The 71612-nt window shown below is 42.0% G+C and overlaps 3 protein-coding genes and 1 long non-coding RNA gene across 6 annotated transcripts in view; 3 read left to right on the top strand and 1 right to left on the bottom strand.

Moving 5' to 3' along the window:
* The first annotated feature begins 17496 nt into the window (after positions 1-17496).
* Positions 17497-19758, top strand: LOC149318304 (uncharacterized). Its single transcript, XM_089508320.1, has 3 exons — positions 17497-18506; positions 18678-19190; positions 19744-19758. The coding sequence occupies exons 1-3, from the start codon at positions 17865-17867 to the stop codon at positions 19756-19758; spliced, it is 1170 nt and encodes a 389-aa protein (XP_089364446.1). The 5' UTR covers positions 17497-17864.
* On the top strand, positions 19493-21039 carry LOC149318303 (uncharacterized). Of its 2 annotated transcripts, XM_089509388.1 has the most exons (4): positions 19493-20201; positions 20310-20465; positions 20578-20712; positions 20831-21039. In XM_089509388.1, the coding sequence occupies exons 1-4, from the start codon at positions 19844-19846 to the stop codon at positions 20965-20967; spliced, it is 786 nt and encodes a 261-aa protein (XP_089365514.1). In that variant the 5' UTR covers positions 19493-19843; the 3' UTR covers positions 20968-21039. The 2 variants fall into 2 exon arrangements, with proteins under 2 accessions (XP_089365514.1, XP_089365513.1); XM_089509387.1 differs by having other exon boundaries at positions 19493-20465.
* Positions 21040-21114: 75 nt separating this feature from the next.
* Positions 21115-23981, bottom strand: LOC149318302 (uncharacterized). 2 transcript variants are annotated; one of them, XM_089507783.1, is made up of 3 exons: positions 22973-23981; positions 22616-22861; positions 21115-22276 (listed from the first exon to the last, which is right to left on the bottom strand). In XM_089507783.1, exons 1-3 carry the CDS (start codon positions 23448-23450, stop codon positions 21480-21482), a joined length of 1521 nt encoding a protein of 506 aa, XP_089363909.1. In that variant the 5' UTR covers positions 23451-23981; the 3' UTR covers positions 21115-21479. The 2 variants fall into 2 exon arrangements, with proteins under 2 accessions (XP_089363909.1, XP_089363908.1); XM_089507782.1 differs by having other exon boundaries at positions 22616-23981.
* Positions 23982-68696: 44715 nt separating this feature from the next.
* Positions 68697-71612, top strand: part of LOC149318301 (uncharacterized) — a 35407-nt gene continuing 32491 nt past the window's right edge. The window contains exon 1 of the long non-coding RNA XR_016279808.1: positions 68697-68807. This is a non-coding gene — a long non-coding RNA (uncharacterized LOC149318301). The remainder of the gene's footprint in view (positions 68808-71612) is intronic.

The following is a 71612-nucleotide window of genomic DNA, read 5'->3' as shown; positions in this document are numbered from 1 at the left end:
GGTGAGGGTATTGTCCCACATCAGAATGTTGGCCACCCAAATGAAGTTTTCTTTATTTCTCAAATTTATAGCATTGCTGAAAGTGAGGCACTGAAAATCATTCATACATAGAACTCTTACATTTGTTGTGCCTACATTCCCTTGTTAACAATGCCTGCCCCCTTTTTGTTGGACGCCTAAACTGTATTTCTAAATGCTTAGCTGATGTATAAACTTATTGCAATATAAATTTGAGGACCAAAAGAAAAGTTCATAGGGCAGTTGCTATGGTCCTGGATGCACAAGAAACTTCAATCCTTTAAGGTATTTTGCTGGTCCATGATCAAGTTATTCAGGGGTGTAACTATTGGGGTGTAACTCATAATTCACATGGCTAGCTTCTCACTAGTAGTGGTGATTTGCAGATCAAATCAGAATTTGCCTTTTTGGACTGCAGCTCCCAGTGTAGCCTGGGGAATTCTGGAAGCTGAAGTTAAAAAGATAACTTTCCCAAGATCTGAATCAATTCATGGGTGCAGGAAGGGCTACTTGTCTCCCCTATACCATTTTTCTTTTTCAGTATATTGCCTCTCTGGACTCTCATTTTTATAACCTTAACACAATGTAGAAACATTATCTTGCTTAGGGGTAGCACTACTGTAAAGTACATATGTAAAATTATCATGATGGTTAACTATAAATCTTTTCTTGCTATTCAGAAGTATCCAAATAGTTACATCCAGGCCTCGCCAAGATATTTTGTCCATAAAGATGGGCATAAACTATTAGTGCAACAAATTCCACATACCTTAAGCTCCTTGCATTACAATCAGGTGGATACAGCCAAGCACTCTCAAAAAGCTGCAAAGGTGAATGCATAATAAAAGCTATTGCTGTTGATTTAGTTCAAGCTTGGAAACATTACTTTTTAGGACAATTATTGTGGTTAGGAGGAGGTGATTTGTTATATAAACAAGGAATTAAAAATACAAGACCTGTTTGGCAATTTGGTCTCTGTTTCCTCTGCATTTTTAAGATGAATCTGTCACCAGTATGGATAACAATCATGTCCAATTGGGAATCATCCACCCCAACATTGTGAGATTACATTCTTCATGATACACACAAAGGGTAATTGTCCTGCTCTCTAACTGCAACAGAACGGAGAGTCGAATAGCTAAATGAACAAGTGGTGTCCAATAACCAACAGTCTGGGGTCAGAAGCCATACATCAGAGCAGGGACTGAGTAAGAGTAGTAAGATATCAAAGTCAAGAAACAGTCTGCTGTCATAGATCACAGGGATGTATCTCACAGTAGACACAGGCTGGGAAAGAAACCAAGTTTATTCCCAGCAAACCAAATGGTGAAAGACCCTTGACTTATAAAGCCAGTGAACTCAGCTCCACTCAGCTTGTAGACCATATTCCAAGAGTGTGTTTCTCATTTGCCTGTGCACAGCCTCTCACTTCCCCTCTTGGGAAGGACTGGGTTTGTCTCAAATACTGAAGCCTTTCCTGAAGGAGCTTTCTCTCCTCCCTCCTCCTCCCCTGGAGAACTTAGGTGGCTGTCAGAGGAGTTTATCACACGTCCAGACTGATCTGGGCACAGTTTGTGGTAGGTTTGTTTCATTTTCTGAAGCTGAACTCTCGAGTGCGGGGGAGATGACAATAATCACTGGTGACAGATTCATCTTAAACATGCAGAGGAAACACTCAGAGGAGATGAAAAGCAGCCATGAGAGGAGAATCAGGTGTGTCCTTCAGTACTTGAACACATGTTCCACTTGGTATCATGTAGACCATTATGGATTAAGCTCAGCTTTTGCATTGGCTGCTTTGGATGTGACAATAAACTGTGATTCAGTGTTATGTGAGTGCACCATGGACATGTGAATTTTCCCCTTTCCCTTTCTTCCTCTTCAGTTGAAGCAAGGAGGTGATCAAAAGCTAGAAGGAATCAGAGTCTTTTGATGTTTGGAGCTTTTCATATTATTTTTCACCAAATAGGAACAGCAGACAGATAAAGTTACCTCCTCATCTTGTGAACTAGATCTTTCAAGCTAGTGTAAGTGGTGGTGGGGATTACTGCATTTTGAATTTATATCCTTCTATCATGAGGGGACTGCAGCTCTGTGCACCTCCTAACATGAAGAAGCTGAGGTTCTATGACAACTGTGATAATGCTGGTACTTAACTGAGTACTCATTAATAGATGAGTTGGTGCTCAGCCCCAGCATTTTCTGATCAATCTCACTCACATTCAGAAAATGTGGAAGCTGCTGTTGATATCTGACGGATGCTGGGGATGGATGATGTTGAGTCTTTCCATGTGATGGTGGTGATCAAGTATGATAAATAATTTTAGACAGTTACAGTTGCCATGTACAGACTGGTTGCTTTTTGCTGCAGTTCTTTCAAAGAGAATGAACCCAATGTCACAGTTTGGATGTCATGACAAGCTGGAATACAAGAGAATTCCAACTTCTTGAGGGTGAACCAACAGGCTAGTGCAGGGTAACAGCTTCCACTCATAGTGGGAGAGGCTAAACCTTACAAGCCAGTTCTCTGGCTTATCTTTCCCCTGCTGGTTTCATGCATCACAATAAACCATAGATAATATCTTTAGCTGTTCCTATTGCAAGATGGAGTGATTAGACTGTGTGTATCAGTGTGTTGTTTGCCTTTGGGAAGCCAGAGTTCCTGCTGATCCAATTTTTGACTTCCAGTGACATATGAACTGAGCCAAAGACTGGCCCTTAGTCAGTCTGCTTAAGAATGTCACAAACATGTGGACTAAAATGGTGGAAGTGGGATTTTGCTCCCTAATAAAAGAACCTCTTGAATAAAATCTGAGGGAACATAAATGTTCTTTTGCTGTCCAGCTTTTATTAAACTTGAACTTTACTTCTTGCTGTAAACTGAGGTCGATGAAAATAAATAGAGAAGACAGTGCAAAAAAAACTACAGTATCCATGATTTTGCTATATTCTCATCAAAATCTAGACTCTGAAATAATAAATAAAAAGTGGACTTTAATCCTATAGGAGGTCAGACTGTTCTAGTTTCTAAGCAGTAAATGCCAGGAAACACAATCAGCCCCCTTTCAACTGTCTTCAGGGTTTACGGAGAACAGGGTTACTGTGGATTAACTGTTTGCTTTTATAAAATAAAAACAAAACATCAGCTTTAAAAAGAGTTAGAAACACTAATAAGAAAATGCTGGGCTGCATAAATAGCAATTAACTAATGGCTACAAACTGTAACCCCCCCCCCACCAGGTGGGTTTGCTTAATACAGATTTAAACTAATGAGATAGCATTTCCATTTTTGTTGACAACCTGTCTCAATGTGAATACTTCTTTTTGATCCTTAAAATAATGTTACTATTATGAATAAATAATTCATTAATATGTCTCACAGTATAAAAAGGAAGATTCTTTAGTGAACAAGCAATATTTGCATAACACTGTTCTGAATCTTCCTTCAATATTAAGCTGTTACTCTATGCATACATACATGGGAGCAAGTCCCATTGAATTCAGTGGGAGTTAATGTGAACATGCACAGAATTTATTTTAAAAAGGGAAAATCTAATTTAATGTCACATGATTCTGATCTGTGATTGTTCTGAAGTAAAAGTATGTTTGCATTTCAAAAGCAAATAACTATCTTTGCACTTCTACTTTCTGCATTTTTACTTGGATACAGACACACATACACATTTTTAATATTTCATATATTTTATAAGCTTTTATGCCTCTAAAAGAGAAGTGAATTTGTGGAGAGCTCTGCTCTCCAGAACTGTACTTCAGAGCTGGGAAGTAATTCAGGGTGAAGCCTGTATTAATCTCAGGTGAGAGAGATATTTAAATTCAGGCAACTGGTGTGAATATAAAATGGGGGTCTTTTTTTCCTTTTTCTTTAAAAAAAATCCAGATTGTAATATGCAAAGCTTAAAGAAAAAGTGCCCTTAGGGAACAGCTTTCTTGAAGAACATTTTGTTCCAAACATCATCTCTTAGCTATATATATATATATATATATATATATATAATTAAAAGCACACTTCTTCTATTTTATATTTGGAAATTAAATCTTTCAGTTCTTAAAATGAAATACTTTATTGTCAAGAAATGGATAGTGTGGGGGGAAATTCTCACATCCAGCACAAGCACAGGAGGTATGATTTTATTCAATCTAAAATAATAAGGAATTTGTAGTGTCTCATCAGGATGGCTCAAGAACCAATTTTCCCATGGTACAAGCTGGCTACCACCAAAGCTCCAAAACTGGCCATAGATACCCTAGAAGAAAAATGACAGAACTCCCAGTAGTCTCTGGAAACGTTGCTTTTTTGGAGTAAAACTCTCAGAATCTCCCAAGAAGCATGGGCATATTGCCAGGGTTTTTTTTTTTTTTTGGGGAGCTGTAGTTCAAAATGTTTCCCAAGCTGTGCCCATATCACTTTCTACAGGTGGGGACAATATTTTGTGTCTCTGTATTCTCCTATATTTCACCCAGGTTGCATTTTACTGTTAATTCTAAGTCATATCAGTTCCATTGTCTACACCTTTGTCTCTACAACAGCATAGTAAATGCCCCCCCCCCCCCTTAAAGGTCTGATACATCCCCAGAGAGCATATGAGTTGTGGACTGCAGGCACCCTTGGGGCTACTTTTTGGAAGCTCTACTATGTAGCACTGCAGATTCTAGTGTGTCTGAAGTCTGATTCATACAACTGTTTATCTTATTGTAAGTGCAATTAATTCGATGTTTTGAAATGGCTGTTAGAGATGGAGCCTTTTAAAATCACAACTGATACCCTTAATGGAGGCAAGAGATAAACTTACCGCCACATCAACTACTTGGATAATGTGCCTTAGCCAGGCATAAATAGGGACAAGGACAATGCTTCAGCCTCCAATCTATGTCAGAGCTGCCATTAATTTTGGAAGGTGCCTGTGTTGTTGGCATACTATTTTCAGTGCCACTGGCAGGGGACAGGGTGGGAGAATGTGAATTACATTGTGCTTTTACTGAAAGCAATAATTTCTTGAAGTTATTTGCATTTATATTCTCAATAATCCCCATCACAACTGTGATGCGAGGAAAGCCAGTGTTATTAGACCAATATTACAGACTGGGGGAACATGAAGCTGTTAAATACTAACTTGATTGAGGCCACCCATTACATTCAAGAAGGCAAAACATTTTGTGGTCCACCTGGCTCATACCCCATACTTTAGTCACTCTATTATACTGTTTTTTCAGTTAATATCTAGTGTGCCCCCCAGCTCTCCTCCTCCTCTTCTTCTTCTTCTTCTTCAAAAAACAACAGAATAAAACAAAACACCTGGATTAAATGTTGATTCCCTGCCCCCTCCCTCTGAATAGCCAGAGTAGGTGCTAGCTACCTGGTCTGGAACCAGCATAGTCCAAGACAAAGTACTTCACATCAAGCCATGCTTTTATGCAAGTGTCTGCATAGGAAGTGCTAAGGACAACTAGGATCACCCTTGCTGGTGCTATGAAGGCTCTCTTGACAAATTCTGCAATTTGTGTTTTTAATGAAACACAAATCACTCTGATTTTCTCCTTGTATATATTTCAAGATACCAAATGAAGTGGCAGTATCCAAAACTGTGGAAAAGAAATGTGTTCTTATTAAGACATGTCAAATCGACCTTCAGGGTCACATGTAGCCCACAGGCCATGCTTTGTCAATCCTTGTTCTAGACAGATTGGTTAGTTGTACCTGAAGAACCTCCTGAATAACATACTGGACCCACCCAATGATCCAGTCTGATTCTGGAAGCTACACAGCATCAAACCTGGTTAGCATTTGAATGAAAAATCATCAGAAAGACTGGGACTTTCCATTAGGACTAAAATGAAATTATTTTTTGAAACTCTGGGAGCCCTTTTTGCTAGTCAGAGGTGACAGTACTGGAGTAGATGGACCAGTGATCTGACTTACCATAAGGCAGCTTTCTATATTCATACAGTTTCAGTAAGTTATCTTTGGCATTGTAAAGAGAAATGAGAGGCTTGATTTGGGCCAGGGTCAAAGTGGTTAACTCATTGGGCTCCTTTCAATATCAAAAATATTAAATATTCAGGGAGGAGTGGTATAGAAAACTATAGAAATGTTATCTGTGCCACGGTGGAATAAGAACAAAAACATTCTTCTTACAAGCTGTGACAACTTCATTGGTGAGAGATAATGCTGCTTTGCAGAATGAGACAGAGAATATACAGGGCATATATAGTACTGGGAGATATTCAGTAATCTCAGAGTAATTAAATTCCCAAAGAAAACAAAGGCAAACACTTAGCTTCATTTAAATGTTGCTCAGTAACTTCAGAATAAAGGCAAAGAATGCCTACTTTGCCAACAAACACAAACAAACCAACTTCCTGAAAACAGAAATGTGTGGGGTGAATAAATAGATCTCGCTGGGTGTAAACATCTGTCCCAGCCCCTTGTCTCCAGATTCTAAACCTTCCCTTACAAAGAATGGGTTAGTTCTTTCCTTCTGTCCCAAGTGAGTCAAAAGTAGCACAATTGAAAATAAGTTTCCTTTTGTCTATTAGAATCAGTGGTTTTCAGCTCCTCAGCCCTGTAGTCAGTAGTAAGTCATTAAAACATTGCAACATTAAAATAATCAGAAGGCCAAGAGCACAAAGAAAAGTCATCAAGTATCTCTGTACAGATCAAAGGGAGGGGATTCAGTGAAGTCTGAATTTTTCTGTCTCTTCACAGATTTAGGAATAACAGTAGGAATAACTCATGGAGGTAGCCACATGGAATCCATGAAAATCCAGGCTGCAGCTGCCAGCCAGTATACTGCTGACATGTTGAACAAACTTGGAGCCTTTCAATCACATACCAGGAAGGGAACCAGAGGATGTAGGGCATGTCTATATGGGCCAAATGAACCATTTTTTCTCCACCCTCGCATCACCCTGTTCACATGATGCAGGGTCAAAGGCCTGATCTGACTGCAGACTGTCTTCACACGGGAAGGCCAGTTCTGCAGTAAATCTGGTCCTTCACTCCCAGAAAATCTTCCCAGAAAATCTAGAGCACTCCAGAGCAATACTGTGTGGCTGTTTACAATGCATACCACTGTGCTTCCTGATGGTGTCAGTGTGAGTTACTCCCTCTGAGGTCACAACAGGGCACCCAGCCATGTGATTGACACGGGGCACCTTGTTTTTGACTTCAGAGGGAGTGACACATGCTGCTACCACCACCAGTGGGCAGCACAGCAGGATGTGCATCTGAACAGCTGCCCTGTGTCTCTCTGTAGTGCCCAGATAACGGAGGGAATCTGGAAACTTTGGTGCCAGAATACTTTGGGTTGTTCCAGACCCACTTGTAATGGACTGAGTACATTGTGGATAAGTGGATTCAAATTCCTTCTCAGCCATTAAACATACTTTTTGGGGGGTGGGGGATGGCGAGAGTTACTTTTTGAAGAACAGTTCCTAGAGTCCATACAGGTTGATGGATTTAGGGAATCATTTAAAAAGTAACATTTTCAAATTTTCTCTCAGCCTAGTCTACTTCACAGCACTGTTGTAATGATGCAGTAGAGAAAAATCTATGTTTGTTCCCATAATGAGGCTGGAAGAAGAGTGGGATATAAATGGAAAATGTGGTGTTTCTCTTCAAGCTCTTGGATTTTCTTATTTGGAAATTATAATATCTCACATTTATGCAGTGCTCTCAAGCACTTCTGTATGATCTTGCCACAAGCTTTATAACAATACTGCAAGCCTCCAGTATTATTATCCCCATGTAGCTGATGTAGGGGATGAAGTGGGCAGAGCTTGCCTCAAACCACCTATTGAGTTCATGACCAAAACAAAATACAGTGCAGGGACTTCCTGATTTGTGGTCCAGTCTTCTAACCTTTAAAATTCACCGTTTCTCATATACTAACAAGCTCAGTTATACCGTGCAAATGATTGACACGTAGGAGCTCCATGTTCAACCTATGACATTTCCAGGTAAAAAGAGATCAGGTAGCAGGTGATGTGAATGATTCCTACCTGAGGTCTTCTGGAGAGCTGCTGGCATTGTGGGTATTGGGCTAGAAGGGCAAATAATCTGTTCTGGTATAAGGCAGCTTGCTAGATGTACCATTATATAACCGTTTGTTCTTTTGTTTACCTCATTTCACATGAGGCAAAGCTATATGTGCAAATTATTATGGGACAGGCTAACATGAATTGTAAAAAAGGAAGCTAGACCAAGACAATGTTAGATTTCATTGATGATGTTTATGTTGTGACCAAAACATGACTCTCACTTGATAATTAGTGAGATTGGGTTAGACAGCACCATTGACTTCCATGTGCTGTTATGGGGAGACATTGCTAAGAAATTGGGTATAGAAGATCTGTGCTATATTTATGTCTGGGTGTGCAATGCTTATTGAAATTAATGTGATTGAGAAAATGGCATACTACTAGACTCTGTTATGGCATATAATCAACCACCCATTTTATTCATACATTTATTTCTTGATATGAGAAAAAAAATGATGACATTCTTGTACACCTGCACTACTCAAAGACATGTTCCTTTCATGCTACACAGTTATACCACTATGATTCCACTTTAAAGGCTCCATCCCCTGGATGAGTGGGATTTTCACTTTAAGGAGAGGCATTTAGAATTTCCAGGAAGAATTCCTGGAGTGATCCTGTAGAGTCCCACCAGACTACATACCCCAGGCTTCTATAGGATGCAGGCATGACAGCCAAAGTGGAATTATAGTGATATAACTGTGTAGCATGAAAGGGCCCCTAAGACTAGTTCTGGTCTACAATCCATCTACTGCTGGTCCCTGTGAGGAATTTCCAGGAATGAAATATACAATTAGGCCCAAATATGGTATACCTCCCTGGCAAACTGGGAGAAATAACTGTTGGCCTCCCATGTGAAACAGCCTTGGAAGCACTGTTGCACACTGTTTTAGTCAGCAGGTTTTGAGGTCTTTGAAGGAGTGATCGAAATATTTTTTAAATTTTTTTCTCATCACTGATGAGAGAATTTTTTTGTTTTTCTGCTCCAACCAAAATGGTCAACTGCTGTAAGATTTTGCAACCATTCACAAATGCCAAAAAAGGACATTTTTAACCACAACAATATTTTGTGCAAAACATTGTATTTTGTGCAAACCCATATATTTTGCAACCCTCTCATCTTGCTGAAAAATTTCCATAAAATGCAAAAAACCCACAAAAATGTGCCACCCCCCCCCCCAAACAAATTATTTTGCTCATGAGGGAGAAAAGTTGTATTTATTTATTTATTCTGGTTTCACACAGAAGAAAGAATAAAGCTTTGAATTTACTCTGAATTTAAAGGACATGTACAAAGTAATCACTCTTACTGGCAAAATAGAATCAGAACCTTGGATACCTCCTTTAAAGTTTGATCCAAAAATTGGAAGTTTTTTTGCCCAACTGACATTGAATCCACCAGACACCGGTTGGTGGCAATTCTTTTTTCTCAAGGTGTAAATTCCAATTTGTGAAGGGTTTCAGGGGGCACATTACAGTAGAATAATAGATTCATAGAATTGGAAGAGACCACGAGGACTATCCTGTCCAACTCCCTGACATGCTGGAATATATAACCAAATCACTCCCATCAGGTAACCATTCAGCCTCTGTTGAAAAACCATCAAAGAAAGAGACTCTACCACTTTTCAAAGCAGTATATTCTACTGTTGAAGAGCCCTTGCCACCAGAAGTGCTTCTAAATGTTTAGGTGGAACCTCTTTTCCTGTAGCTTGAATCCTTTATTCTGTGTCTTAATCTCTGGAGAAGCAGAAACTTGCTTCATCCTCAATATGACATCTCCCACAGATGGAGTGGAGAAAGCCACTACTCTCCACCTTTGTTTCTGCTTTGTTTTCTCATATGATAAAGCTTTCAGTTCCCTACTCCATAGGTTCTTGGTCTTTAAGTATAATCGTACCTTCTGTCTCTGATTAAAGATAGAAACATAAAGAAAAGCTTCTTTAGAAACCCATGCAGGCCATGTCTGGTCCATGGCATGGAGAATCCTCTGTGGCATAAGGCCTGATTGAAATGAGAGACTTGTCATAGGCAAAAGTAAAGACACATGTGTCTAAATGGTTCCTGAAGGAATAATGATGTAGCTGTAGTGCAAAATGAAGGGGAGAGTAATTGAGAAGATAACTTGAGTGGTGCAGTGGTTTGACCATTAAACTACGACTCTGGGGACCAGGGTTTGATTTCCCACTTGGCCATGGAAACCCACTAGGTGACCTTGGATGAGTAACACACTCAGCCATAGAAAATTCCATGATAGAATGGGTTTTGGGTCACTGTAAGTGGGAAATGACTTTAAGTCACACAGTAACAACAACAACAGTACCACATTGATAAGACTCTTGTCCCTAAACTACTGTTAGATTGGAGGGGAAATATACAGATGATGCAAGTGTCTTTATATTTTCCTTTCCATAGCTAACACCAGCTCCAGGAGAGGGGTGGAATTTGCATAAAAGAGTTATCATGTGAGGACACATTCAAAGTCTGACTCCCCTGCAACTGCTTTGTGCAGATGAAGAAAGATATCAGAATTCCTGATCATGGATTTCCTGCATCAAGGTTACTTTGTTCCCTAAACTACATAAATTCAAGTCTAAGGGCATTTTCATATAGTATGCTTAAGCTGACTTCTCTTTAAACTGGTCTGTAATGAGAATATAACATTTACACTGACAAGGACACACATTCTACTACTGCATTCAATCCTGCATTAACAACATTCACATAAAACACAGTCTAAGAGAAATTCAAAGGTGTTTTTGCTGCCTCATGTGAAATTCAGTGTGTGTATAAGGCTTATGACGGTTTTCTTCTGTTGAAATCAACTTGGCTGTTTAAAACTATGTCCTTCACCTTAACTTGATTGTAGATCAACTTATTATTGAGTTCTATTGGAATAAAGAGGATCTTATTCACAGTAAATGGATTGTCAAAAAACCTTGCCTGTATTTATAGTAATTCCAGACTGAGAATTGGCTCCCAGGTCAGTGAATATAGTGACAGATGACATGCCATTATCAGCTGTTTCAATTAATTAAATTATACATTATGCTTATAAGGATGATATACAGAGACACTCCAGATTAAGCATCTCAATTAAGTATTTAATTTACATTTAATAACTGAATTATTATATGTTAATAAAAGATCAATTAGTTGTTAAAAAGTGCATTGATCCAGGTACAATAAGTATGTCAGGGAGACATCGTTGACATTGAAATTACTGGAGATTGTATGCACAACACTTGTACAATTAAATTCTTAGCATAATGAAATAGCAATAAACTCTTAACGGTTGGTTTTCACTCATGCATTTTGGCAGGATGGAAGTTTCTTCTTATATAGTCCATTTTGTTTCTACAGTCAGTTCAAGAGTGGTCAATCTGAAAAAAAAATATTTTGAATATATTTAATTAAAACTATTGTGTGTGTGTGTGTGTGAGAGAGAGAGAGAGAGAGAGAAAGGGCAATTAATGGAATACCTAGATCTCACTTTATTTGTGATTCTAAACCAGCTTTACCTTGTGAGCCAGCAATTTTTTAAAATCTTATTTATTAATTTTAAAAAATTCTATGCCATTTCCTTAGGGGTCATAGTGATGTACTTCATAATATAAATATAACTAAGAACAAAGTAAAATCATGATATGGACATAGCTATGTTATTACATCTTTGCTGCTGCACTCTGGCTATGGAATGTCCTCCTCCTTGGAGCCACAACTGGATTCTTTCTGGGGACAGGTTAAAACGTGGCTTTTTAATCAAATGTGTTTCTATTTTTTCATTGTTAAGCCATTTAATATTTCAATTGTAATATTATTTAATGTGTTTTAGACTATAATTCCTTCTTTTTTCTGTTTAAACTGTTCTAAATAATTTTAAATTGATTTTATCTAAGTGCAACCCTGAATCCTGTGATATCGGGTAAGATATAAACATTTAAATAAATAAATAAATAAATAAGCAACCATTACTAATATTAGCCACAGAAAGCTAACGTGTACCTCAGGGTTGGACAAAGTGTTGCCCTCCAGTTGTTGTTAGACTACAGCTCACAGCAACAATAGCCAGTGTAGCCAATTGGAAGAGAAGATGTTCATCTCCCATCCAACAACATCTGTAGGCCTTTACTTTGTCCACCTTGTTCTACTCAAAGGCTTGGTAGAATAACATGCAGCTGTGTTGGCCACTTAACAAATCCAAACAAAAATCCATCAGTGCCATATTGGATTGCAAAAGAGGGGTTCATATTGAGATGCAAATGGACTGTAAATTTCCTGGACTTTGAAAATCTCCCCATTGCTGCATGGCCAGAAGGAGGAGAAGCCTGCCTGCAAAAGATATCCTCCCCAGCATACCTCCTTTACTAAAGACTGAAGCAACATGCAGGCATCTGACTAACATCTCCAGTTGTTTTTGCTCCTGTTTGGTGGAGGAGGTGGTGGGAAGAGGAGGAAGAAAAGGCAGCTCCCTGCTGCCTGCCAAGGTGAGAACAGCAAGGCTAGCTTTGAGGGGGCACGGCGTCAACATCCCATTGTCCCTAATGGTGGCGTGACCACGTGGCCACACCACTATAGAGGACAATGGGACTTGAGCATCAGCAGATTTTGGCATCCTCAGGGGGATCCAGAACGGATCTCTCATGGATACCAAGGGCCAACTGTGTATGAAGAGAGAGTCTGCTTTCTAGACCTCAGGTGCTGAAAGTGCTGGTGTGGGAAGAGATGGTCCTTAGGTTATTAGAGCCCCACTAGTATGAAGAAGGCTTCATATAAGGTTAAAAGCAACATGTGAATTGCCCCCAGAAACAAATGGTAACCAGTGCAGATGACACATTATTATTATTATTATTATTATTATTATTATTATTAACCTTTATTTATGAAGCGCTGTAAATTTACACAGCGCTGTACATGCAATATTTTTAGTTAGACGGTTCCCTGCCCTCGGGCTTACAATCTAAAAAGACATGACACAGAAGGAGAAGGGAGTGGTGGCGGGAAAGGGTAAGAGGTCCAGCAGTTCCTCTCTACCTCTGAGGCCTGGACCAAGGCAGATGGACTGGAGGGAGGGCTTGGCTTCATAATGGATGGTTAATCTTCTTCCAGGGAAAATACATACTCTCAAGTAGGATAATACATATACAATACATAGCAATACAGGAAATGGATTGATAAACAGGCAACAAAAGAACATCAGATAGTAAGCGACAATTATGCAATGCCTGGGAAGACTTCTGTGAACAGGATGGTTTTCAACTGCGTTTTGAAGCTGGTTAAAGAAGTGATGGCTCTTGCTTGTGGGGAAAGAAGGATCCAGGAGTGAGGGGCAGCAAGTGAAAAGGGGCGAATCCGGGATGGGGCAGAGGAAATCCTGGGCTGAGACAGGAACCCTTGACTACCAGAACGGAGGGCCCTGGTGGGAAGGTGAGGAGAAAGAAGGTCTGATACGTAATGAGGGGCCAGTCCATGGAGGGCTTTGAATGTCGACAGCAGGAGCTTATACTGAATGCGGAAAGGGAGAGGGAGCCAGTGAAGGGATGCCAACACAGGTGAGATGTGGTCAGAGCGGTGGGTGGAAGTGATAATGCGTGCAGCTGAATGCTGGACAGAGATTAAAGGACAGAGGTGAGAAAGAGGAAGCCCATCCAGGAGGACGTTACAGTAATCCAGTCATGAGATCACTAGGGCATGGACCAGGATCTTGGCAGTAGAGGCGGAGAGATATGGTCGGATTTTGGCAATATTGTACAAAAAGAATCTACAAGCCTTGGCTGTGGTCTGGATCTGAGGGATACACGACAGAGAAGAGTCAAAGATAAAACCAAGACTGCGGGCTTGTTGGACTGGTTAAATAGAAATGTTGTCCACAGAGACAGAAAAGGAGTGTTGAAGGGTGGGCTTAGGAGGAAAGACAAGAAGCTCAGTCTTGGACATGTTGAGCTTCCAACGCCGATGGCGCATCCACTGCGAGACAGCTGTAAGGCAAGATGAGACTTGCTGTTCAAGCCTTGGAGAAAGGTCAGGGGCAGAAAGATACAGCTGGGTGTCATCGGCATACAGATGGTAGGAAAAGCCAAAAGAGCTGATGAGTTTTCCTAAGGACAGTGTGTAGAGAGAAAACAGAAGGGGACCCAGAACAGAGCCCCGGGGAACGCCAACAGATAAGGGAACAGGAGAAGAAGTCTGACCCCCTGCAACTACTGCAAAAGATCTGCCAGACAAGTAAGATCTAAACCAGTCGAGAACAGAGTCTGAGAACCCAAGGTCAGAGAGTATGTCAATTAGGAGACAGTGATCAACAGTGTTGAAGGCTGCAGACAAATCGAGAAGAATGAGAACAGCCTTGGCCTGTAAAAGGTCATTCGAGATCTTAGTGAGAGCTGTCTCTGTGGAATGCCTTGGGCGGAAACCAGACTGAAAGGGATCAAGGATGGAGTTAGTTTCAAGAAACTTAAGACAGCGCGAATAAAAACCTGTTCCAAAACCTTAGAAAGAAAGGGAAGAAGAGAAATCGGACGATAGCTAGACAAAGAGGAGGGATCAAGAGAAGGTTTTTTCAGAATTGGGGAAATGAGAGCATGTTTGAAGTCCGATGGGAAGGAGCCTGTAGAGAGAGAGAGATTGAAGATATGGAGAAGCGAGGGCAGAAAGGAGGGAGCTATAGAGATTAGAAGACGAGTAGGAATTGGATCAAGAGAACAGGTTGCAGGTTTGGAAGAGTTCAGAAGTGTAGAGAGTTCATCCAAAGAGGCAGGAGGAAAGACAGAAAATTTGTTAGGCGAAGGCGATAGAAGATTAAGAGCAGAAGAAGAATCAGGAGGGACTATCTCAGAGCAAATAGTGGTAATCTTAGAGATGAAATAGTTAGCAAAGTCATTAGGAGAGAATGATGAAGAGACAGGAGGAGAGGGAGGTTTAAGCAACGAGTTGAAGATGGAGAACAAACGCTGCGGGCGCCTCTCATTGGCGGAGATCAATGATTTGTAATAATTCTGTTTTGCTATAGACAGGGCGCTTGAGAAGGAAGAAAGAACAAATTTGAAATGGATAAAATCGGCCCACTCTTTGGACTTTCTCCAAAGATGTTCAGCCACTCTAGAGCAGGACCGGAGAAACTTAATGTTGGGGGTAAGCCAGACAGATGGAATGTGCACTTGCCTCCCAGCAACAGTTAGAGGCATATTTTCAGTTCCAGTTGAAGCCTCTGAATCATCTTCAAGGACCATCTCAAATTAAGCATGTTGCAGTAATTGGCTGTGGAAATTATGGAATTGTGGATGAGTGTTGCAAAATCGGAACTCTCTAGAAGGTGAAAAAAGTCTTATTAACTAAAAATGGAAGAAGGTACTTGTAGCAAAAATCTGCTTTTCAAGATCAGTGCCAGGTTCAGGTGTACCCCTAGGTGCTTCTCTGGGCCACTGAGACCCTTCTGAGACCCTTCAGTCCACAGTCATTCCTTACCAACATCACCTCCAGCTTGTCTAGAAGCAATGTCTACTACAGTCCCAAAACAAGTTTAGTTTTCTCTTGTGTGTGAAAATTCTTGGAATCTACAGTGTCATAATGAACCCTTTACCTTGAATTTTATTGTGACTCCCAAGTGGAACAGTTCATTAAATCAGTGGGGTGTACACAAGTCTTCACTTAACATTCAGAAATTGATCCAGTCGGTCTCCTCTAGTTGAGACCAGCAAGTGGATTTAAGACCTGATCTACAATTCAGTAAGTAAGTAATGTTATAGCAATATAATAATAATAATAATAATAATAATAATAATAATAATAATAATAATAGATTTATTTCTAGCCTGCCCTATCACAGAGAATCTAGGTGGGTTACAACAGTAAAATATGTCAAAGTTACAATAAAATCCAAGAAGAAATTAATCCCTATACCCACCTCCTAGCAAACATATACTGGAAGCTGTTTTTAGTCTCAAAGCAACAGATGCATCAAAACAGACACTAGAAAGCAGTTGCAATGCTTCTACCGGCTCCAACCATTTAAAACTGCTTTCTCTTACAAAATCCGGATTTTGTCTGACATCTGGACACCAATATACCACTTTCGCAGCCTCCTTTCATCCACAGCACTTACCAAAACATGTAAGTAATCTGTTGAATGGGTTGCCCATGAACTAATTAGTATTCTTTATGGCCTAAAACAAGAAGTGGACAACAGCACTGGAGGGAGGGAGAGAAAGCCAGTTCATTCACCAAGAGGCCCATGCTGTGTGTACCAGCCAAACCAGGAGTGACATCATGTTACTTCCAGTTTCAATTTTATGGCCAATTTTGGGTTGCATATGAAGCTTTGGAGGTTGTGGCATGGGGAAGGAAAAGGCAAACTGCCATATTTTGGGATGTATTTGCAGGTGTTTGTAGGCAAATATTGGCTGAAAAAATATTAGGGGCCTGGGAGCCAGGAGGGGCACTCCTAGGGGGTACACAATGGGTTTGAATGGCTATATGTAGCCCACACTTCACCATCCCTGACTTAAAGGGACTCTTTGAATAACAAAACAGAAGTTCTATTTGAAGTTTACCAAATGGAGAAACATATAGGTCTTGTCAGTCCCATGCTGTTAACTGATTTATTAAGCAGTATATAGAGCTAGAAGAAGCGATTTAATTATACTTTCTGCCTGGATACAGAGTAGGGCTGTACTGAAACAGAGTACTGTTTCCTCTTCCTTCCATTTCTGTGATCCATGACAAGGATTTGGGGGATAGCCATTAATCCATTGCTATCAAAAGGATAACAGGGGGCTTTAAAGAGAGAGTGAAGTACTTATGGAACTGCAGTGACACAGTTATTATAGCTGGAGTAATTTTGCAATGTAAGTATCTTGGAAAATAAAAGAAAAAGAAAGGAGGCGGATAGCTACATATATAGATAGATCAACCATCAGAAGTATGATATACCTTTATCATTTACTTTTTCAGCAACCCAAGAGATACAATTCGCATACAGCTTTATGTGTAAATGTAGGCACTGGATGGAAAAAGCAGTCTGAATGTGGGTGACGTCACTGTACAGAGCATTTCTTTCAACAATGGAAAAATAGGTTTAAAATGGTAACCTACAGCATTCAAATGATGGATTTAAAGGAAACAGGGAGAAAAAACGATTATTAGAATAGGATGCATTTAAAGACTACAAGATTTCTTTCTTTCTTTCTTTTTTGTCTTCCAGCTCTCAGTTTCTAATAGCTTTCTGCTGGGGTTGACACATGTGCTGTATTCTGTAAGAAATTAAAACACTCCTCCTAAGTACACACCAGGCAGTAACAATGGCAGAGTTAAGAAGGTTAACAGACTCTGGCGGGCTACAGACGGGCAGGGAAAGACGTCTTGGATGTGTATTCAGCTCAATACGGAGCCTCCAGACGGCCCGCCCCGGGGGCGTGCTTCAGGTGTTGGAGCTTCCACACGGGGGGCAGTGAAGACGCCCCACCTGGGTCCATTTCGGACCCGGAGCTTTCATACGGCCGCCTCGGAGGACGCTGCAAAAAGAGAAGCAGCTTCCGCACGGGCGGCGCAAACCGCGGCTTTTTTTTTTCTTTTGCCGCATGAGAAGTGCGCAGCTGCGGCAGTCAGCCAGCAGCCGGCAAGTTCCCTTTTCCCAACTGCAAAGTGCGCATGTGCACCGTTAAAGGGCCCAGGTCCCTTTAAACTTTTTTCCCCGCCCTGCCCAAGAACAAAGGTGGCCTCCTGCCAGCTGGTGATCAGCTGGTGTTGGCATCCTTGCCCGCTTGCGCATTGCGAGTGCCACCACTGGCATCATGGATGCCTCCTCTCCTTTGTTCCCTGTGGTCTTAATGAAGCTGCAATGCACAGCCACAGCTGTCGCCGCTGCCACCGCCGTCTTCCCTGCCTCCTCTGCCCCCTCCGCCTCCATTGCCACTGCAATGGAGGTCCCATCATCCACCACCATGACAGCTGTAGACTTGGATGACAGCAGCAGTGATGATGATGATGGCACAGAACAGCGAACGGCAGCGGCTGCCATAGCGCTTCATATGGCTACTGTTGGCGGTGCCATGGCCCTGGCCAGAGTGGCACGTCTCCGCCGATGCTGGCAGGTCCCTGCATCGCACGACTTGTGGGACAACTTTGTCTCAACCATATGGTCTGACGAGCAATGGAGGCATTTCTTCCGAATGCCCCGTGCCCTCTTCCACAGGCTTGTGGGCATCCTGCGCCCAGAACTGGAGAAGGCAGACACAGTGATGAGGAAAGCCATCCCGGTGGAGAAGAGAGTGGCCATTGGTGTCTTTTCACTGGCACACAAATCCACCTATATTGTGACGGCAGCGCTGTTTGGGACTGGCGTTGCCACCGTGGGGGAGATCGTGGTGGAGTTTGCCCTGGCCATGGAGAAGCTGCTGCTGTCAAGGACCGTGTACCTGGGGAACGCACGTGAGGTAGGGACAGCCACACCACCTTCCCTTTAATCTTTGGCAGCCCTGTGGTATTCTGTGTCAAGTGTCACCCCCTCACTGTACATTTGCTGTTCTTGCTATGGTGCAGTTGCGCATGTGTAAAAGAGTTGTCATCTCAATTCCTCTGTTTCTCTCCCTTCCTTTCCCCCACAGATTATGGATGCCTTTGGTCGCCGCGGCTTTCCACAAGTGGTTGGCCTCATGGACGGGTGCCACTGCCTGATCATACCACCCTTGGGGCTGAGGAATGCCTATGTCAACAGAAAGGGCTCCTATTCTGTCATCCTGCAAGGGACATGTGACCACACAGGAAGATTCGTGGACGTGGAGCTCGGGTGGCATGGGTCAGCACACGATGCCAGGGTGGCACGGAATTCTCTCATCTACGAGGCCATGGAGGCTGGCATCTATGTGCAAGGGAACCCCAGCATCAACATCAGAGGCCAGCAGATCGGGCCCCTGATACTGGCTGACTCTGCCTACCCCATTCGGAAATGGCTCATGACACCCTTTAAGACCCCACGCACTCCCAGACAGAAGATCTTCAACAAGAAGTTGAATCGCGTCAGGGGGGCCGTGGAAAGATCGTTTGGCAGATTGAAGGCGAGATGGCGCTGTCTCACTGCCCCACTCCTGGTGGTAGAGGAGAACGTGGTGCCCATCCTGGTATCATGTGTCATTCTGCACAACATCTGTGAGACCAAGGGCAGGGTCCTGGATGAGGGCATGCGATATAGGCGCCGTTTTGTGCTGCCCGCCCCGGCACCAATCACAAGGGATGAAGAGAATGCCAAGAAGGCAGCAGGGGAGGCTGTGAGGGATGCCCTGGCAGATTTTTTCCTGACAAGGAGAATCTGAAGGATGGCTCCTGTGCCATCATCTGTGATGTCAGAGTGCATTGTTCTGTAATAGCATAAGCACATGAATAAATGTATCCCATTATCCACAGTTTGAGTCTGCCTATCATTCCTGATCTGTGCTGTGGGCATGTTTTGCCACGTGCCTGAGGGGGACACACACAAACACACACACACAAAAGGTCTCCTGGCGCCTGTTTTCCTGGGTGAAAAAGATACATCAGCTCCAACTGCCAATTGCCCCTTTGACAATGTATCAATCTCCCTCAAATTCAAGCTTTCCTAATGGCCCATTTGAATGTATCAATGGGGTACTCAGAGGGCATCTATTGGGGGAAAGATTCAAACTGCTCCTCTGAAAGCTTTCATTGGCCTAGGACCACCGTGGCCTAACGGCCCAGAGCCACAGGTGCCCATATATACCCGTGCGCAACTGTGAAAGACCCCAGGACGGCGATCAACATGGCAGAGCCACGCAGGAGGGTCCCGGTCCGAATCGCCTACTGGACCGATGAAGAGGTCGGGATCCTCCTGGACTCCCTGATGCCACAGGCAGCCGCGAGGAGGGTGATGGCCAGCACCAACAAGCCCAACCGGGGGCATTTCCTCGAGGCATCTCGTGCCCTCCGAAACCGAGGGTTTCAAAGAACGCTGCACCAATGTAGAGTTAAATTTAAAACTCTGAAGGCAGCGTTCTTCGAAACCCTTGAGGATTTCGGAGAGGCGCCCCCGGTTGACAGGCAGCCACCATTCTTCTCGCGGCTGAAGGACCTGTGGATCAGGGGAGATCGGCCCAGACCGGAAGATCGCCGTCCTCCAGGTAAGTCAGAGCTCTTGCCATGCCCTGTCCTCCCCTCCTTGACCCTTCCCTTGCCCTCCTCTCCTTCCTGCATGGTGCCAATGCCATCCCTCCTCTTCCCTTCTGCAGGCGTGCGGCCGAGGCGGAGGCGGAGGGAGGGAGGGCACCCTGCCAGGTCGCCCTCTCCACCATCCTCGGGGGACGAGGATGTCCCCGAGGGTGGGCCACAGCCAGGACCAGCTGCTGTGGCCCCTCCGCAGCCAGAGCAGGCTCCTCTGGCGGAAGGTAGGTCCCCAGGGTGAGGGGTGGGGGTTGCCTGCCTGCAGCCCCCACGACACTTGTGCCCTTATCTGCCATGCCAGCATGGTAACTTGGGCCTTTCCTTCCCCTTTTGCAGGGCTTCATGTCCTTGCTGCTGCCGCCGTCGCGCAGGAAGAGGAGCCTGGGCCGAGCCGCCGCCTGCCAGGACAGCCAGGGCACTTGGCCCTCGATGCCAGTGCCCTGGATCGTGTCCTCCAAGCCCGGCAGCAAGGTAAGTGTAGTGGTGAACCCAGGGAAGGGAGCGGGGGCACCCAGAAACCCTGCCTGTGGGAGTGGGTGATGGGCTCCACAGGCTGACCCTAACCATCTTCTTTCTTTTCCCCCCACAGAGAACCGGACGGAGAGGAGGTTCGCTGCTCTCGAAGCAAAGGTGGACAAGCTGGCAGAGAAAGTCTCCTCCATGGAGGAGACTCTCCAGGAACTCCTCCGCCGGCTGCCCGCCCCACCGCCTCCTCCCCCTCCCTGAAGCAGCTTCCCTTCCCTGCCCCCTCTGCCATCCCCCCTTCACCACCCCCCTTCACCCTCCCCCTTCCTTTTGTATATATGTACATAGTGAAAATTTATTGTTATTGTTAATAAAAAAGTTTATTTTTAAAAAAAAAATTGTGTGGTTAATTATGCGCAACTGCGGCGGTGTGGCTGTGAGTGTGAATGAGATAGCTTAGGCGCAACTGTGCAGTCTAAAGCTAAGCAGGAGTGGTGTGAGGTAGCAATCTCCAAACTCTGTCCTCCCAGGCATTTGGACTTCATGTCCCAGAATCCCAGACCACAGGGCAAGGTGGCTGGGGATTCTGGGAGATGAAGTCCAAACGCCTGGGAGGACAGAGTTTGGAGATTGCTGGTTTGGGGACCAGTGAGCCAGGCATGGTGGGAGGAGAGAACAGGAAGGGTAGAATAGGGTAGATGGGCTGGGAGGGAACACATGCCCTGGGAGGCGAAATGATGTCTTTATGGGACATCATGGGACCTAGTGCCTTTTCAGTGCTCCCTGCCCCTTGATCCCAGGCCCAGGCCCCCTCTAGTTGCCCTTTGCCTTTGGGGGCGGGGTGTGGGCGGTGGGACTGCCACTGACTGACTGAAGAGGCTGGAGGATGGGCCAGCCAGAGGCTGCTGAGCCGGTTCCACCTCCATGGCAACTGCCTGCTCCTCAGCTGGAGGGACTGCTCTTGCTGGGGGCTCCTGTGGCCCTACTTCTTCCTCCACGACCCTGGGGACAGCAGCCCTGCCTCTTCCACCTCTTGCTGGGGGCTCCTGCTGCTCAACCCCTTCCTCCACGACCCTGGGGACAGCAGCCCTGCCTCTTCCACCCTGCTCCCTACGTACCCTTCTGCGTCTCGGGCCACCCTGCCCTCCCCTCATGACCTCCAGCATTTGCCCCATCAGAACAGTCTGCGCTTCCATGCTGGTGTTGAGTCGCCTCTGCTCCTGGACTGTGGTCTCATGATGTTGGTCTGACCTCTCTAGTGCTGTCTCCTGGTTCTGAACGCCCCTCAGTTGAACTTCCAGTGCCCTTTCCATGAGCTCCCTGCGGGACTGTCTGCTCCTCTCCCTTTCATCACAGGCCCGCTGCCCCTGCTGCATCAGTGCTGTCATTTTCTCTTCTGAGCAAACCTTGAGCACATCCACAGCTGCCACAGTTCTAGTAGCTGCTGACGGACGGACCCTTTTCTTCTTGGTGGCAAGGCGCTCCTCTGCTGACATGGCAGCTATGGGATTAGCTGCAGGAGGTTCTCCTTCTCCTTCTTCTTCTTGTTCTGCTTCAGTTCGTCCTCCTACTATGGGACATACAAGCAGAGAGTCATAGAAGCCTACAGTTAGCAGAGACCCTGAGGTTCATCTAGACCAACCCCATTCTGCCATGCAGGAACTCTCACTCAAAGCTGTGGCAAAGGGTGGAGCTTCAAACTAAGGGCGTTGGGAAAGGACAGATTTACATGCAAGGGAGGGGTGCCTTAGGAATGTGGGACACATGCAGGACATGACCATGCCAGGGACACTCACAATCCTACTTGCACAGCAACCTTGCAAACATACCAGCACAGTAAGCAGTGAATGAGACATGCCACAATTGCGCAGTTGAGCCATGCATTTATAAACAAAAATATAAGGTTTACCTTGCATACTCTCTTCGGTCTCACTGCCATCGCTGGCGGGTGCACTGGCCCGAGAGAGAGGTGAACGGTCACGGTAGCTGCTGGTCGTGGAAGAGGATCCAGCACGAGATGGTGGTCTCCTTCTGGAGCTCCCAGCCTCAGCAGACATTCGTCTGAGCACGGCACGGGGGTCCAGAAATCTCTGGCTGCTGGAGGAATCACCTGAGTCGGGGTGTTCCTCCTCCTCCTCCTCCTCCTGCTCCTCACCTATATGACAAGGGACAAGGGTCATCTCTGGCCTGTGCCTACCCTGGGGCCACATCTTCCCCTTGTCCCATTCCCCCCTGCCTTCCCCCCAGGGGCCCTGGCACATCTTACCCTGACGAGGCATCAAAAGGTCTTGGGCACATTCAAGCTCCGGGGTCTGCTCCTGCTCCTCCTCCACCACCACAGGCTCGGCTCTGGCTGGCTGGCCCGCCGGGACCCTCACGCGCTCCCCACTGGTGGCTAGTCTGTGGGGTCTGATGCTTCCATCACTTTTGATGAAAGCATGCAGCTCCTTGTAAAAGGGCGGGGGGGCGCCCTTTGTAGTACCTTTAGCCAGGGCATCTCTGTATTGTTTGTATTGAGATTTCAGCGACTTGCATTTTCGGCGACACTCCTCCAAGGTTCTGTTGTGGCCCTTGACTTTCATGGCTTCTTCCACTTCTCGATATGTGTCAGCATTCAGGTAGGACTGCTCCAGTTTCTGCAAAATATTTGGCTGGGACCATATAGCTATGAGGTCAGCCGTCTCAGTATGAGACCAAGACGTCCCCCTGCCTTTTTTCGGGGTGCTGGTGGATGGCTGAGCCATCCTGCCTGGTGGCAAAGGGGAGCCGCCACACAGCTGTGCCAGGAGCAGCCGAACTGTGCCCGTTCCCAGGTGAAAATGGCGCAGGAATGTGTGTAGGGGGTCACTTTAAATCCCAAACTTTCCCTTATCACTTTCTACAACCAAAACATCCGCCGGCAAAACTTACAACTTCCCGCGATTCTAGCAACGCATGCGCACAAGTGGCTCTAGGGTTAGGGTTACGAGGCTTAAAATGCGCCGCAGCTGTGCCGCAGCTTCCACAGCTGCATGGCAGCGGACGTTGCAATTTAAGCTTGACTGCAAACCACGCATGTCCCGGACCCCGACCCATTATGCGACGCAGCTGACACGGAGCTTTTAAACCGGCAACTTATATTTGCGGCGTAGCAATTCTGACGTACCGGTGCAGCAGCTTACATACGGAGATGCGCACGTACGCCGCAAATCAAAAAGAAGCGGAAAAAAGCAGCACCTTTTTAATGCCGCTTCTTCCCGCTTGGGGCGTGCGGGGGGCGTGTTCATGACGGCATTCAGGGAAAGCCCGTCTGAAGGCTCTACCTTCATGACGTCATGAGTACATCCCTTTTTGCCCGTCTGTAACCCGCCCCTGTTGTCCCAGCAACATGTCACCAGGTTGAAATGAGCGAGAAACACTGATAATATGAGAAAGTGGTGGGGGGAAAAGAATAATAAAACCACAAGAGGAAAACTGCCAAAAGATTGAAAGAGAAAAAGAGAAAGCCTTTATAGTCGCTGTTTCATTAGGGTGAATCTGATTTTTATAGTGTGTAAAAGAGGCTAAAATATAATCTCCTTTTGTGTAATGTGTGTATTTAAGGAAATGTATCATCAGCAGTTTTGTTAAAGACTGTGTCAGCATTAAAAAAAAATCTGTAGAGATATTCATGGGGAAGCTGTACAGGGAGCCAGTTCTCACTCATCACATAGGGGCTGCTTGGAAGTACAGACAAGATACATACATTGTAGTAAGTTGTACTAATATTTGTGAACATTGTAAGATAGCTGTCTCCTTGTACCTGGTTCTGTGGCATTTCTCAGGCATGGCAAAAGGGGCAGGTTTGTGTTAGGAGAAGAAAACAAAAGAGTGAAAGATTTTAAAAGTCTAAATCTTGGTCATCAGGACAAAATGTTCAGAGGAGATGTGAGCTAATGGTAACCTGGAAGAGTCTAGCCTCTTTAGGAAAGCAGGAAGGTTTGAGAAGAGCCTGTAAGGCAGATTGCAATGTTGTTAGGATATATATCTAAAGGGCCAGCTAAATATTTTATGCAATTTGTGCATTACAGTGAGAGTCATTATTGGCAGTCCCATTCTAACTGCCACTGCTGTGGACCCTGAGGTAGAGAAGAGCATAAAACACCCCAGTGGTTAGCTATACTGGCGGTGGTATAATAGCCACCGGCAGGGCCTCCCATACCAGACAGGTCACAACTGAAGGGTCTGACTAAGAGTGCCAAAGGGCAAGATGAGCTCTCTAGCCTTATGGCAACCATCCTAGGAGAAGGAGAAAACTAATCACAAACCTGGGCAGATGGTGCTCGTTTAACCCTGTAAAGTCAACCATCTAAAAGAAGGTAACTCTAATCAAACCTACGACCCAAGAACCTCGCTGCCATCGTCCATGCTTGTCAAGGCCTCAGCAGTCGAACTTCTGGTTTAAAGGGTGAGGCCAGTTCTGTGCATGCTGTGCTCCACCAGAAAAATCCATTGCAGAGGCTTGAAGGATACATCCAATCCCCGAAAAAGCCCTGTAGCGATAGGCGAGGGACGAAACAGCACCTCAGGCTTGGCCAAATCGAATACCAACAATGGTTTGCCCTGGCCTTGCATCGGGAGGTATGGAGATGCACTATGTACGATGCTGCAGCCTTTTTTGAAAATTCATGCCGAACAAGTCTCGAAGAGAAATGACAACGTAGAAAGAGCCACAACTTGGAAACATCACCCAAGGAGCCATTCTGCTGTGTTTTCTGCAAATGGACTTGTTTATCTCGGATCGGCCTTTTTAGTCATCAATGCACTTGTAGAAAGCGTGGGATGAATCCTTCCTGAATAAGCCAGAGAGAGAGAGAGAGAGAGAGAGAGGGGGGGGGAGAGCATTAAAGTCTCAGGACAACCTGTTGTCGTTTTTGGACCTCGCTGTGAACGGATATCACCACACAGCCAGGTCCCATCCCGATGATGCCCCGACCATCTCCTGTCTTTGCGCCTGCGCAGTTTACAAAGAAAACTTTTACTTTTGTCCTACATTTGTCCTACAGTTTGGTCTAAAATTTGTCCTACGTTTTCTCAATGGTAAAAGAGGACAGTTATTCCAAACCTACCATACCTACCTGAAATCTTTTTCTGGTATCAAACACTGTTTCCTGCTTTATTTTTCATATAGACATGTCTAGATGTTCTGTAATTTTGAGGAATGAAAGTCGTTACAACATCTTGCAAGGGAACCTGGTAAAGGAAAGATATCATGATGGCCTGTCATAACTGTAGGGATTGGACGGGGATGCAATTGGAACGCCTAGGATATCGCACACAGAGGATTTTCCGTTCTCATAACGTTTACTGGTGAGGGAGGACGGAAGAGAATCGTCGGGGACATTTTACGTGAACGGAACGGAACGGGAACCCATTGCAAACGTCTTGGTAACGAAGCTATGCGATAAAATCCATTCTGTTCCGTTACCATTGAGACCTCGGAACGTTTACAAACATGTGTGCAATAAACTCCTAAATCACCTTGAACAGCTTTCTCCCATGGCAGGAATTAAAATATGCACATAACTACTGTAGGCCCATCACATTCACTGGGGTTAGGTGCGCAGGACCCCCGTGAAAGAGGGAAAACCATACATAAAAACCCATTTTTTTTACCTGAGAGACTACCTCTTTAGGAATCTCTAGGTCCTCCAGCACAACTCTATGGTCAAAATCCCTCAGAAGCTAATAAGAGAATCATGCCGGAGGACTTACAAATGCTTAGAGAAGTGTTTTCTCTAGGAATCTCTAGGTCTTGCAGTGTAAGTCTATGGTCAACTTCTGGCAGAGTCATGCCTAGAGATTCTTAGGACCTTATCACACTGACAAAAACCTGACTGTTCCCCACCAGGTTACAGTCAGGTTGCGAGATGCTACCAGGAATCATCGCACATAATTTGCCACCAGTTGCACTGGACGATTGCAGCCTGGCTGCAGCCTGGATCCCAGGTGCCCTGTGGAGGCTGCTTTTCAAAGTTGGAAAGCTCCCGACTTTGAAAAGCGGTCTCTGAAGCATGCCTGGGACCCAGGCTGCAATCGTCCGGTGGAATTGGTGGCGAATTACATGTGATAATTCCCAGTAGCATCCCACAACCCGACTGTATCCTGTTGGGGAGCAGTTGGGTTTTTTTTTTTTTGTTGGTGCAATAAGTTCCTCAGAGAGAACACATTAATAAAATCCATGAATAATCAAATCCACAAAAGTCAAAGCAACAAATGTGGAGGGCCAGTTGTATAGTATTTTAAATGTCTGCTTAAGGATATAACATGTGAATGACAAAACACAAGTCTGTATTATAAATATGGGTTCCATATTGGAAGAAAGAGCCAGCATGGGTTAGTGGTTTGAACATTGGACTAGGACTCTGGAGAATAGAGTTTGAATACTGACTCAGATATGTGAAACCCAGTGGGTGACCTTGGGCAAGTCACACTCTCTCAACCCCAGAGGATGTCAATGGCAACTCCCCTCTGAAGAAACTTGCTGAGAAAACTCCATAATAGGTTCACCTCAGAGTCACCATAAGTTGGAAAGGACTTGAAGGCACACAGCAAGAACAAACTGGAGGAAAAGTAAGATGTAAATATAGACATGTCTTTGTCACTTTTCAGGGAGCTCTGATGGAGTTTAGTTCCATGTGTTGTGCACATTCTATGTGGAAAAGCCAATGCTTACCTCTGTTTACTATGTGAAATAGTTGCCCTAAATAATAAGAAACAATTTCCAGATTATGGTAATGCAACCACAGCAGGCTGCAGAGCTTTCAGTGTCAAAAGATTTTGTTCTAATTTACATTTTCTTAATTCTGGAACATATATGTCAACCCATAAATTAGTCTGAAACTAGTTATCATACATATACATATACTTCAATTTAATTCTTTAACCATCTTTAGTACCATTGTTTAGTACCTCTGTTGTAACCCGCTTTGATCTCCCTGGAAAAGCGGGCTATAAATAAACAGTATTATTAGTATTATTATTATCTTCTGTCAGTGGATACCTATGTACTGATAAAACCAAAGCCAATCTCTGCATGCCAGCACAATAAGTTTCCCTTCAACACAGCCATTGAAATTCCAAATCTTTTGAGAAAGATTAATTTATTACATATTCAGACCATGGATATGGTCATATTACATATCCTATGTATATGAAGATATACATAATCAAATAAGCAGAATAACCCAAAGAAAGAAGGATGAGGAGGAGGCATAATTTTTCTTATGACTCACCTATATTTAGAATTTCCAACTCTTCCTTTTTCTTTTAATCTTAAAACCAGATAGATATGATGATGGCAACCACATGTGTTGTTCACATCCCTGCAACATTCACAAACAAAGCAAATGCTTAGTTTTGACATGCAGGTGAGTAGGCTAAACTCTTCCCTTACTACATCTTCCCCAGGAGGTATGGCATTAAAAACTATTAACTGCCTGTGACAATTAAGGGAGCATATGTACTACATGGTTGTATCAGTTTGATACGCTCAAAGTCCAGTAGCTACCTTTCAAAATCCCAGGAACTGTAGTTTGTTGGGGTACTTAGAATTCTCTGCTAGAGAGCTTGAGTGCTGTATTACAGAAGAATGCACTAAAGCACTGCTTCACAATCTCATTCACATCACACAATTATAGCACTATGATTCCACTCATATACTGTCATGGAATCATAGGACTTACAGTTTAGGGAGGACATGTAGAATTCTGAGCCAAAGAGCTCTAGAGCCAGATCAAACCATGTACCGTCCCAGGAGTCTACAGTTACAGTGGAATCATAGTATGATAATTGTGTAGTGTGAATGAGCCCAATGTGATTTGGTTTTCATTTCACAGAAGCCCCAGCCAGCATGGTCAATTGTCAGAATTTGAGGAGTTGAAGTTCCAGCCATCTGGAGGATCAAAGTCTGAGAACTGCAGAGAATTCAAACAGAGAATTCAAAGTTCCTCACCAAACTACAAATGCTAGGATTCCACTGAACAGAGCTAAAGAAGTTAGAATTATATCAAACTACAGAGCCATCTTTAAAATATATCCACATTACACTATTATATTAGTTTGATACCATTTTAACTCTCATGACTCTGTCCTATTGAATCCTGGAATTGATAGCTTGTTGAGGGGTATGCAGATGTCACCCATTGAATCAATTGCTAAATCACCATTTGGCAATAAACACGTAGGTAAATTCCTCTGATTTAATGAGTCTACTCTAGTCAGGACTAACAATACAATTTAGGCCAATATCTGTGAGGTTGCCCTCAACAAGTGAATATTCTGTCATATAACAGAAGGTGTTTATTACAGACTAGGTTGTTCATCTGTGAAGAAGTGTCTTAATTCATTAAAAAAACACACTCCACACACGAATGTCAACTGACAATTATTTTGTCACTTTTCCTTAGCACTCAAGGGAATGTTTATACCATGTAGTCATTCCCCCTTTGGGCATTTGTAGCTTGTCAGCAATATAACAAGTGCTTCAGGACACTAATTATGTTTATAATCTACCCAAACACCTCTGCAGTTAGTTGAAGAAAATGTTTATGGCTTATTAATATCACTATACAAGTAAGATATAAAATTATGCAAGTGCTGGGAACAATTGAATCACTGACTGTATAAAGAGCAGCCCAAAGAGCAGGTTCTGGGGATGCTTAGTCAGTAAATTTTGCTTTCTGTTCAGTTGAATTTAATGCACCAGAAAACATTGCATGCCTCAACCTGATGACAGTTCTTTATTGAGTAAAGGCAGTGACCTCCCAGGGAAGTTTCAGAAGGTTCCCAAACAGGATTGTCAGACTAGGACTAGCCCAGTCTCTGAGATTTCAGGACTAGGAACTGAGATCTACCAAAGAACCTCCTGGGATGTCATACAGCGATGATGTGAAAAGAACCAGTCCCTTGTGATGTCATTAAGCATGATGCATTAAGTATAAAACACAGCACTTAAATAAAAACAAGTCTAACAAAGCACACATTTCAACACTTTCACCCTGAGTTTCCTCCCCCTTTCCCTGAATACCAGAGAAAAGGTCCAAGCGGCTGGGCCAGGCCCTGAGATTTGGGAACCCAAGTCCTTTGTTTTTGCAATGGTACTATATTCACTCTGAGGTTTAAACAATCCATAGATACCGAGGATGCCTATATGCTGGCAAAACCTAAGCCACTCTCTTATGCCAGCACAATACATTTTGGTGATATGACCAGGGAACAGGAATCCAGTGTGTTGGGGATGGGGTAACAATTCCCTTGAAGATACAAGTTCACATTTTGGATATAGCCCTGAGCTTAGATGTTCAGATGTTGGCAGTAGCCAGGAGTGTGTTTGCATAGTTAAAGTTTCTGTTAATGTATTGAAGGTGAAAATGTTCAGATGTGGCAATGGCTGCAGAAGCCTAAATTGGCTACAGCTGGAGTCCAGAGCAGCAGCCGGATGTTCAAGGTCAACTGAACAGGACTAAATGTAGATATGCTATGTCTTCAGTCTCAAGATGGATTGGTGTCTGTGGTGCATAGCAACTTGTAGATGAAGAGGCTGGATTTAGTGGTTGCCTCATGGTAATATTGTATATAAGGAAAATGCTGTTCTGGTGGATTGTGGGAATTTGGAGATAGTGTGGTGTGTCGGTAAGAGTTTTTGTATAGTAGGGACTAGCTCATGTTATTTGAAACAAAGTAATAAAGCCCTCTAAGGAGTGAACTACTGGAGAGTGATTCTTTGATTTAGCAGCTGTTTCTCCAGGCATTGTTCCTGCAAACCGAAAGTGTGTTTTGGAGTTTCGCTCTGTTCCTGTGCTGGAGAGATAACTGGCATCTTCATCCATTTGGCACCGGACCAGAATCACGGGCAAGGTTCATCACTCAAAATATCAACAGTTTCAGCTGTGCCTGTTCCTAGAAATGTCTGGCCATGGTGACATATGTCTTAATTACATCCTGTTTGGATTACTATTATGTGTTTTACATGGGACTGCCTTTGCAGAATTACAGTCGGCCCTTCTTATACACGGATTTTTTATACACGGATTCAAGCATACACGGTTTGAAAATGTTCCAAAAAAGTATAAATTTACCTTGAGTTTCCATTTTTTCTAAGGGACACCATTTTACTATGTCATTATATTTAATGGGACTTGAGCATACACGGATTTTGTTATACACGGGGGATCTTGGAACCAAACACCAGCGTATAACAAGGGTCCACTGTACATCTGGCCCACAGACCTGCAACCAGACTGTTAAATGGAGCTCATTGGCATCATTAGGGGCGTGCGGGGGATATATACTGGGCAGGGTGACCAGATGTCCTCAAAGGAGGACAATACCCCACAATATGGAGGACATTCAAGAAAAATGCAGGACATTACCAAAGAAAAGCTCAACAAACACCCATAGAAATACAGAAAACCCTTGATATACACATATTTTTTAATCCACAGAATTAACCATCCACGGCTTTAAAATATTAAACAAACAAACAGAAATCCAATAAGCAAACCTTAATTTTTGTCATTTTCTATAAGGGATATCATTTTACTATGCTATTGTATTGAATGGGACTTCAGCATCCATGGATTTTGTTATCCACAGGGGTTCCTAGAATCAAACTCCAGTGGATACCAAAGGCCCATTGTATGAATCCATGCATCTCATTTTTTAATTCTTCCTGGACAGAAGGTGGAAATGTAGGACAGATGCTGGAAAAAGAGGATGCCTGGTCCCCTGGCACTGGATGACACCTCAGAAGATGATGACACCAAATCCAGCCCTCTTCCCGCTGCAGAGTGAGAAGGGACAGCTCTACTGACTACCAGGCTTATGGCCTGTAAACTCCTACATGACATGATGGGTTTAGCTTATCTGATGGGCCATATATTTCCATATGAGCCAGTGTGAGCTCTTACATCTTTTGTGGAAACTCTTCTCTCAGTCCTGCCACTGTCACAGGCACACTGTGAAGGGAGGGAAGTTCATAGAAAAAGGAGTACATTCTGGCTCTCTCTTTACTGTCTTTCTGTTTGCAGGTGAAAATCTTTCTTTTCCAGGAGACTTTTGGGAACTGGCTACAAAGGATTTTAACTGTGTACTGTTTGCTGATTTTATCATTTTAAAATCATTTTAATTAATATGTTTCCCCTGCTTTTCATGCTATGAATTGTTACAATAACTTTTTGTCTGCTTTTTCCTATCTGTTTTTATCTGTCTCTGTTTTAATGTTTATAAACTGCCTTGAGTCCCTGTTCTGTTTTTTTTTAAAAAAGAAGGATGTAAATTAATAAAATTATATATAATTAATCCCACATTTAAAGTGGGATCCACTGTGCTCACACAACTCTAACAAATTTATTTCATATCATAGCACCCCTAGCAATTCAAGAGCCACAGCACAAAGGGAAATCCACATGATTCCTTTTGGGAAAAATACATCATTTGGCAGCTAGTAGCAGATAAAGTAACAGAGATTCTGAGGTCTGCAAAAGCATTCGATGATCTCCATCTGGGCATGGACAGGGGTAGCGTGTCCCTGTTAGTGCTTTTGGACATCTCAGCGGCTTTCGATACCATTGACCATGGTATCCTTCTGGAGCGCCTAGTGGAGCTGGGAATCAGAGGTACTGCGCTCCAGTGGTTCCGATCCTATCTCTCTGGGAGGGTCCAGATGGTGCAGCTGGGGGATGTGTGCTCCGACAAGAGGGCCCTTACATCTGGGGTCCCTCAAGGAGCCATTCTGTCCCCTATGCTCTTTAACATTTACATGAAACCGCTGGGAGAGATCATCCGGAGGCATGGGGCGCGGTGTTATCAGTACGCTGATGACACCCAAATAGTCTTCTCTATGTCTCCGACTGATTCAGTGACCAAGGATGGCATCTCTCCTCTCATTGCCTGTCTGGAGTCAGTAATGGGCTGGATGAGGGAAAACAGACTCAGACTGAATCCAGAGAAAACGGAAGTACTCGTGATAGGTTCTCCTGGCCCAGGGATGGCGGTGGTTCCACCTGTCCTGAATGGGATCACGCTTCCCGTGAAGGACTCTGCGCGCAGTCTGGGGGTGCTCCTCGACTCGTCGCTCCACCTTACATCTCAGGTGGACGCGACGGTCAGGAGCACCTGTTATCAGCTTCGGCTGATACGCCAGCTGCGTACCTACCTGGGCCGGGGGGACCTTGAAACAGTAGTACACGCTCTGGTAACCTCTCGGTTGGATTTCTGCAATGCGCTCTACATGGGGCAACCCTTGTACCATACCCGGAAGCTGCAATTGGTGCAGAATGTGGCGGCAAGACTGGTCACTGGTACATCCAGGGCCAGTCATATAACACCGGTCCTTAAAGACCTTCATTGGCTGCCTATTCGCTTCTGGGCGCAATACAAGGTGTTGGTTATTACCTATAAAGCCCTACATGGCTTGGGCCCAGGGTACTTGGAGGACCGCCTTTCCCCATATAATCCGCCTCACACACTCAGGTCGGTCGGGAAGCAATTGTTGAGGGTTCCAGAGGCCAGATTGTCTACCACCACCAGAGGGCCTTTTCTACCCCAAGCTCTGGAACTCGCTTCTCGATGAGCTCCGCTCGGCCACCTAATTAGACCAATTTAAGAAGGGGTTAAAAACACACCTTTTTAAGCAGGCATACCCCTGACTTCTGTTCCCTGAAATACCCCCTCCTCCCCTCTCGACAGCACTGTTGAGTTGGTTTATTGCTATGTTTTATATTTTAAGATGTTTTAATGATGTTTGATGGTTTTAACTATTGCCAATGTGAAATGTTGTTAACCGCCTTGATCTCAGGAAAGGCGGTATATAAATAAAAATTTTTATTTTTTATTTTTATAACAGTTTACAAATAATGAGTTATTTGTAATTAATTCCTTTCCTCTATAACCAAGGTATAATAATGTTGCATTACAATGTTAACTTAATAAGGGATAATATTACTCCTTTCACTGTGTAACTATGACTTGTATAGTTACTGAGTTATAGCTACAGTGGAGATTATCTGACGGGGGTAATGAAAGGAGATGGATTGGAGCGAAACATGATGCTCCCATTGTTATTGCGTGATTGAGCAGAGATTATCAGATGACGCTGTGATTATCCTATGATTATCACGTCAATGAAGAGGAATTGTCCCATCATTTATCTCCATTTCTTAATAATGGGATAACTCATTAATACTGAAGTGCCGGGACAATTCCTTTTCATTGACAGGATAATCACAGGATAAGCACCATGTGTCTGATAATCTTTGTGCAATCACACAATAAGGATGGGAGCATGGTGCTTTGCTCCCATCCTTCTCCTGTCATTACCCCCCCCCCACTTGATAGTCTCCACTGTGGAAGAGGAATATAAAATGGTTCGAATGCAGTCTTATACTATATATTATGCTACTGCCTTGTGTTCTCTTGCGGAAGGAGAAGCAATGATGAGCTGAGTGGGATGACAATATGTTTTGTGTTACAGGATAGCAGCTTGTAGCATTCAGATGTAATTTTTTTTTTAAAAAAAAGGTGACTAAAAGTAACTATTTTGTGAAACAGGGAAGTTTTACTTTTAATTTTTAACTAATTTTCCCAGGAGCATTGGAACTATAACAGTAACTAATATTTTAAAGAAAGGTCTGAGCATTTCTGTAGGTCAAGAGGCAAATTTTATATTTTACAGAGCTTTGATGGGACTAAGTGGGTATTATGGGATTTTAGTAGCTACTATTTCTGAAGCAAATGCTGAATATAGATACACGAGTGTGTGTGTGTGTGAGCGAGCGCGTGTGTGAATGCAGAGAAGGAGAGAGAGTGAGCATGCACACAAGCACTATTCGGTCAGCTGTAATTGACAAGTAAAAAGCCCATATGCATCTATTTTAAGAGGGCTGCAGCCAACATTTTGGAAAAACTAGAATCATTTTTAAATGGATCATGCTGTGTGAAACTCTCGTCCAGCACAAAATCCAACTAAGTATTCAAGCTTTTTTCTTCCTGGAACAGATGCAATGAAATTAATTTTTGAATTTGTTCACCCATTAGTTCATTTTAGTTCAGTATTTTTTGTTTTGTATTTTATAATAGTTGTCACTGACTTTGAGCTTAAGGGATGGGCTGGATAGAATTTTTTAAAAAATAATAAAAGAAGGAAAAGTAGGGATTTGATTTTAAAAAGAACTATTTGATGAGTGGCTAATGCCCTAAATGGATCCCTCTGAGGACACATCATTACTATCCCATATTAACTGACACAAATCTCCATTTTGTTAAGAATTAAAGTTGCCATATAGATTAGTTCTCAAAACTTAAAATGCAGAAACACAAGAGAGAGCAAGCTAAGCCAGCAAATATGACTTGTGCATTACCGACATCACTGAAATGTTAGCATGGCATCAGTGAAACTTCATGCCGCATGGAGCTCCACCTGTATACCTAAAACCCCAGGCCTTCCAAAAGGGCCTTGGTTATGAAAAAATATTAATTCTCTTGGTAGCTTGAAAAAGAGAGGATTATAACTGCTTTTTAATGTTTTTAAAAAATTCTTTCCCTCCCACTGGATGCTTCTAGCAAATCACACAGGGAAGTAACAGTTACAGCTAATGAAAAATCCAAATTTGCTTTGGATTTTTAATTTTTTTTATACTTTTCTTGAGACTCAAAGGTCAAGGCTATTGACTCTGTGAGAACACAGGATTCTGGCTTATGAAATCTGGCTAGTTCAGGGTGGTTTACACTAACTGACAGAGAATCTCCAAGATTTCAGGCAGGGCTCTTTCCCAGTTGGTGATCCCCAGTTGGTGACTGGGAGGAGCTTGTGTGAACAAAGCACATGTTGTGCTGCTGAAGATATAAGCATTTTGTATACCATCAGCCCAAAAGCAAAAGTGGAGAATCACCCACTTGTGAAAATCCTTTAGGGTTCATATGATCCTGACTTGCCCTTGTAAGTTTGTGCACAGTAAGGAAACTAGAGAATGAGAATAGAATTCAAAGATATAGAAGTGTTAGTCTGGATAATCAGTATGCAAAGGGATCTTGCAGCACCTTTGAGACTAATTAAGGCCCTGTCCAGATGGGCCTTTTAGCACGTACTGAGTACGTGCTAGGGTTGCCTTGGAGTGTCCTTTACAGACACTCCCTAACCCTAGCACGTACTCCGTATGTCAAAATGGCAGCACCCTGTCTACATGGGTGGCACCATTTTGACGTGATGGCCGCGCCGTGTCCAAACGGTGCAGTGCGGCCGTTATGTGGCTGCTCCAGTGATACGGAAGAGAAAGGGGCCCCTTTCTCTTTCTCTCCGCTGCTGTTGGGGTGTTCTTGGGGCATGAAGCCCAGTTGATGATCCCCAGTTGGTGACTGGGAGGCACGAAGCCCCAAGGACACCCCTTTCCAGACTGCCGGGAAGCGCCGTTTTGCTGCTTCCCTGAGGCCTGGAAAAGTGGTGGATCGGGGCTGCTGCTGTGGCCGCTGAGACCCCCATCCGTCGGGGAAAGGGGTGGGTGCAAGCCACCCCAAAGGGTCGGTCTGTATTCCACCTAAGAGATAGAATTTGGAGCTTGACAGAGCCCTTGAAGTGGTTTCCCCCTGAATCACAAGCAGTTTCTTCCTACATCTGAGGAAGTAGGCTCATGTCTACAAAAACTCATGCTACCAAATTGTATCTTTCAGTCTCAAAGGTGCTGCAAGATCCCTTTGCATAGGGAATTTTGGAGTGCATGATATTCACTGCTGTAATTTTGCGGCTGGCCACTAGGGGATGCTGCTGCATTTGGTGAATCTCCCAGGTGTGTTTCAAGGAGGCTTATCCTAAAACAGGTAACTGATGCTGCTGTCACATTGCAGAATGAATGCAGTTTGACTTGCATGGCTCATGCTTTGGAATCCTGGGCCTGGTATTTTGTTGTGGTAGCAGAACTTTCAGACAGAGAAGGCAAAACATCTCACAAAGCTACAAATCCCAGAATGCCATAGCATTAAGCCATGGCAGTGAAAGCAGTGTCAAACTGTGGTAATTCTGAAGTGTGGATGCAGCCTGAGAGGAAATGGGAGGCTAAAAGTAGGCCTGTTCTTCTCCCCACCTGCATCCCTGTTTCCATCGATGTCAAGGGAGGGACAACAAGGCAGAACAATAACCTTCACCTAAGGACTTGTTATAATCTTGTATAGGGCAGGAATCAAACCAGGGGATCTGAAAAAGAAGGAATTGAGGTATAGGCAAATATAAGTCCATTTGTAAGTTTTGTCTATACATAATTCTTTCAAATGTTGCAAATACAGTTGGCCCTCTGGTTTTGCGGGGGATCCATTCTGGACCCCCCCCCCCCATGAAAATGTAAGCTTATGCATATTCAAGCCCCATAGGCTTGAAAGGGGAGTGTGTCTGTGGACATGCCCCATTAAAAATAGCAGAGGTCAGCCCTCCAAGGATTTTCTAGGTCATGGATCTGACATCCGCAAGTTAGGAAGGGCGACGGTATTGTTAGATCTTCTGTCCATTGGATCATGGGCAGAGAAAAATATATCCTGTAATGAAGTATTCATCTTTTAGAAATCAAAAGGGAATGAGAAATCCACTTCCATTGGTCATTTGTTAATTTCCAAAAAGCAGGTAAATAATTCCAAAAGAGCATTTATGTCTCTGAATATCAAAGAGGTTTTCAAACCATCACTCATGTGATTACTTCCTCCCAAAATGTAGCTATTGTGGAACTGCTAAAACATATGCATTAAGGAGGCATTAGAAGTGCTACATCTCCAGCAATCTGCTGATTTATAAAAGCCCTTTCATGAATAGATGTTGTGGTGATCAAAATAGCCAAAAGAGCAATTTTAAATAGCTATAGCCATCCTCCATATCTAGGGGTAGTCATGTTGGCCATGTTCCAAAGTACAATGACATCCAAAATCCAAAATCCACAAAACAGCAATACTTTTATTGTGTCTACCAAAATGCACAAAATACATGATGCTTTTGAAACTCCATAGGCTTTGCATGAGGCAAAGGTGTTAAAAATCATACAGGAGAAAGAAAGAAAAATGATGATGTGACGCTAATATTATTTTTAAATAAAATTGTCGTGTATGACTTTTAACATCTTTGCCTGATGAAGAAGCCAGTGGAGCTTTGATAGCCTGTATCATGTATTTTGTAAATTTTGGTTGTCCCAATAAAGGGATCTCTGTTCAGTGGAAATTGGATTTTTAAAAACATAGCTACACTATAGTTATAGATGTTAAAAACGGATAGCAATTGATTAGTCAGGACTGGCTATTCCAATTTTTTAATTCCATTCTACGTTTGGATCCTTGGTTCTCTTCAATTATTGTCTCAAATAAGGGAACCTCAGAGCTTCAAGATCAAATCTGGAATATATTTCAGTTGTAAATACTGCAATTTAGCTGTTAGAGGTAGTTTGAACTACATATGCAAAATTGAAAAAGTCAAAAACTCATCATCAACACCAAGAATCCGATTTAAGGTAACAATCCCATTTTCACCCACACCTTCCATAAAAATAGTTCCAATCTGGATTCCCCCACAAAGTCAATTTGACATGAATGTATGGGTCAAATTGCAAGTCTCAAGCTGAGTCTCATATCTTTGCAAGATATTTTCAAGTTCAATTCAGATCTCAAGTCTGGGAGCCAACTTAACAGAAAAAAAGGAGGTAGTGGTGGTGGTGATGTGTGTATGTGACAGGGGATGCATTTGCACTGCAGAATTATGCAGTTTGGCACTGCTTTAACTGCCATGGCACAATTTTATAGAACTGCGGGATTTGTAGTTTTGTGATCTCTGCTGCCACAACAAACCACAATTCCCAGAATCCCATCGCATTGAGCTATCAAACTGGATTATTTCTGCTGTATGAACACAGCCAAAGCCTTCTAAACTCTAACTCTTAACTTTTTTGGGGTGGTGTGGAAGCAGAAGTGACCTCTTCATGCAGACAGCTATACAGCTTGAATTATAGTGACCAAGGGGCTTAGAGAGAAAGCAGAAGACAGGCAGAAATAGAAAGTTCCCTCTCTACCCCTAATTACTAAAGCAAGTGTTGATGCTTTCTTCACTGCCAACAGAAAGAGCAGATGAAAATTCTGCCTGTACTGTATGAGGCACGTTGGTGTTGGTCACACAAGCGTTTGAGGGGGACTGGGTTATTTCCCAGGAGCTGTGGCTCTTGTAGTGAGCAACATGGCGGTGCAGAAAGCTGTTTGTATATTGATGGCTGATCCTTCACGGCAAAAGCAGCAGGCAAGACTTGCCCCTGAGATGTTTGCGTTTGGGTGTGTTTGTTGGAGGGGAACAGCAAATTCGTTAGGCATGAACCCTGCACTCTGAGGGTGATTTTTACCTGGTGCTACTAAGAAAAGCATCGAATTCTTCTGCCTCAAGCCCATTGCTCAGTGAATTTGCTGTTCCCTTCCAAGAAATGTGCCCTGTGCTCTGGTCTAGAGGCAGAGGTTTAGGTCTACTCTGAGCTTGTACCCACTGCACATAGAAACTTCATTCTAAAGGTTTTCTTAGGAACATCAGACAACCCCCCTGCCCCATTGCATGGGGAGTATTTCTTGCAAGGGAACAGCAAACAGGTTTGAGGTAGGGGTTGAGGTCTACTCTGCAGCTTATCCCTGCGACACATCAGAAGAACCTTCTACAGCTTTTGAAAAACTTTTGGAGGATTTCCATTTCCATTTCACACCCATTGTCTAATGTATTTGCTGTTCCATTCCAAGAAGTGTTATGAATGTGTTATGTTACTGAACCAAGGTCAACAAGTTGGTTGCTAAAAATATACAAGTCACGAGTTTAGTTGAGTCAGTGAGGTATTTATTGCAGTGTCAAGTCCAAGTTAAGTATTACTTGAGTCTACATCGCTGTGGATTGCTTAGTTTAAGTGGGTATGCCCCAAAATTAATCCAAGTAACAGATATGGGTGTATGTAAAAAGATCAGGAAGGCCAAAACCTCCCTCTTTGATTGAAATTTGCATCCTTTTTATTGAACTCCTAGAAGGAAATGATCCTGCCCTGACCCCCCCCCCGCCAAATTTTCTAGAACAATGCATTTAATTTTTGAAAATACCTGCAAGGTATAAGTAGAGGAATTCTACAAGTAATATAAACAATTCATCTAAATCTTATTTACCTTTCCCACAGACTCATCTTTAAGCCCATTCAATAATGAAACTGCCATGTTTTAAAAACCCAGGGGGAGAAGTTCCACCTCCAGAGGGCAGAGGTCCTGCCCCCAGCACCAGGTAACATCCTGTGCTGGAAAAATACTTAGTTGGGGCATGTGGCTCTGAAAAGTTTCGCCATCACTGGTTTAGATCAAGAGATGTAATAGTGCCACTCTATTCTGCTTTGATCAGGCCTTCCCTGGAATACTGTGTCTAGTTCTGGGCACCACAATTCAAAAAGGATGTTGAGAAACTGGAGTGTGGCCAGAGAAGGGCAACCAAAATGGTGAAGGGTCTGGAAACCATGCCCTATGAGAATAGACATATGGAGTTAGGTATGTTTAGCCTGGAGCAGAGAAGGTTAAGAGGTGATATGACAAGTATTTATCATTTGTTTAAATATTTGAAGGGATGTCATTTTGAGGATGGAGCAAGCTTGCTTTCTGCTGCTCCAGAGAATAGGACCCAGAACAATGGATGCAAGCTACAGGAAAAGAGAATCCACCTCAACATTAGGAAGAATTTCCTGACAGTAAGGGCTGTTTGACAGTGGAACACACTCCCTCGGAGTCTGGTGGAGTCTCCTTCCTTGGAGGTCTTTAAACAGAGGCTGTATGGTCATCTGTTGGGGGCGCTTTGATTATGAGTTCCTGCATGGCCCTTGTGGTCTCTTCCAACTCTATGATTCTATGATCAATCGTGCAGTTGAGTGACTGGTCATGTGGGGCATCCAAAGGGCTGGTGGCTGGGTGAGAGAAGGGAGGTGATTGGCAGCTGCTGGTGGAGCATCTGCACATTCATGCATATGCATTTGCATTTGCAGTGCAATGGAAAAAAATGACATGGCATGCCTTGTATCTGCAAATGCTCTTTTATGGCGGGTCTTTCCTTGCAGAGGAATGGAGGTAGTGAGGACTGCATGTCAGTTGTTGGGTGTTGATGGAGCCAGTGGTATGGTCACAACATTCTCCCTATGAATCGGGAAACTGATTCACCAGGATGACATTTCCCCTTTGTCCGCTCTGAGCAAAAGATAGACTGGCACCCTCCCTATTTTTTTTCCGCAGACAAGCAAAGACTTTTTTATTCTGACAGAATTTGAGGAATGATTATATAAGGCCCAAAGTATTGGATATTGGTAATCATACTAATGTGTGTTTTTTTAATAATATGTTTTAGCTTGTTTTAATTTTTTTTAGTAATTGTTTATTGTAAGTCACTTCAAGTCCCAATGTGGGAAAAAGGTGGGATAGAAATAATTGATGATGACGATGACAATGATTTTTTTTTAAAAAAACATTTGGATCTATTCTTGTCCCCTGGACTGAAATGTTTGTGGATTAGGAATGCCACACCTTTACACCATTCAGAAACATTTGTAACAAAGACATCACCAAGCCAATTTTTCTGAAGTCTCTTTGCATCTGCTGTCATCAGTTGGGTTTCTTGTAGGAATGCAATGCTAGCTTTATATTATTTTAACTTAGAAAGAGCCCATTTTTTGTTGTTGACATCTTGCAGCTTTTGACACTCCATGTAATTATGTTAAGCATTAAAGCACCAGTAAATTTTAGCATCTACATTACACCAATGATTTTCAATATGAATTTGATTTAAAAAAAGCTTGCATAAAATTGCATATACTTCTTAAGTAGTGATCTGTAGTTATTAATTCCATAAATTATCACTTCACTGCTTATACGTATGGTAATCTTACAAACTCTGAGAAACCTTATAAAATCACATATAAGTGAATAAAATGAAAAAAATAATACAGAAAATGAACACCTCAGGTGGTTGCAAAAAATAAAATAAAAAAGAAGCACTTACAATTTTCTTCCCACAAAAGACTTAAATAAATGCAAAAACCAGAAATAAAACACACTCCAAAATGTGAAGAGTTTAAAAAAAGGAAAGAAATGTCATGGACTTTCAATTGGAGAAAGCATAGAAATAATTTTAGGGGAACAAATATGTCAAAACTTTGTCCTGAACACTTTTTAATCAATCTAAAAATAATAATGATAATTCATTTATTTTCTAATTTTTCTAGAAAAAGGCTGGTGGATTTTTCCTGGGCCTTCACATCTGCAAAGGGATACCCACCCACCCCCTCGTCTTATTTAAATTCTATCTCAACTTGCTTCCAATGAATCCAAGCAGGCTCTTCTTTTTCCTATCTTATTCTAATATCAGTACCACCAAGTAGATCAGTCTGAGAGGGAATGACTGGCCCAAGGTCACCCAGTGAGTGTTATGATCTAGGACTTGAACCTGTGGTTGTTGTTTCCTGCTTTCAAGTTGTTTCTGATTTATGGCAGCCCTAAAGTGAACCTGTCACGGGGTTTTCTTGTCAAGATTTATTACTTGAAGGTTTGCCATTGCCTTCCCCTGAGGCTGAGAGAGTGTGACCTGTACAAGGTCATATGGTGGGTTTTGTGGTTGAGTGGGGAATCACACCCTGGTCTCCAGAATCATAGTCCAACACTCAAAGCACTGAGATCTCCCCAAGTCCCATTTGAATAATCAAAATTCTTTAGCCACAGAGGTTTCTAGATGATCTTGGGGTAGCCATACACTTTTGAACAAACTTACAGTATCTTGTAGGGTTTCTGTGACAGTAATAATGCTGGGAGGGGGCTGGCATGAGGCACACTGACCTGAGCTTCTGAATGGAAGAGTGAGATAGAAATGCAATAATTACATTTAAAACATGAAGTGACAGAAGCTTTGAAAATGCTACAGGTTGAATCTTCCTTATCCAGGATTCCGAAATCTGAAATACTCCAAACCCCAAAATTTTATCATGGGCGGCTGAGATAATGACACTTTTGTTTTCTGATGGTTTAACATACACACACTTTGTTTCATGCACAAAATTATTGTAAAATAGTGTATAACATTACCTTAAATCTATGTGTATGAGGTGTATATGAAAAATGAAAAAAAATGTTTTTAAACTTGGGTCCTATCACCAAGATATCTCATTCTGTACATATATCCAAATAAAGGTATTCCAAAATTAGGGTTGCCATAACCCGGCTGCAACCGGGTTTTTCCCGGTTTTGGCGGCACCTGCCTGGTCACGGCACGGGTGCAGCCAAAAACTGGGAAAAGCCCGGTTGCAGCGGGGTTGCTAGGCAACCCTGGGGCCTCGCTGCCCTCCTCCTCCTCCACCGTGCATGGCCGCGTGGAGGAAAAGGAGGGCAGAGAGGCCTGGGGCGGAGGAGGCTGCAGGGAGGCGGCGCCTCTTGGGCGCAGCCGCGCCAACCTCCCCGCCTCCCTGCAGCCTCCTCGCCTCCTTCCTGGTCTCCGCGGGGGCCAAGAAGGAGGCGAAGCCCCGGCCATCGCCGGCGCTCTCCCCGCCTCCTTCCTGGTCCCTGCGGGGGCCAGGAACGAGGCGAGGCCCCGGCCATTGCCGGCGCTCTCCCTGCCTCCTTCCTGGTCCCTGCGGGGGCCAGGAACGAGGCGAGGCCCCGATCCTGGCTTCCGATCGCGGCGAGGCCCGGGACCCAGGCGGGAAGGGAAAGCCTCCTTAAGTGGAGGCTTTCCCTCGCTCTTGGCCTCTGCTCCCCGCCGCGATCGCGAGGGGAAATGTAGGACAAAATTTTCAAATGTAGGACACATGTTTGTGTGTCCTACATTTGAAAATTTTGTCCTACATTTTTCCCAGTTTGGAGGTCCAGCACTATGGCGACCCTATCCAAAATCCAAAAAAATCCAAAATTCAAAATACTTCTGGTCACAAGCATTTTGGATAAGGGAGATTCAATCTGTATTAGGCTGTGGCCGAAGAGCTACACCCCTCATCCTCAGGAATGTTTTTGGTAGTCCAGGGCTGACATACAGAATATTTCTTCCTTAAAATGGGTAATGTTAAACATCTGCTTTTTCTAAAGGCGGGTAGATTGTTTTTTCTTTTCCAAAACCTTTCATAGCCTAATCTTACAGAAGTCAACTCAAGGGTCATTCAGACTTTTTTTAATGGAATGATGTGAATGATCTTACTCATGCAATCTGGGATTGCTATTCACACTATGGAACTGCATCTATGTGCATCTCTGGGAGTTCAGTTGCTCACATGTGCAAGCACTCAAAATAAACATGGAGGTGACAATGTGAACATATTTGAAATGTGTTCAAGGCATGCAGAATTTAATCCTGAATTATACCAAATCTATTTGCATTGATTATTTACATTGTCAATGATGTGAATCTTTTAGGAAAACGCTGGAAAAAACTGGTATAGATTACCTTGGGTTAAGTGGTTTTTTGGCAGCCCCCCAAAAAGCTTAATTGTGTAAATTCGGGATGCATGTGAACAACAGAGATTTCCAGGATTATTTTCACTGTCTGAATAGTGCCTCAGACCTGAATCTTGCTGAGTGCAACTTAATCTTAGAGAGGTAGGTTTTGGTTTGCAGCCTTAATGACTGTTTTATTGTTTTAACTTAATAAATATACTTATACTATACAACATGCACATACGTCGGCTTGTCTGCCTATATTTATGTATATGCTACTTTTCTTTTGACATGGGACCCAAGAAGGCATGTAAAAGACTAAAGCAAGATAAGATAGAAACCTGACAATAAAAAAGTTTGTACAAGGAGATTTTTTTAAAAAATGACAACAGAGTGCCTATTTTTTCTCTGTGCAGGCTTCTCTCCATGTTTACACACTGCCTGGAAAAGCTGTGTCCATTGGTGCAACCAAATAGTCAGTGATGTAGACTCAAGTCACTTCAAGGACTCAACTTCAACTTGACTGAACAATAAATAACTCACTGACTTGACCCAGCTCTTGACCTATATTTTTAATGACTGATTCCTGCATCATTTACTTTGAGCAGCTGGCAAGACCCACCCTCAGAGTATGGAGCACAGTAGGGAAAAGGCTTGAGGTGGAAGGATCCTTTTAAAGTTTTTGAGAATTTTGAGAAGGTCCTATGATGTGCAGCAGGGACAGGTTTTTGAGCAGACCTCAACCCCAGCCTCAAGCCCATTGCTTAATGCATTTAATCTTCTCCTCTGAGGCGGGGTACAGACCGCCAAAAAGAGGCGCCTCCTTGGTGCCTCTCTCTGCTGCACAGGAGCACCGCAGCATACAAATTGCGCGGCACTGCTGCGCAGCAAAGAAAGAGCTCCCAAAAGTGGCTCCTGTTTGCGGCACTGCAAAGCGCCAAAGACAGTGTGGTTACATCGCAGCTGTGCAGCGCCGTTTAGAGGATGTGCAGCTGTGATGTAATTGTTGTGCACGCCATATGTATGGCGCTATGCAACTGCGGTGTGTACATGACATGCTAGGGTTGCAGGGCGTGTGCATGCACCGCCCCGAGGCAAACCCAGCACGTCATGGACGTGCTGCAAAGGGCCCATCTGGACAGGGCCTGAGAAACGCATCCCACTACCTTTTTTTTTCCTGTTAAAGCTTGCTCCCAGAATTGAGATTCAACTTGAGACTTGGAGGTCATGCAGATGGGGCAAAAGGAGTGGCCAAAGGCTGCTCCCATCCTGGTTATACTGAGACTGAAGTGACTATATGGTCCTGGTCCCGATCTGGGCTTCCACTGCAGTCCTCAACCCAGCCACCAGCAAGGAGTGGCTTTTTGATGCTCCTTTTTGTGCTGGCTGTTCTGGATTGGGGCGGTGTGGCTTCTGGCCATATTAGGGATGTGCATCATGTAAATGCTATGCCCCAATGCAGCCCCAAGCTGGTGCTTTTGGCCCATCTACTTCAGGCCTTGGAGTAAAAGACTTGAATACACCACTGCAAATGGTATACAATAGAAGAAGGAACAGAATTAAGTGTGTTGGATGCATCTTAGGGATCTCTCTGAACTCAATGGAACCTAAGTTAAATACGTCTTAAGTCCCATTGGTTTCACTGGGTGTTTGCTTAGGATGTCTGGATCCAGCTTTTAAGAAGAAGTCCAAGTGTTTAGCTGCACAGTTTATTGGGCACAAAATCCCTAGCTTATGGAGTGTTGCAGAGCCTCAGGGTGTCACCTCCCCATTGGCCTCTTCCCATACGACACCCACACAGAATCTTTAGTAATGTTTTTTGTACTAATTTACTCATAAATTATAATTCCCATATATCACTGAATGTAATGGCAGTAGTCGTGACATAAACTGGCAACATTAAAATGATATTTAAATTATAATATATGTACAGAATAAAAATGTTGACATATCGATAGTTTCATATGATTAAAGTGAAGATTTGGTAAAATGTAATGTTTTCATTTTTTTTAAAACATGTTTTTTTAAAATAAATAAATAAAAAAATTGAAATTTGAAAATTTATTTTTTAAAAAAAATTGGAGCCTCTCCTTCCTCCTTCCACTGACTCTCACCCCACTCACACCATCTCTTCAGCATTTTAAAGAGACATAGGCAAATGCTACAGCCTGTTTCTGCCAAAATACAAATGTTTGAGGAGCAGTGGTGTCACCCCACTTTAGGGTGTCACCTGGTGTGGTCCATACACCCTGCACCTGTCTAGTGATGCCACTGGACTGAAGTACATGCTTAGGTGCAATATGAACTTCGTGCAATAAAGCAGCAGGACTACTTTTAATGGAAGTTATGCTTTAAAATTATCAAATGTTAACTGATGATGTAAAATCTCTAGGGCGGTATTGTTGCCTTCAGTAGTGCTGCTCCAGAGCTAGTGGATTGACATCTGCAGCTCCAGCTTGTTAAGAGCAGCTGCTAAGTTAACAGCAAAGTTTATGCTGACTTGTACCAAACCCTGGAAGTGTGTCTGGGAAAAGCAAGATAAATAAAGTGTGCTTGCCTGTGATGTGCTAACCTGCAAGCAATGAAGACTATTTGTAACTGATCAGGGATTTATAAACTTCATTTAAGAGATCAATGCATGCTTAAGTTGCATTGGTGAAAAAGCCATCCTGGTTTAAAGAAGAAGTGAAAGCAGCAATAAAAAATAAAAAATCAATATATAAAACTTGGAAAAGGAGAAGGTTAATGGCAGTGAGTATAAATCAATGATAAGGGGATCTTACAGGAACTGACAAAAATATACAACAACAATGGCTAGAAACAAAAAGGGCCTTTACTCTTTATTTTTTCCATGCAACACTTGTGCAACTGTGATTCAGTTTTGAGGCAGTATCCAGGTATAATGTCTTAAGCTATTCCACTATTAACCAATCTAGTAACTTCCAAATGAGTTGGACTACAACTTCCACCATCCAGAACCACCATGGGTACTGATGTGGCTGGGATTAAGATTGGTTGTAGTCCATCACATCTGAAGTGGTCCAGGTTAGGGAGGGCTGAGCTAATACTCCTTACAGGTGGGCAAAGTTAACCTTTCCATTAAAAGAGTCCAAAGTCATTTCTTGTGAAACCACACTCCCTCCTGATCAAGTGTGATTTGGTGGTGGTACTGATGGTAATTGAGAGAGCCAGCATCTCAATGACTCTGGAGACCAGGATTCGAACCCCCACTTGGACATGGAAATCCACTGCATGACCTTTGGCAGGTAATCGCTCAGCCTCAGGGGAAGGCAAGGGTAAACAAATCTTGCCAAGAAAACAAACAAATCTTGCCAAGAAAACCCTATTGTGAGTTTACTTTAGGGTTGCCATAAGGAGAATGATTTGAAGGCACACAACAACAAAATGGTGGTAAATGACAAATATGGATGCATGAGTGTCCTGGACACTCATGCTATGGTATACCTTCAGTTCAGTGCTCATACTTTGTCCACACTTCAGAAGCTTTATTTTATTTTATAAATAAAAAGAAATCAATTAAAGGTGATAAAGATTTTGCAGAGAGCATCTGATTAAGACCATTTTAGCTAACATGGCTACCCATCATTAAGATAGTTTAGGATATGATTTTGAGCTCTTTTAATGTGGGAATAAATTCATTTGACACCATAGTGAAATATATTCAGAGTCAAGGGAATTCATCCTCATGCAGTCAGTGTGGGACTACACCATCTTAAATCTAAACTTTCTTTCCTTACTAACATATGAATAACAGGCTGGACTAGACACAGCCGGCAAATAATCTTGGAAATGTAAGTAGAATCATAGAAGTGGAAGAGATTACAAGGGTCATCCAGTCCAATCCTGCCATACTGGAATACACAATCAAAGCACTCCCAACAGATGGCCACCCAGAATCTACTTAAAAACATCCAAAGACGGAGACCCCACCACACTCCAAGGTATCATATTCCACTGTTGAGCACCTCTTATTGTCAGGAAGGTTTTTCTAATGTTTAGGGTGAATCCTTTTTCCTGCAGAAGTAGAAGCTCCAGCTGACAATATTATTTTTAGAAGAGAAAATATACCTGCCATTTCACTCATTTGGAGATTATTAAGAAAAATGAAATGTTTGTCTCATAATGAATTTGTCAATATGGCTCTGACCAATATTGAGTCTATTTTAGTTGTCCTGGATTTCAGTGGATAGAGGTATATTGATGCCTAATGAACAAGTTACTATTACACACCAATGTACACTGTCAAAATGATTATATAATAATGATCTTTTTGGAATTTATCAAAGGTTTGTTCAGTCCCAAGACTGCTTCTAGGTGATTATAAGCAGCTTCTTCTAAACCAAAGAGTGTGAGAATTTAGCTGAATGTGGTGTCAAGATACCTAAGGATTCTCTCTTCCCTTATTTGGTTGAGTATGAGTGTCCCTCCTGCCAATGGCATCTGGTGGTTCCCATGTTACTGTGGCTGTTAAGCTACTTCAGGCTTTAGTCCAAATTTTAAAGGAGCTACTCAAGTTGCTGTCAGTTTTGGGAAGGGATTAGGTTTTAGCAAACTGGGCATCTCTTCCAAATTCTGGAGCAGATTTATTGTCTCACTGATGTAAAAGCTGCTAGCTGCCACAGTTTAGTGCATGCCCCACCATCAGATCAGGAATAGACTTAGGGAAAAAGTTCTTTTCTTTGACTGCACCCAGAATGTGAAATTCCTTGTCTTCGGAGCACTGTCTACCCACACCTTGATTTTTTTCTTCATCACTGGATCAGAATATTTATGTTGTCCTAATCTTTTGATGTCACCTCTCTCTGACTGTTTGGCTCCCTCTGGCATACCTTTTTGGGCTTGATCTGCAACATTCCTTTGTTTTGTTTGCATTGTAAAGTATTTGTTTCATTATATGGATTTTTAAAAAGCACCAACAGCTGATTTATCAAGAAGTCTGTTATGGAGTAGAAGAACAGAACATAAAACTCAGAATCAGCCAACACTTCCATGTGGTTTTAAATCTTGCTTAACTAATTTTTGGTCCACTTCTTTCAGTCCAAGAGTCATGAGCTGATGAATAATTTAATGCTTAATTAAAGCCAATGTTTTTCAGAGATTAGCTAGTTAGTCTGTTGCACTAAAAACAACCTGAAGTTTAGTGGGACCTTAAGGACTAGTAAGTTTTATTTAGCATAAGGTTCTCTTGTACTTCAGCAATGGGCTCAAAATGCCTATTTCTCCTTTAATGTAAGTGTGGTGGGGTCCAGTTATTCCTCACTAGATGAAGGGGGCAAAGATGTGAAGTGGCAACAAGGCTGTTTCTGAAGCCCCTTTTCTATCAAAGAAGGGGCAAATGATCATTTCTGGAAGTAGACCCTTTTAATAGGGGAGAGGCGACCATTTTAACATTGTTTTTCAAAAGGGAAGTGGACTTTTGGTGACTTTGGTTTCTTTTTCTTTTCTTTTTTCTTTTTCATTTTTGCCAGTCTTGTGTGGCTCCTAGAGGTCTCAAAAGCATAAAAATGGCCTCCAGACATGCCAAAGATTAGGAGGAACCACAGAACTGAGACCCTCTCAAACCATACAATTATAGCACTTTGAGCCCACTTTAATTACTAGGGCTGCATCCAGTATAATCATGGTGTCTGTACTTTGGTGAGGTACTCAAACTCTGTAGCAGATAATTCTAAACACCGCTCCCTCTACTGTAAACCCCAGAAACTCCATATGATGTTACCATATCAGTTAAAATGGAACTATAGTGCTTTGATTCTGTACTGTGAAAGGGCCTTTGCGCTTATGTGTTGAATCAGTAGTTCCAGAAATGAAGGCAAAAACCTGCACATTAAAGTCACCTAGGTGTGTATTAAATGCACTGGATAAAAAGCCAAAAACAGCTTAGCAACATCTTGAAAGAAAGTCATGTAAATTTTAAGTTTTATTTTGTCGATTTTGCTAATAATTCTTAAATACTTCTTGTCTGTTTTGGATTGGTTTTACAGTTCATTTTACTAAATTGTCTCATCTGTCGTCGTCATCATGATCATCCCAACACACCGGGTATAGGTTGATTTCCTAAAAGGGTCAGTTTGCATAACAGAAAGTGGTGCTTGAATTAGGTCATGTCATCTGTATATCCAGTTTGAATTCACCTTCTTATTCAAGTAGGAAGGATATGTGTGCATGCAGTCTCTATTTACAGGTACACTCACAGAAAGGAGGGTACATGGCTGGGTGAATGAAATGCTGCCTTCCTCAACTACCCTAATACATGCCCTTCCCCCATTGCCATCACCACTGCAATGGCTCAGCACTCTTGCCAACAGAAACTTAGACTCTATGTGTGTGTGTGTGTGTGTGTGTGTGCATGCACTCATGTGTGTGTGTGTGTGTGCGAGAGAGAATACTTATCAAATGGCTTGGACCGTAGCCGATTTGAAATATTACTAACCTTGCATTTTCAAATTTGATGCACAACAACCAAGATGCTAATACTTTCCTTAGTTTAGAAAAAAAAAATCCTTTCACCCATCTCTTCTAGCCGAAGATTAGGAGAGAGGCTTTAAGAAGATTTAAAAAAAAAAATCAACTTCTGAGCAGCGGAAAAAATGGTTTGTGATTCAGGGGCTCCGGGCAATTCATCATGGAAATTGGGTTTCTTAGCCGACATCATGTGAATCCTTTCGGCCCTGTCAACTTTTTAATACATTACATTGAGAATGTAAATCGTGTTGGTGAAGGGGGAAAAAAAGAGGGGGGAAAGAGAGAAAAGAGAAAGCTTCCTCATTTTGGATTTAGAGGGGAGGGAGCTTGAGGCCTGTAATTCATATTAACTAAATAATAAAAATAACCCCTCTATAACTATACAGATTTGTCTGTACACCTAGGCAGAGAAGGGCGGGGGAAGAGACTGAAACACAAGTAAACTGAAATCATTTTTTTTATCCTTTCTAGGAGGGGTGGAGATTTGAGACTGGCTTGTTATGGATTTATTTATATTTTCTTTCTTTATTTTTCTTTATCCCTTTCACAGGATAAACTAGTTGTTTCATCAAAGAGAAGTGTAAAATGAGTGTTTCAGGGGTGCCCAAAGCTGGAGCAAATAGAAAAGGACAGGGCATGACAGGATAAAAAAAAAAAAATCAAGCAAAAGTGTGCCACAGTCCAGGGTCTCGGCAGGGAGCTTTGTGCTTGGCATAAAATGGGGGAAAAGACGGAAGCCAAGCTCACAGTCACATCCCAAAACTCATTCCTGACAAGATGGAAGTTCTATGGCTTGGCATACCATCTCTTTGGAGTAATGGTGTACTGGATGAAGGGATGAAACTGCAGGGATGGGACAGAATGGGCAAAATGCTCCCCTGTACCTGCCAACATTTCAAGATGAAAACTCAGGCATGTGTTGCTGAGCAACATCAGTGTAGTAAAGATGGCAAAAGTTATGAGTGAGAAAGAAAAAGCAAGTTAGGAGAACCTGCTAGGAAAGGTAAGATCCCACCTCTCTTGTCGCCCTGTTCTTCCTGCTATGTTAACTGAGTGAAAACTACTTTTTCACTTTGAACTCAGTTGGCACCAAGTGAAATAAGATGAATACAAAGGAGTAAAGTGGGAGGAGGAAAAAGAAACTGGGACATTTTAAATGCAGCTGAAAAAGTTGGATGGCAGAGAATTCATTGGGACTGTCCTTGTCAAATAGGAGCCATTGGAAAATATGCAGCCCCAAATAAGAATTCTTTCTCCTCCCCTACAATGAAGTTTTCTTTTGGTCCTCAAATTGATAGGACTGCAGTTGCTTAAAACTATAAATATACAAGGTTATCACATGGGGGCAAAACCGTCCCCCGATGTGTTCTAACGAGCACGAGCGCGGGCGCGCACGGAGCGTGATGGGAACCCGATGGGAACCAGAACACTAGTTTACCGCACGGTGGAATGCCGCCGCTGCCGCCGGCGTTCCCATCGGGTTCCCGATGTGTTCCAGGAGGCGCCATTTCTGGGAACGCTTTTGAAACTGTTCCCAGAAATGGCGCCTCCTGGAACACATTGGGAACCCGATGGGAACGCTGGCGGCAGCGGCGGCATTCCACCGTGCGGTAAACTAGCGTTCTGGTTCCCATCGGGTTCCCATCACGCTCCGTGCGCGCCTGTGCTCGTGCTCGTTAGAACACATCGGTGGACGGTTTTGCCCCCATGCGATAACCTTCATAGTTTAAGTATCCAAAGTAAAGAGGCAGGCAAAGTTACCTAAGGAGTGTGACTGCAGCAATAGAAGAGTTCTAGATGTGAACGATGTTCAGTGTCCCACTCTTAACAACGCTAAAAATTTGGGGAGAATAAAAATATTAAGAAAAAAACCTGCTTTATATGGAGAACTAGAGATAATTGCTATCCAATAATGCAAATGTAATTGTTATTTTTGTTATGTGCCTTCAAGTCATTTCCAACTTCTGGTGACCCTATAATGAGCGTACCACAGGCTTTTCTTGGCAGAATTTGTTCAAAGGGGGTTAGCCTTTGCTTTTGCCTTCCTCTGAGGCTGAAAGAATGTGACCTGCCCAAGGTGACCCACTGGGTTTCCATGGCTGAACAGAGATTTGAACCCTTCGTCTCTCAGAGTCCTAGTCCAACACCCAATCCACTGCACTATCCCGGCTCTTTCAAATGTAATACATATTTCTGTTTTATTTTAATTACATCTCACCTTTCAGTTTGAGTCTCAAGGTGTCTCACAGCATAATTTTTTTTAAAAAACTACAGCTAAAACCAATTTATAATAGAAAAGTTTTTTTAAAAAACAATTAAATAAGATATCCTGTTAAAAAAAAAGCATGAACTTAAAACATTTGAAAACAAACCAGTGAGGATAAAAGTACAGCAACTTGCTCATTAAAAGATCCTTCTGCCATAATTAAAACTGTCAAAGGTAGGTATAAATTAAAAAGGTTGTTGTCTAGTGGTGGAAAGAGAGCAAAGGGGTGTGCAAGTGAGCATGCCTCCTGTGTGAGGTGGTTCTACAGCCTGGCAGCAGTCACTAAGAAGGCCCTCTCAGATGTCCTCACCAAATGTGCATGTGACAGTGGAAAGCCTCAGAGGTTATTCAGACATTGTTTTTTAAGTGTGACTATCCTAATAGTCTCACTCATACATTCCAGTTTTGTTGTTCACACTATTTTTTAAATCAGAACTGCACTTATGTACATGTCCATGAGTTCTGTTACTCACATGTGTGAGCACTCGAATAAAGATGGAATTGCTAATGCACATGTTTTCAAAACATATACAAGGCATGCAGAGTTTTACCACAATTTATCCCAGGTCTATTTGCATCGGTTATTCACCCAGCTAATAATGTGATTTTTAAACAAAAACTTGGAAAAACCCCTGAGATCAATTACCTTGGGTTAAATGGGGTCTTTGGCAACCCCTCCCAAACTTACTTGGGTGCATTCGAAATGCATGTGAACAATAAAGATTCAATCCAGATTCTACCCAGGATCATTTTCATTATATGAATAACCCCTGAGAAACAGATCATCCTCAACAATCTTGCAAGATCTGGCCAGGTTCATATAGAGATTTTTGATTGAGCAGGGGAATTTCTATTTTGTTTAGATTAAGTTACAGTTTATTCACTTACACCTAGTCCATTATGGACATCGGACACTGGTTTAAACTGAAAGTTTCATGGGTATTAAATGGAAAGAAGAGATAAGAGTTGGGTGTCATCAATTTGATGACACCAAACCCCAAAACTCTATATAAATTTCCCAGTGATTTCAGGTATTTGTTAAACAGCATCATGACAAAATTGAGCCCTTCAGCCCAATGGCTAGGGTGTGAAAGAGGATTCCCCTGGCAGTACTTTCTGGGTTTGCCCCTCCAAGAAGGATGGGAGCCACTGCAGAATAGTGCCCACAGCTCTCATCGCATTTTTGCTCTGGCCATACATGGGACAGGATCAGGAAAAATGAGGAAAAACAGGGTGGAATGGGGGGAAATGGGGAAAAACAAACTTTGACTTGTGTTTGGAACAGGACTAGAGACCAACAAGGCTTCCATACCATCAAATCGGCCAGCAGAGCACACCCGGGGAACAGGTGATGGTCAGGCGGCAGTGCAGCAGCAATTTTCTGTGCGATGACACCCTTTCCCCCCCGTTCCACCCCCCCATCCTGTCCCATGCATGGCCAGGGCAAAAATGGCCATGCAATAATCTCCTAGATTAGTCTGATCCAGCAGTGCTCTTCTTACATTCACAGAAGCCTCACTAAAATACAGTGGGCCCTTGGTATCCTCTGGGGTTTGGTTCCAGGATCCCTCGTGGATAACAAAATCCATGGATGCTCAAGTCCCATTAAATACAGTGGTACAGTAAAATGGTGTCCCTTATATAAAAGGGAAAATCAAAGTTTACTGTTTGGAATTTATGCTTTTTTCAAAAATATTTTCAAGCCGTGGATGCTTGAATCTGTGGATAAAAAATCCGTGGATAAGGAATGCTGACTGTAACAGTTTATGTGTCTCTCACTTTTACCCTGAGAAGCTTGTTTTATCATTACATCTATAGCCAGGTGAGGCAAACTAGGATAGAAAGCAGATTAAGACCAAGGTAAGCAAGTAAATGCCAAAGCAGCTATAGTCCTGGTTGATCATGAATACCTTCACTAGTTACACATTTTATTTTATTTTTTTGCTTCTGCTTTAATTTAACCAAGGCCTGCTTTTTCAAATTGCCACATAGGCTTCGTTTTTGTTCAGAGTTCAAAGTTGTTCCTGATGAGCTTTTTAATGTGCAGCCCTCATCCCAATTTTAGAATGGCTCCAGCTGATACCATGTTGCAATCGTAACTTTCCTGTATTTTACCACTACTGTACATCTTTCTTCTTTCATAGCACAAAGAACTTGTTATGATGAAAGGATACAGTGTCATAGGGACTGATAGAAGTCCTGCATTTGGAAGCATCGAGATCAAGGTTTTTAAAAGTTATTCTGAATTTTTTTTCTTTCCTAATTGCCATCTTCTAATTCTGGAAACAAATTACAAGGACTGACAGTATGGTAGAACTAATGAATAAATACATATATAAAGATGGCACCTGGGCTACATTGTTGTTCTACTTAATCAGGATATGATTCAGACATCTGGAACTATGCCTAGGTTTAGATTTTGTTTCCTGGTAGCCATTTAGCTTTGAGTCAGAAATAAACAAAAGGCTAATTGCTTTTGGATTTTAATTACCAACAAAATACCTGGATTCATTATATGAGTCATATTTTACAGGTAGTTAAGGGACACCAAGGATGGATGACAAAATTCCTGTTGACAACAGCAATATTTAAAGCAAGGTAATTCAGAGATGTGGGAAGCTATAGACAAAATATGCATTTACCTACTAAATCTTTAAATTGTGTCACACCATGTAATCTCAAGACTTGGCTGAACATGAGGGTTGTCATCCAGGGAGTCGCACACTTTTCTTAATCTTTTCCTGGTTCAAAATGTACTAATTTGGTGCAACAGCAGGTTTATAAAGAAGGAATGCAGGTAGTACATACTCTTTCACATAAATTTTCTCTTTAAAAAAGTAGTAAGTGGGTGTGTGCCAGAGCTAGGAAATAACAATTTACAAGTGACATAGTCAACTATAACTAAATACTTTTCGGAAAACAAGGATATAAAGATGTTACAGTCCATTACTAATGGAAACGATGTTATGTGCCTTCAAGACATTTCCAACTCATGGTGAAAATAGGGTGACCAGATGTATTAACCACAAAGGAGGACAAGGCACTGCAAAATGTAGGACCTTAAAGAAAAATATAGAAGATTACCAAATAAAAGCTAAAGACACTCACATAAATGTAAGTTCATTCTTCTTAGTTATGCTCAAAGTGGAGGACATTTTGAAATTCCTCCTGAACAGAAGGCTGGACTGTAGGACATGTCCGGGAAAAGTAGGACATTTAGTTACTCTGGGTGAAAACACCTATCATGGGGGGTTCTTTGCAAGATTTATTCAAAGGGATGGTTACCATTGCCATCCTGTGAGGCTGAGAAAGTGTGACTCATCTAAGGTCACCCAATGGATTTTCTTGGGGAGCAAAGATTTGAACACTGGTCTCTAGAGTCCTTTTGCAACTTTCAAACTTTTCCCAACATCCACAGTGCTGACTCTCAAGGCAAGAAATAGGAGAGACCATTATTTCTGATGTAACAAGCAATGTTATCCACTTATCTCTAGAAGTTAGTTTTAAAGAACTTATAACAACACTTCTTAGAAGCACTTTGACAGGAATGCAGGAAGTTTGGTGTTGTTTTTTGCCATTTTCTTATCAATCCAACTAGCTATTACTATTTTTTCAACAATGCAATGAATAATGATGGTAGGTTACTGCTCAAATATTGTAACACATAATGGGAGAAAAGGGCTTTAAAAAGTAATTTTATATGTTCTGCAGTGCAAATGAAGCCAAACATGGTGAACCACAATTCAAAAAGGATGTTGACAAGTTGGAATGTGTCTAGAGGTGTGCCACCAAAATGGTGAAGTGTCTGGAAACCACACCTTATGAGGAAAGACTTACTTAGGGAGCTGAGTAGGTTTAGCTTGGAGAAGAGATGGTTAAGAGGTGATATGATAGTCATGTTTAAGTATTTGAAGAGGTGTCACATTGTGGATGGAACAAGTTTGTTTTCTGCTGCTCCAGAGAATAGCAGTGGATATAAGCTCCAGGAAAAGAGATTCCACCTCAACATTAGGAGGAACTTCCTGATAGTAAGAGTTGTTTGACAGTGGAACACACTCCCTCAGGGAGTGGTGGAGTCTACTGCTTTGGAGGTCTTTAATCAGAGACTGGATGGCCATCTTTTGGGTATGCTTTGATTCTGAGTTCCTGCATGGCAGGGGGTTGGACTGGATGGCCCTTGTAGTCTCTTCCAACTCTATGATTCTATGATTCTGTAATTCCATGATTCCATGATTCTATGAACAGAGAGAATTGAAGACAACAATATGGAGGATAAACGTACCCTGACTAATTGCAAACTAACTGATGTAAGAAGAAAGTGGATGTGGCTAAGGCCAACAAACAAGAAATGGCATGCAGACATGCTATGCTTAAACTCTTAGGGAGACATGTAAACTAGCTTCTACTGTGTATAGACATGCTAAAGTTGTTCATTTTCTCCCTCTCTGTCTCTTTCTTTTGATTTTTTCCCCTTCCCACATAGCTATTGAAATACACAGAAGTGCCTGACAAAGAATGAGGCATCTGGGAAAAAAGGTGGGTGGATATGGAATGTTTAGATATTAATTTGTGTTTTTACAGTTTACTGAAATGCACATAGGTGATTGTCAGTTGTAAATGCTGCACAGGGACACAGCAAGCTATAAAATGGCGTAGGCTTAATGAGTTCTTTTCCTACTGAAAAGACTTTGGCTGTGAATCAGTCTACTATTTTTTCCTCTAGTTTTTTTTAATGGTTACATATAAAACCTAGTGCAGATTGCTATGATCAGAGGAAAGCTTCCAGGCCTTGTTTCAGTCCAATGGCATAGGTAGGAGGTAGCAAAACATCAAATATGATTGATAGCTCTCATAGACAAATGACTCCATAGTGCTTGTTTGTTGCTCTAGTTAGATAACATTTAGAAGTTTTTACCAGTAATTCTCTTGGTGTCCAGATAGCATTGGTGGCGGAACAGTAATACTTTGATACTTGACTGTTTTTTCAACATATTGGAGATATTAATGTTACAACTTGCAATAATCTGAAAGTAAGCCTCTTAGTCATTCAGTCTTCAAAGCATGTTATTTTGTTTAAAAGCGTCTAGATTCTTTTTACTCTAGAGATTCATCACCAGATCCAGTTTATTACAGAATGGGATTGTAGGGTGTCACTGAATGGTAGTCACATAACTGTGTCATATGCCAACTCCAGAGTCTGGAAAAGTTGTTTTTTTGGACTACAGCTCCCAGAATCCCCCAGCCAGCATTGCCAGGTGTCATGGGGGTTTCTAGGAGTTATGATCCATAAAATAACTTTCTTAAGTGCTATAAATACCACGAGAGAACCAATGATCAGGACCCTGAACTTGCATCTTTAGATGATATCCAATTGTCATAGCAATTCCTTGTTATTGTACTGGGCTGAATTACTGTACTTCTGCATGTTTATTAAATGACTGTGGTTTCTGAAATCTTGTGCAATTGGTTGGCCACCTGAATACACTTCTGAAAATCTGAGCAAGATGATACAGACTTGTCTCATGAAGGCTCTCTGTCCAACCCCCCCCCCCCGAAATAAGTAAATTAAACTCAGATAGAGTCAAGCATGTCCATTATTCAGATCAGAGACATCAGTGAGTTTTAATCAGCAATATATCAAGTAATTTTACACTTATGAGTTTTAAAGTTCAACTTCTAATTGAAGTAATTCCTGGCTGATAGTTCTGGATCCACCAGGTCCCTTCAATTTTACAAGGGGAAAGGGTCTAGCACTTATGTTTTTAACTGGATTTAATTTTTATTGATAGTTTAATTATATTTTGAACTTTTGAATGATGTGAATTTGTTGCTGTTGTTTGTTTGTTTTAACAGAGCCCAGTCCAGGTGCTTCTATTCATCTTCCAAGAAGTGAGGTTTACAGATCCTTTTTGCCCAGTCAGACATCAGAAGGGCTGTCAGAAAAACCCATAAGAGTGAAGACAAACAACCACCCAAAGGGAAGGTATTTTTGCCATACATCAAAGGAGTCACAGACAGAATAAGGAAACTGGTGAGGAAACACAATCTCCAGATGATCTGCAAACCGATCAAGAAAATCCAACAAAGGCTTCACTCAGTGAAGGACAGGAGAGACCATATTATTGCCTTAGGAGTTTACCACATACCATGCAGCAGCAAAGTCTACATAGGGACCACCAAACACAGCATCCAAACAGGAATCAAAGAACACGAGAGACACTGCAGACTGGGTCAGTCAGAAAAATTGCAGTAGCAGAACATGTTATAAACCATCATGGGCATAAATGCTATTTGAAAACACTGAAATATTGGACCATGCTAGCAACTATCAGGTCAGGATGCATAGGTAAGCCACTGAAATCCATAAACACCTGGACAACTTTAACAGGTCAGAAGATATCCTTAAAGTAAACAAAGTTTGGCTACCAGTCCTAAAAACACCAAAATCAAGTCTGAGCGCATGCAAATGAAAACCACCTAGGGGCAGGGGGAATTTCCTAGCAGACAATGAATCATGAATTAAATAGACACCCTGAGGCCTTGCCAACAGATCAGTACAGAGATTAACATGTAAATATGAGATACACACACACACACACCACACACACCACACACCACACCACACATCCCCATGCCAACATTCTCTGAAGATGCCAGCGACAGATGCTGGTGAAACATCAGGAATAAACTTTTCCAGAACACGGTCACATAGCCCCAAAACCCCACAAAAAGCTATGGATTCCTGCTGTGAAAGCCTTCAACTTCACAATGGAGTAAAAATGGATTGGATGAATAAAGATAGCATATAAAATAATGGAAGATGGACAAATAAATGCACCCCAATGATGTGGGTGACATTCTCATTGTGTTCCCAGAGTAGGTGTGGAAACAGAATTGGCATCTGAGTTTCTAGCAGAGTCTTTGTTTTCATCCACACTTTACTACCCTGTGGTAGGTAAGTAGATGTTTATAGTTGCAGACTGTCTGTGAGCAGGTATATTGTATATGGTACGAGTATAAACCTGATTTTGCAAACATTTCAAAGGCCACCAGTCAATTCCTGTTGATTCTTTTCATCTTGTGGCTAATACTGCCATTGACGCTGTTTGTGTTTCTCAACCAAAAAAAGTTGTTTATTTCACTTGTTATTTCAAAATTAAATGTTTTCTCTAATGAATTAAAATCACTTTATAAAAATTAATTTATTCTGTAATCACTATAGAATTAAATTAAAACAAGAAATATTAATTAATTTCAGATGGTTTTAACTGTTTCTATTTTTATATGTACATATGTGTGCTTGTATGTGTGTGTGTATTCATAATAAAAATAATTAAAAACCACAAAAAAGCAAAAAAAAAAAAAGGAAAAAAAAGGAAAAAAAAGGAAAAAAAAGAAAAAAAAAGAGGATTGCCCTTAAGCTCTTGGGCACCATGAAACATTCCCCCCCCAACCCCATCATGTCCCTGTGCTAAGTCCAAGCTAGGGAGAAAAACCCACTTTTGAACAAAATTGTCCAGAACAGGGGAACCCACCTCAAAGCAATATACACAAAGGGACACACACACAGAAAAGATGCAAGGTCAAACTCTTCTTGCATTGGTAAGTAAACTAAGAGAAATAGAATGTGAATGAGTAGCTCATCATTACTTTTAGACTTGGGACTTTACCACATGAGGCTAAAAGCAGAATTTTAACAAGATAAAAGCATCTTCGGCTGGTATTTATCACATGATGTCATGTTCGTCTTGCTGCTACCCTGCATTCCATTTGTTATGGTAGTGCACTTTTTCATTGAGGGAGTTGGACTGGATGGCCTTTGCGGTCTCTTCCAACTCTATGATTCTACGATTCTATGAAAACCCATCAATAGATGTATAAGTTGCTATTATAGCACATCTACATGGGTGCAAAGAGTCTCTATATTTCAGTTCTGGCATTACAGCAGTCATTGGCAGGATGGGGAATGATCCCCCCCCCCCCCCACTAGCTAGTCCAAAGCAAACTAACTCCATTCCTGTCAGATTTTAACTTTTTTTTTTTTAAAAAAAACTTTATTGTGTCTGCATACTAATGGCAAAATGATAACATAAAAATAATTTGTAATGGTATTTGCCATAATTTGCTCTAATTACGCAAACACAGAACAATGAAAAATAAATAAACCAACAGGCATAGAATTAGCCTGCTTTTGAATAGTGAAATGTGTATTTTTCAAAATGTGTATTTTATAAGAAAATTTGAATTCAAATTTTTCTGCTGGGGAGCCCTGGTGATGCAGCGGTTAAATGCAGGTACTGCAGCCACTCATTCACAGCCACAAGGTTGTAAGTTCAAGTCCAGCCAGGGGCTCAGTCTGGTATCCTTCCAGTGTTGCTAAAATGAGTACCCAGCTTGTTGGGGCAATTAGCTCACACTTTGTAAACCATTTAGAGACTGCTTGATTAAGTATGAAGTGGTATAGAAATGTAGCTGCTATTCCTATAAAAATACAGCTGATTAATAATTAGATTGGATGGAATCGATTTGTGAATGAACATATGTGAAAGTGAAATGGACCAGAAAAAGAACAATGTGACCATCCTTACCAACAGAAGACCATGTATCTGATGAAGTCGACAGAATCTACAGAGTTCTGTGCCATAACAAATCATGCCATAATTATGTTTGTTCTTAAAATGCTACAAGATTTAATATTTTTTGTCTCTCTGCTACTGGAACCCATTAAAAGAGCTTTATAGATTGCATCAAATGTTCTGTTTGGTTTTTACTTTTAAAAATTTATCAATGTAATATTTGTTAAAATATTATTTGTCCGATATAAAATCTACCCCAGGGGTAGGCAACCTTTTTGAGCCGGGGGCCGGGTTGCTGTCCCTCAGACAACTGGGGGGCTGAAGCCAAAAAATAAATAATTAAATATTTTTTTTAAAAAATTAGATATATAAATAAACCAGGACAAATGTAGGACAAAATTTTCAAATGGAAGACACTTTTTAAAAAAAATGGAGGACACACGAAAAAATTTGCTGATTTTTAAAAAAATGTTAATATAAATGCATGTTTCTGAGGCTTCTATAGACAATTGCCCCCCAAAGGCCCTGGCGGCAATCGGCGACAAGACCAGGCTGGGGCCGGTCCCAAGGCCTCACCGGGCCGCATCCGGCCCGCGGGCCGCAGGTTGCCTACCCCTGATCTACCCCATTCAACTTGGGTTATGTGCTCAAAGTGTAGTTGGAAGCTAAAATATTGGTTTTCATGGATCCCCTCTGCAGTTATGTCTCTGTTTTATTTTTCACAGATTTGGAATCAAACTGGGTGTGACATTAAATCTTTCCATTCAAAATGCAAGTTTTTTTTAAAATGCAAATGCCATCAGCTTAAAGAAATGATAATTACTGGAATTTCTGGTGGTATGAAAGAAGAATTTTAACTCTTTCTTTCTCTGCCCCTCAATGCAGATATCAGTTTAAGTGCAAGGATTTTTCTTAGGAGCAGGAGAGAGGAAGAAGGAGAGGAAGAAGAAGAAGGAAAGAGGGAATATAACCTTCCCCCCATATTTTATTTTGTATTTTATTTGTTATTGTAGGCCGCCTCGATTCTGTGGGAGAGGCAGCATACAAATAAATAAATAATAATCCCTTTTGCAATTCTAATAATTCTGAATCATCTCAGTTGATGCTATTTGCTTTTTTAAAAAACTTGCATGTTAAACTCAAAGAGGCATTTAATGTCATGCTGAGTTTGCCCTAGTTTAGGGGTCAGTATTACATTCAGTACCTCTGGTAGGCAGAGAGTAGGGGAGTTTTCACAATTCATAGCAAACGTGCATTGACCTGTCAATGACCCTGTGTTGTGGGAAAGAGGAGGTGGCTAAAATCCCTTGGAGATTTCCTGTGTGCATAAATACACTGAAGGTGATCAATCTCCTACTCCAGAGCTAACATGATCAGAATGAAATCTATCCATCACTAGAGGGAGGATCCAAGGTCTATGCCATTTAAGACCCTCTTAAATTTTCAACGTAGGGTTTGATGTAGAAGGTTTGCTTCTTCCTCTGCACAGAAATCGGCTTCTTATCATAAGACTCTTTGGTTCTTCCACTTTCTTCCTTTGCCTTAGCTCATGATTCAGCAAGTGGAGATATGTCTCCTTCAGGTACAAGACAAGGTTGAAAATGGAAAATATCCAAGATTGGTCCTCCCTTGCATCATGGTTAAATGAAAGATAGAAAAGGTCAAGATTTCACCTTTTTAATGCAATAATCGATGAGCAGTGTTCTAAATTGATAGAAATGGCTGTGCTTTCCCCTGATTTAGATGCACTTTATCAAAGTGGTGCCAGACAGCACTGGAATAGCAACTAAAAGAGCTGGTTCTTGGGTATCTGTTGGTAGAGTCTTGCTTCCTATCACTTCAACATTTTCTCCTGTCTCACTAATTCTCCTTTGCTGATCTTTCCCTCTTTCATTCTTGTCTTGATTCTATCTGTTCCTCAGCCTTCCTTGTTACAAATCAAACCCATTAGGCACTCTAGAGGGATCTCTGCCAATGGGTTCCCTTTGTGAGCTAGCTGGCTATTTTTTTTAATCTGCAGTGTTCCATATTATAGTACCATTGATTTAATGGTCCACTATCAAATTTACTACCTGTCAAACAACAGCACAATTATTTTGAGTTCTGTTGAAGAAAGGCTTGACACCGCAGACTGGATCACTTTATGCTTTTCACTTTTCAACTCCTTGTCCAAACAATCTTTGCTACTACTTTTATGTGGCTCGTTATGTTTTAACTGATTTGGTGATATGGGACTTCAGTTAGTTGGCCAGAAATTGTTAATGGAGAATCTAGTTAAAAGTGTTCTAGAATGAGATGGCTACAGTTATGGCTTAGGTTTTAGGGACATACCAACACTGAAATCATAGTGATAGTACAGTGTTCAAAGCTTGGATTCAGATTTGTGCAAAGCTACTGGCCTCATCATCCAGTACCTGGTTTTTGCAAAAAAATGGAAGGAAGGAACATATATTCAATCTTTTAAGATAATTTGCTTGATTAAGGTTTAGATAGGACCAATAGTTATGAATAACGTTGGGCTCTTCCAGACTGGTCTAAAGAAGTGTGACTTTTTACAATATAGCTCCTTGAGTTTTGCTGGGTTTTGCTGCTTGTTGTTGCCTGCATGTCCACTCATTCCATTCTTTCTAGGTACTCTTTCTAGCAATTTCTTACATCTGTTCTATGGCTCTTCCAAAGATTTGTTGAGGTGATCCTATGATATGAAGGAGCCAATTTCCCCCTCTCTCTTTTTTTATTTGTAGTGTTATAGTGTTATAGTGCAAAAGGGCTATTTCACTGTTGTACTGATACACTATAGCACTAATCCTTTTTTTAAAAAGAGAAAGGAGCAAAATTCTGATATGTCTCAAAATTAAGAAGTAGGAAGACTAAATCCACTTAAAATGTTGCAGCTGGTGCTGGGAATTGCCAGAGAATAGCCTGAGCCAACAGAAACCATTATCTGTTTTTTTTTTTTTTAAATTATACTAATCCAAGAATTACAATATCAAATGCTGTAGCCTCCCAACACATTTGCCCCATCTGAAGGAGGTCATTGTCTACCAATTATTCCTAAATAATGATATGGGCTTCAATTGGTAGACATCAATTTTAACCTGTGAAAATCTTGTCCTTTCTTTGTTCCCTTCTAGTAAATTGTTTAGATGAAACAAAAGATGGCAATGCAGCTTGCATTTACCAATCAATGTAATAGAAAAGACTGTATGCACCACTCTTTGTGCTGATTGTCAGTACTGGATTGTAAATATTGGATTATCAGAGGGGACAGGCCTCTACATTTTCCACCATTTCGGCCACTCTGTCTTTCCCAGCAAAATGTCCATTGCGCACATATGACCCTTTTTGGATTTCTTCCTTATCTCCAGGTTAAGTCAGTGGAGAATCACGCAGGTGACCCCTCCCCCATCCATCAATAACAGAAGGTTATTCTGTTTGGATTTATAGCCAAGATAAATGAGTGGATTCCATGGACACAGTTTTGTCAGACTTTGGAACTTAGAAGCCTTTTATGAGAGAGCCTGCTGCTTAGAGCTGGTTTAAATGGATATTTTGGAGGAACATCTTTATGTTAAATTTAATTGACAGTGATTTTGTCCCAGGACACAATCGTCATTTTCATTGCCTCTGATGAGCTAGATTGTTAAGTACTTAAGTGTAAAACAATGGACTGTATGTTGAATTGTTAATCCCAATGAGACTGAATCTGCGGAATCAATTCCTGAATGGTATGCAAACACTAAAGTCCCATTGATCCAGTGGGCCTACTCTAGAGAACTAGCCATTGGATTTAGGTTAACAATCCTTATTTATAACAATTGTTACATGTTCATCTGCACAAGCAGTTATCACATGAACCATATCCCCTTTTTTGTAATGAAAAACTGAAAAATAACTGAGGAACTCAGTAACCTGTATGTGCCTATGTGCCTTCAAGTCACCTGTTGAGTTATGGTGGGCCCATGAATTTAATAGAGTTTTTAAAGAAAAAAAATTAGCCAGAAGTGGTTTTGTCAATTCCTTCTTCAGAAATATAATCTACAGCACCTGTTTTTCCTTGATGGTATCCCATCCAAGTACTTACCAGAGCTGATCCTGCTTAGTTTCCCCAAATCATTTATTGCATTTGCAGTTTTCTGGAACACGATTTCTATCATTTTCTTTTGTGGTGGTTTGTTGTCAGTGGCCTTGAGCTGCTGAATGGTACAGTACAAATGCCTACATAAATAATAAGCAAGGAAATATTATCCTGCAATCATGTGGATTTACAAGAGAGCTTTCTGTACTTGCTGTACAGTGCTTATTGTGAAACCACAAACACAGAGCAAGTCTTGGGAAAGGCTGGAAACACAATGCAGAATTTGATCCTGGGAGTATTCTGGGCTGCATCATGGCTGTTGTGTGACAGAACTGAATAGGTGACTTCTAAGAATGATACGCTGAAACCATCCATAACTGACAGAAGGTAGCATGACTTCACTGTGCCATTATATTTATTCCTTTTTGACATGTCATCACATTCATTTTCCTTTAAAGCAACTTCCCATGTTTTGTTGGCAGTAGAGATAGTTGGAGGAGGACCATCCTAGGATAAAACACTGGTGCTCTGTGACCTTGTGTGAGAGTGTTCACTGGAACAATAACAGTGTAAGAAAAGCCCACTATGGTTGACACTGGCTGGCAATGGCTCTCTAGGGGTTTCAACATATTTTTCTAGTCATATCTGGAGACTACAATGGTGGCTTCTGAAACTAAGGCATGGGATGAAACATGGCCAATTTTCCTGTGAGAAGTTCACAGGCAACACCTGTCATCACTCTGCTGTTTTGACCCAACAAATGGGATTCAGAAGATAATCACTTCTGATCATGCTGGAAAACCTATTGATGATCATCTTCATGAATTTGTTTACTCTCATTTTAAAGCAATGTAAGTCTGTGACCATCATGACCAAAGCCACAGGCTTAAACTGTGGTTCAGGATTTGGTATATTCTGTTTCTCCTCCTCCTCCTCCTGCTGCCCTGAATCTCTTTTCAGGCTGCATTTGCACTGTAGAAATAATCTGGTTTGATTCCACTTTAACTGCCACACCATTCTGGGAACTGTTTGGCATGTGAGAGAGAGAGAGAGAGAGAGCGCACCTTCTTAATGATCTCTCTGAGGCTCTAGAAGAGGGCTAGGCAGGAACCTTCTTATTTAACTGCCTATCCTTTATTGGATTGCTTTAGTTGATGTTAGAGTTTATCTACTGGTGTTGTTTCATATAGTTTTTTAAAAAAACATTTTGTTGCTTTAATTTTTTTTTTTTTTTTGCAAGCTGCTCTGTTAGGGAAGGGAAACTAAAGGGCAAGACATCAAACATACAAATGTACATACAGCATTGTTGCTGTGTGTCTTCAAGTCATTTCTGACTCATGGCGACCCTAAGGGGAACCTATCATGGGATTTTCTTGGCAAGATTTGTTCAGAGGAGGCTTGCCATTGCCTTTTCCAAACACACATGTATATAAACATTTTCCCTTCACCAATGACCATTGAATTAGTCAAGGATGTATCTGCACTACAAAGTTATATCAGATTCCTATTATTTTAATTATGATGGCTTCATCCTGTAGAATTGCTGGGATTGTGGACCCTTAGTGTCTGAAGATTCATTTGGCCTCTGATAGAATATCAAAGACAAGCAACCAGCTCAGTACTATGCATGTTTACTCAGGATTAAATCCCATTCTCTTCAGTGAAATTTACTGCCTGGTCAGATTGAATAAGATTACAATGTCTAAAAAGACACAAATATGATGGTGTTGCTAGCCTGCTGTTTTAGGAAAGGGTAGGCCAACAAAAATATAGAAAGCTTCATCATGTTCCTGCTGGGGCATGAAGCTGTCACCATCAGTTACTTGATGATTAGACACAACTGTACAGGTTAAAGATGTGGCAGGTCATCTCTCCCCCACACAACAACTCTTCTCTTTCCCATTATGCAGGTGTTGTGTTCTGTTATTGGATACTAAAGTCAGACCAAATAATTAGGTGGCAACAAAATTTACAGCTTGCAGCCCTATAAACTTTACTGAACACTTTCAGCTATCAGGCAGTGTTTAATCAACACATCATAACTTTTATTAAGCCTAAATGAAATGCTTCTGGGACACTAAATTTAACTGTGCCTGGAAACAGGGGGTCATCTTTGATTTGATTTACATATCACAGAACCTCACACCAATCCAGGGTACAATCAAGATAGCCAGATGTTTCCTTATTTTAAAGGGTGTCTCCTGTTTAGAAGAGTTCTCCTTGTGCTAGGATACCTAGGCCTCCAGGAGCACAGGAGATATCTTCCCCAGGTAACACTGTACGATTGCAGTCAGCCACACAGTAATCAATAAGCATTATTTTATTGGATACCATAGGGCTAAAACTATGGATGGGGACATGAGTAGCACATAAGCTCTGTCCCCAATGTCCTCAATCATCAGGTTCAGAACTTGCACACTGAACACAGAGGTTTCAAGTGGGCTGTGTAACATTAGCAGAATGTAGTTAACAAGACTTCTGTGAGTAGGAGCATTAATACTGATCACAAGTGGGTTGGCTTCCCAATCATGAGAACCCTCTTGGGACCTTCATGCTCAACATATGAAGGCCCAGCTTACTTCCAGGTGCTTGGGAATGTTGGGAAGCAGGACATACGTCTGTAGCCATAGATGAACGTGCCTGCTGTAACTCCATCAAAGTCAGTAAAATAATGTGCCTAATCTTGGTAGTGGTCTTTTTTTTTTTTTACAGACTTCTCTCTTCACACTTGCTGATTTGGCAGAGCTTGGTGAGTTACTTTTGATATCAATGAATATAAATGTTGTGCTAACTCCATCCATAATAAAGCAGTGGTAAGATCAGGGGTCGGCAACCTGCGGCCCGCGGGCCGGATCCGGCCCACCAAGGCCTTCCTGCCGGCCCCTGCGCAGTCCTGCCGCCGATTGCCGCCAATTTTCCCCATTTTCGCGCCGCTCCGACCGCCATTTTGTTTTTCAAAATGGCGGCCGAAGTCTCGCGTGACCTCAGGATGGCAAAGGTCACGCGAGACTTCGACCACCATTTTGAAAAACAAAATGGAGGCACACATTAGGAGGCCCGGTGCAGCCCCTGGAGCACTCCAACAGGGCTCCAGGGGCTGCAGCAGGCCTGCATCGGGCTCCACCTTGCCCTCTGCCCTCCTCCTCCTCCTCCCTAAAAGCAGGGAAAGGAGGAGGAGGAAGAAGGAGTAGCCAGCCGGCCAGCAAGAGCAAGAGCAAGAGCAAGAGCAAGAGCAAGAGCAAGCCAGAGAGAGGTTGGTTGCTTCTTTAGGGGAGGGGGGTTAGCCTTCTATTCTGAATTGCATTTTAGTAGTAACTTGTTAGTATTATTATTATTTACTTGCCCTTGGTGGTCTCTTTGCAAAAACTCCTTTCAGCTCCTTGTGCTTTTCTGGGTTGAGACAGTGGTGCATGCTTTCTCCCTTCTATTCTGAATTGCATTTTAGTAGTAACTTGTTAGTATTATTATTATTTACTTGCCCTTGGTGGTCTCTTTGCAAAAACTCCTTTCAGCTCCTTGTGCTTTTCTGGGTTGAGACAGTGGTGCATGCTTTCTCCCTTCTATTCTGAATTGCATTTTAGTAGTAACTTGTTAGTATTATTATTATTTGCTTGCCCATGGTGGTCTCTTTGCAAAAACTACTCTCAGCTCCTTGTGCTTTTCTGGGTTGAGGCAGTGGTGCATGCTTTCTCCCTTCTATTCTGAATTGCATTTTAGTAGTAACTTGTTAGTATTATTATTATTTGCTTGCCCATGGTGGTCTCTTTGCAAAAACTACTCTCAGCTCCTTGTGCTTTTCTGGGTTGAGGCAGTGGTGCATGCTTTCTCCCTTCTATTCTGAATTGCATTTTAGTAGTTTCCATGCTAGTAACTGTTAGTGTTGTTATTATTATTATTATTATCACTCTGGGGGCGGAGCATGCGGCCCCACCCCTGGAGGGTGGAAGCTCCACCCCCAGCACGTGGCCCCGCCCCCAGAGGGTGGAAGGTCCACCCCACTGCTTCGGCCCCCCCAGTTGTCTGAGGGACAGCAACCCGGCCCCCGGCTCAAAAAGGTTGCCTACTCCTGGGTAAGATGATGCTGCCTGCGTATTAGGGGAAAGGAACACTGAAGTCCTTCTAAAAACATTTGATACCTCCATATGTAGAATCCCCCCCAATATAGTTTTATTGTAATATATATGGCTTCCACTATATGGAGATTTTAGACAGTAAGCCCCCCCCCCCCCCCCCGAATTCTTATATTCATTCTGAGGTCTTTAGGTTGGGATTCTCCATTTACTTTTCTATCTATTGCAATGCATGCTAATAAATATTTTGTGTATCTAAGCAATCAGACTAAGTGACTCTAGGGGCCTGTGGTCATATTATTATTATTATTATTATTATTATTATTACATTTATTTATATAATGGCATAGGCTTTACATAGTAATAATAATAAATAATAAAACTTTTATTTGTATCCCGCTTTTCTGTAACTAGACAATCAAAGCGGCTCATAACATATTACTTTAGCACTTTACAAAGGAAAAAATAAGCACTTCTCTGCTTATTTCATCTTTGCCTTCTGCTCTTGCTATTTTGTTCTCAGCATCAAGATGATGAGTTGAAGTTCAGAACTCACTGGAGTGCTTCCTTTTACCTATTCTTTTCATTACTTAGTTAGGATGTAGGTATTTTAAATGTATGAGCATTCTAAAAACAATTAGTAAAATTCTTTAGTTTGTAATTTGGTACTGAATGTTTTTTTTTTTTTTTAAAAAATATGTAAGTCAGTCTCAGCCAGGGAAGTACTAAAGGTTGTGGAACGAGACATTGAAAGTGTTCAAAAATTGTTCAAAAACTTTTCCTCTGTTGCTTCAGCCATTAACCAGAATGGAGACTGCAGCCAAGAAAATGAAGACTAGGGTGTGGAAGGGCAGCAATGAAGGAATTAGACAATATAATGATGTATAAATACGTTTAATTGAATACTAAAGTCATGATTGCCCAAGCCATCATATTTCCCATTTCTGTGTATGACAATGGAAGCTGGACATTGAAAAAAGCTGACAGTAAAAAAATAAACTCATTTGAAATGTAATGGTAGAGAAGAGTTCTATGGACATCATAGACTGCTAAAAAGACAAACAAATGCATTCTATAGCAAACAGAATTCTATAGCCTGAACTATCCCTAGAAGTCAAGATGACTAAAGTGAGACTGTTGCACTATGGCTATACTATGAGAAGACATGACTCACTAGAAAAGAGATGAATGCTTGAAAAGAGAGGAATGCAGGACAGCAGGAAAAGAGGAAGATCATATTGCAGATTCACTCAAGAAAGCTATGGCTCTGTCTGCAAGATCTGAGCAGAGTAGTTGATAGGGTGACTTGTGGGTCTCTCTTTCATAGAGTTGCCATGGCTTGAAGGCAACCTGAAGGCAGTCTGCTAAACTCTGCTGAAGGATGCTGTTTCCTAACAGACCCAGCCTTCACATTTTCCCCCAAAGGGCTAATAGCCTGGGATATACTTTTTTCTCACATGCTTAATATAATTTAAAAAAGATTTGTTAAAAAACACTTGCTCATATAAAAATCTCCAGGTTGTAGATGTAGACTACTCTCCCATAATATAGAAATGACACTTTTAATTTTTGAACTCTGTGCTTCCTCTTGGTATTTACAACTTTGAAATCCAGAGTCCCTCCTGTCTATACAGAGAAAGCAAAAACGAATAAATTAATCTTACTAGAAACCATACCATCCTGGTGGTTGATAGAAGCTTCTGCATGGTGGTAGCTGAAGATGGATGCATGGTATAGGTAAGCTGCTTAGCATTGACTTTGATTCCTGTGTGATGAGTTTTCATTCATATGCCAGAAAGAATTTATGAATGTGTAACATTGGCATGGACATTTTCCACATGAGTGGAATGAGCTATGCCATAAGCAATTTACAAATGTTTTGCCTTGAGGGACTTCTATTCCCTTAACTATAGTGCTAGTCACAAAGTCCTTTCTCTCTCACTCACTCTTAAACATTCAACTTTCTGTATATATCTCTGTCAAGTTTC

Source organism: Sceloporus occidentalis, unplaced genomic scaffold (genome assembly GCF_023333645.1).
Source record: "Sceloporus occidentalis isolate IW3139 unplaced genomic scaffold, rSceOcc1.0.p SCAF_2, whole genome shotgun sequence".
NCBI lineage: Eukaryota > Metazoa > Chordata > Lepidosauria > Squamata > Phrynosomatidae > Sceloporus > Sceloporus occidentalis.
Note: the sequence above shows the minus strand (reverse complement) of the source record. Positions and strands in the feature narration are given on the sequence as shown.

Coding starts and splice junctions, on each gene's coding strand:
- LOC149318304 (XM_089508320.1), top strand. CDS start 17,865: ATGGATGCCTCCTCTCCTTTGTTCCCTGTGGTCTTAATGAAGCTGCAA. Junction 18,507..18,677: donor ACCTGGGGAACGCACGTGAG/GTAGGGACAGCC, acceptor TTTCCCCCACAG/ATTATGGATGCCTTTGGTCG.
- LOC149318303 (XM_089509387.1), top strand. CDS start 19,844: ATGGCAGAGCCACGCAGGAGGGTCCCGGTCCGAATCGCCTACTGGACC. Junction 20,466..20,577: donor GCAGGCTCCTCTGGCGGAAG/GTAGGTCCCCAG, acceptor CCCCTTTTGCAG/GGCTTCATGTCCTTGCTGCT. Junction 20,713..20,830: donor CCTCCAAGCCCGGCAGCAAG/GTAAGTGTAGTG, acceptor TTCCCCCCACAG/AGAACCGGACGGAGAGGAGG.
- LOC149318302 (XM_089507782.1), bottom strand. CDS start 23,450: ATGGCTCAGCCATCCACCAGCACCCCGAAAAAAGGCAGGGGGACGTCT. Junction 22,277..22,615: donor GACCGAAGAGAGTATGCAAG/GTAAACCTTATA, acceptor TATGTCCCATAG/TAGGAGGACGAACTGAAGCA.